The sequence below is a fragment of the Mus musculus genome, chromosome 2, assembly GCF_000001635.26.
Source record: "Mus musculus strain C57BL/6J chromosome 2, GRCm38.p6 C57BL/6J".
In the NCBI taxonomy this organism is placed as follows: Eukaryota; Metazoa; Chordata; class Mammalia; order Rodentia; family Muridae; genus Mus; species Mus musculus.
The window spans coordinates 129,266,704-129,337,503 of NC_000068.7; the positions used below are offsets into that span (position 1 = coordinate 129,266,704).

The 70,800-nt window shown below is 42.7% G+C and overlaps 2 protein-coding genes, 1 long non-coding RNA gene and 1 other non-coding gene across 8 annotated transcripts; 1 reads left to right on the forward strand and 3 right to left on the reverse strand.

Moving 5' to 3' along the window:
* Positions 1-1,506: 1,506 nt before the first annotated feature.
* On the reverse strand, positions 1,507-30,525 carry Ckap2l (cytoskeleton associated protein 2-like). 3 transcript variants are annotated; one of them, XM_030252067.1, is made up of 10 exons: positions 30,402-30,525; positions 29,611-29,677; positions 24,255-24,306; positions 23,500-23,620; positions 18,154-19,397; positions 15,189-15,396; positions 8,787-8,942; positions 5,794-5,854; positions 3,872-4,058; positions 2,211-2,560 (listed from the first exon to the last, which is right to left on the reverse strand). In XM_030252067.1, exons 4-10 carry the CDS (start codon positions 23,506-23,508, stop codon positions 2,335-2,337), a joined length of 2,091 nt encoding a protein of 696 aa, XP_030107927.1. In that variant the 5' UTR covers positions 23,509-23,620; positions 24,255-24,306; positions 29,611-29,677; positions 30,402-30,525; the 3' UTR covers positions 2,211-2,334. The 3 variants fall into 3 exon arrangements, with proteins under 3 accessions (NP_853620.1, XP_030107927.1, XP_006500221.1); NM_181589.3 differs by lacking the exon at positions 23,500-23,620 and having other exon boundaries at positions 1,507-2,560; positions 30,402-30,509; XM_006500158.4 differs by lacking the exon at positions 23,500-23,620 and having other exon boundaries at positions 3,872-4,055.
* A 141-nt stretch (positions 30,526-30,666) lies between these two features.
* Gm14023 (predicted gene 14023) lies at positions 30,667-41,123 on the forward strand. Its single transcript, NR_040371.1, has 5 exons — positions 30,667-30,699; positions 32,061-32,134; positions 38,451-38,618; positions 39,457-39,606; positions 39,768-41,123. It is a non-coding gene; the product is annotated as a predicted gene 14023 (long non-coding RNA).
* Il1a (interleukin 1 alpha) lies at positions 32,906-43,483 on the reverse strand. 3 transcript variants are annotated; one of them, XM_006498793.4, is made up of 7 exons: positions 42,706-42,861; positions 42,352-42,406; positions 41,180-41,228; positions 39,761-39,989; positions 37,970-38,143; positions 36,170-36,294; positions 32,906-34,196 (listed from the first exon to the last, which is right to left on the reverse strand). In XM_006498793.4, exons 2-7 carry the CDS (start codon positions 42,396-42,398, stop codon positions 34,008-34,010), a joined length of 813 nt encoding a protein of 270 aa, XP_006498856.1. In that variant the 5' UTR covers positions 42,399-42,406; positions 42,706-42,861; the 3' UTR covers positions 32,906-34,007. The 3 variants fall into 3 exon arrangements, with proteins under 3 accessions (XP_006498856.1, NP_034684.2, XP_006498857.1); NM_010554.4 differs by lacking the exon at positions 42,706-42,861 and adding an exon at positions 43,218-43,269 and having other exon boundaries at positions 32,907-34,196; XM_006498794.4 differs by lacking the exons at positions 32,906-34,196; positions 42,706-42,861 and adding an exon at positions 43,218-43,483 and having other exon boundaries at positions 34,992-36,294.
* A 5,142-nt stretch (positions 43,484-48,625) lies between these two features.
* Gm25703 lies at positions 48,626-48,776 on the reverse strand. The gene has a single exon (XR_003954252.1). It is a non-coding gene; the product is annotated as a U12 minor spliceosomal RNA (small nuclear RNA).
* Between the last annotated feature and the right edge of the window lie 22,024 nt (positions 48,777-70,800).

Below are 70,800 nucleotides of genomic sequence, written 5' to 3' on the forward strand. Positions count from 1 at the left end.
TGTGTGTGTGTGTGTGTGTGTGTGTGTGTGCGTGGTCTGTCTGTGTGTGTCAGACCAGCTCCATGCACAGCATTAGCCGTATTCATGCTACTGATATAATGTGATCTCATTTAAATTGTGCCAGAACCGTTTTCCAGAGGTTTTGCTTACACAGTAAATATGATGCCTAAGCTTAGACTTTGGATTTGCAGCTTACAGTTTCAGCAACTCCATCAGGATGTCTCTTTCCAAATGGGTGTGGGAAGGTATTCCATGGTTCTGACTGAGGCCTGACTCCCTCCTCCAGTCCATGTCCCTCGCCATGGTGATGCTAGGCTCTCGTTGTTCAGGTGTGGGTCACATAGACACTGACAGAAGAGTCCATTCCTCTTAAACCATTTAGATTGGGGGTGTGAAAGGCGACTGAGACAATGGAGCTCTTCTTGGAAGTAGCATGTTCTGAGTCTTTTCTAGTATGTGGACAACTGGGCAGCTTTCCTTGGCAGCAAGGACTTGGTAAGTGCATCTCCTCCTTGTCTTCTGGCTCAGTTGTTCTCTACAGCGATAGAGCAGTGGCATATACAATCTTAGCTTCCAAGAGTCACTCTAATAATTCCCTAAGAAGCCATTTATTAATCCCACGAGCTGCACAAGCCCACATTTCTGCCACAGTTGCCTGTAGACTCCCAGGTCTTTAAGGCTTGCCTCCTTTCTTCCTGCTCTCTCCCTGCCCTGCTATCAGGAAACATCCATTCAGTAATGAGAACTTTAATATCTAGCAAGTAGTTTGCTGCAGGCGTAGCATCATAACCGGAAGGCTCTATTCAGTTTGACCAGGCTTTGGAAACACTTCAATTAGTCCTCTGGAAATTAAACATTTTCAGATATTAACAGTTCAACCCATACTGAATTGTCAGTGTCGGGAAGGAATGGCCAGACATCTTACAAGGAACTGGTGATAAAGAGGGAAACTGCTTCGGCAGCAAATGATGGTTTTGAGAAGTAAAGCCAGTGCTAAATCAAGCGAAGTCCCAGGCCTGGGAAGGAGAGGGCCCAGACAAGTGTGCCATTCTAGCTGAGTCTGGCACTGTAGGCTCCACCTAAGGCCTGTGAGGACTGAAGCTGGAGCCTGAGGTCTGAGGCAAGTTCCTTCCTCGCTGGAGGGCCTGCCTTCAGACTCTAGCTTGCTGATTTTGATGCTTCTGCAAGCCTTGTGGTCACTAAGTAACTGTCTGAGCTGGCTGCCCGCATTCCTGTGTGCTGCTGGGGATGGATAGCTGTTCTCAGAGGCTTCTTCTCTGGCAGGAAGACTTTCTGGGTGAGGTTGGTGAATCTTGGTGGTATAGCCTGATCTTGAGAGGTGGACAGACAAATGCTGTTTCCCTTAGCAGAAAGTCCACCTCCTCGTGAGATCACGCCCGATCCTTTATCCAGGGTAATAATGCACCTCTTGGGGTTTCCCAGAGAAACCCCTATATGTCTTACTAAAGCCATCACCATGATAATAAAGAGAACAACAGGCAGAGATGAAGAGAATTCAGTGGTTTTTATTTTAGATATTACTTAGTACTTAGTAATCATAGGAACAAAGCTAAGGTTTAAAAATTGCCAACCAGGCTTTCCTATGTTACATTTACAAAACAACGCTGCTTTTCCTTTCCAGGAGCAGTTGTCCAAGGTGCAGAAAAGATCCCCTGCCATAGTCTCTGCGGTGCTCGTGGCCTCCTCAGGCTACCAGTCCTCTGGTAGGGAGAGGAATGGACGCAGCAGGCTCTGTCCCCATATTTGTCTTTACTCGAAGCATTTCTCAATAACAAGTGCAAAAGGAGGACTGTAAATAAAACCTGGGCTGCCACCTCAATTCTGGACTGTGCTTCACTAGAGGAAAGCCACCCAGAGAGGACAAGCGTCCCCCTCATCTTTAGGGTCACTGTGGTAGAAGCTGAAGGTCTCCACAAATACCTTCTGGGATCTGAGTGAAGATGTGGCTAGCCCAAACGTCTCTGTAATCTGTGGAGTTTGACTTTCCGCCTGGTGAGCTGGTGTCAAAAGTCAACCCTTTGTACTCTAGAAGCCTGCCCTCCAGGTAGTGTGGATGCTGAAAAACTATGCTATAAAACTTTTATAAAGTATATAACAAATACATGAACCAAAAGCCTTCTCATGGGGATATACAATCTGAGAGTAAACTCAATGCATTCCTTCTGAGACCAAAGAGTCTACCACCTGCATGGTGAGGTCTCAGCAAACATTTATTTCATGTCATCTTGACAAGGGCATTTATGTCTTGCAAGCTCTGAAAAAAACCTCACTTAAAGTTAAAAAAACAAAACAAAACCCACAAATATCAAAAGATCATGATTCAAGGACTTCAAAGCCCAGTGTCACAGGCAAAGCCTCATTTTCACGGAAGATGAAACACTCTGTTTTGTCCACTTCCAGTAGCTCATTAAGAGAAGCCACCACCACATCATGCTCCTGCAGCATTTCTGGGTAGCGAGCCACCGTGCGCTCGATCCTGGCTGAGCGCCTCACGGGAGTGATAAGCTTCATGTCTTGCACTTCTGGCATCCCGCATATTCTGAAAGAGACCGAAGGAGGAGGTGTTCAAAACCTTCTCGGCTCCAGGAACATCCTGCTCTTGTACTTTGTTTCTTATGCATAGCTGGTACTTCAGTGTGAGCCTACGCTGGCTTTCCCCTGGTGCTCAGGAAGCCCAGGATGGTGGTGTTAACATTACAAAGCTATGAATGAAGGTGAAGATGGTTTTGATGTGAAGTCAACTGCTTTACAGTTGCCATTTGTTTATCTTATAAATATTTACAGGCTGTGAGGAAACCGGGCCTAACACAGAGCTTGACTGCACTAATGACTTCTAAGATTCCTTCTTGTGTTGACTGTCAATTACTCAAAACCTATTAAGATGCCGCTCCAAACATGTATTGAAACAGGAACATCTGGACATCTATCTTCTTTGTAAAGTTGCCAATGCAACTAGGAACCTTTCCACAACTGACCTAAAATTCACAAAACCACTGGCCGCATGAGCTTATGGGAAACTAGCAGGCAGGTCAGCTGAAAAGCTTATAGGCCTGCACTTGGAGCCCGTGGAGGTGAGCTTGGGGCTGACTGACTGCTTTCATGTATCATGAGCTAACAACAGTAGGCAAATGAAGGCTAAGGGGTCAGGCTAGCTGTGCTTCCAGGTAGAGGAAGGCACAGAACTGCTGCCCTGGCTCTCCTGTGTATAGTCCTTCCAGAAGCATGAACAGGGGACAGAGATATTAAACTCACTTTTTGGAAACAATGCTGATCCACTGTCATACAGCCTTAAAATGACTGTAGTTCTGCTGAGAACAGAAGGCTCTGACTGTAACAGACTGTTGCCTCCTCCATGTTCTCCCAGGGCTGGTCACTGCCCTTTCCTTCTCTCCCACACTAATTTGGGAGATAGTACTACTCGGCTCCCCTCGGTGTCAGGCTGGTAGGACAAATGAGTGGAGAGGAGGTACTGCATGAAGGAGGGGTGTGGATCTGTGCCAACACAGCCTGACTGCAGCACTCCTTCACAGCAGTCTTAGGGCGGCAGGAAAGGGCAGTATACACACAGAAAAAGAAAGACCCTGCTCCGCTTTCCAGTTCTAACCTCTACTTACCCTCAGCCCCTTCCTGAGAGCCAGAGACCGTGATCTGGGCATTTCTGCCAATGGAGGCTGGATCCCAGATCTCCTCTCAGCACAGACCTTTTGCAGTCTGGAGAGCTCTGACACTAATCACTGACCTACCCTTTTCACCACACCTGAAGCAGAGGTCTCTAAACTGCTTCTCGGGATGTGTGGAAGAAACAGAACTCGACCAGAAACAGGTCAGAAGTCTGCTGGACTCTGCTTACCTAGGGATCGGAGCAACCTGTAATTTGATACCATGGTTATCCCACTCTGAAACAGGTATCCGCGGTGCTGCTGCTGCAATAGGCTCCATTTCTGTTAGAGATGGGCAAGGCTGCTCAGATTCCTCCTTGGCCAGCTCCTCTGCAGATGTGGTATTAGTTCCAGCAGCTGAGGTGTCAGAGGTTACTGCTGTGCACACAAGGCCAGGAAGGGAAGTAAGGGAAGCAATTTAACAGTTAAACTAAAAATCAATAAAGCAAGGCAATGTGGCCAGCGATTCCCAGTAACCCTCATGGACTCCACAGAGCAAAGAAAGAGGTGTGACTCCAGCCGGGGGTGGTGGCGCGCACCTTTAATCCTAGCACTCGGGAGGCAGAGGCAGGCGGATTTCTGAGTTCGAGGCCAGCCTGGTCTACAGAGTGAGTTCCAGGACAGCCAGGGCTACACAGAGAAACCCTGTCTCGAAAAAACAAAAAAAAAACAAAAAAAACAAAAACAAAAAAAAAAACCAAAAAAAAAAAGGTGTGACTCCAACTGCCATTTATATGGTTTTCTTCCTTGCTATAGTTTACAAAATAGCATTTTTTTTTATTCTTTGAAATTTCAAATATTGATAAAACACATATGATCATATCCATCCACCAATACTGCCCTCCAATTCCTCATCCCCCCACCCTCCTTCTTGCCAAGCCCTACTGCAATGGCCTATGACATCAGGTGCCCCACCAGGCAGCCTTCCTGACATCCTTCTGGGCATATTTGCCAATTGAAGATGGATCCTCAACCCCCTTACAGCACTGACCACATTCTCATCTCCTACTCTCAGGAGAGCGCTGAGAGACTAATCACTCTCCTTCTCCATGCCCTGGATCAATTTTCTTGTCATTATTAGAATTAATTTATTCAATCTCTCTCTCTCTCTCTCTCTCTCTCTCTCTCTCTCTCTCTCTCTCTTTCTCTCTCTCCCTCCCTCTCTCTCTCTCTCTCTTTTTGGAGACAGGGTTTCTCTGTGTAGTCCTAGTTGCCCTGGAACTCACTCTGTAGACCAGGCTGGCCTCAAACTCAGAAATCTGCCTGCCTCTGCCTCTGCCTCTCAAGTACTGGGATTAAAGTCGTGCGCCACCACTGCCCAGCTAGACAGATTCTTTAAAGGTTCCAAATAGTGACTGTCAATTAAGTAAGGAGAGAGACTCTTGAAAGAACATGAACTTAGATGAGTGATAGCAACTTACTGTGGTAATTTGAGTAGGTATGGCCCCCATAATTTCATGTGCTTGAATGCTATGAATGCCATTGTGAGTGGCACTATTAGGAGGAGTGGCCTTGTTGGAGGAAGTGTGTCATTGGGGAGGTGGGCTTTGAGGTCAAATATGTTCAAGTCATGCCCAGTGAGACAATCTCCTGCTGCCTATGGATTAAGATGCAGAACTCTCAGCTCCCTCTCTAGCACCACTTCTGGCTGCACACTGCCATGTTTCCTGCTATGACAATAATGGACCAGACTTCTGACACTAAGTCAGATCCAGTGAAGTGTTTTCCTCTTTATAACTGAGGTGGTCATGGTGTCTCTTCACAGTAATAAAACCCTAACTAACACACTTATGATGATTAAACATATTAACATGTCAGGGCATCTCTTCCTTTTGTCTTTGTCTCTTTTGATAAACTGTTATTTTGTTTTCCTGAAGGTTCCAAGAAAGCAGGTCACACTAGTCCAGGCTGCTGTGGGGAAAATAACCTTTGCTCAGAATTGAGCACATATTTACTGTAATTATAGGAGTCAATCAGTGGATGATTACAGCTCAAAAGGCCAGGCCATAGAGAGCAAGAGGCGGGAGTGTTTCATCCCTCTGATCTACGTGCTCCACAGGAATTTTACTTGCATGTCTCAAGGCGGTGAATTGGAACGCGGAAGTAACCATACCTTCTGTGCTCCTGCATGGGTCTTGTAGAACGTTCAGAACTTCCTGCAGCTCCTGTACTGGCTGGAGGCAACAAAATAAACAAACGGCATTAAAAGCATTCATGGAAAGACTGAGCTAAGGACTTCTGCTTAGTATCAAATAAACTTTCTGCAATAAAAATGTTTTCTTTTTCAATCCCATATTCAGTGATAAACACTTAAAATGATTCAGTTTTAAAGATTCATAAGGAAAAAAATGAAGAAACTGAACATGTCAATTTAACACTGGCATATCTAATTTCAGTGAAAAGATGTGTTCAAAGTTTCTTTAAACCAAATTCTTTTTTCCTAATAATTTATATCATATCATTAAATCATATCATACCTGCCTCTAAGATATAAAGCTAGACAGACAGAAAACACACCATGCACCCTGCTGTCTGTTTAGTCCTTGCTTTCATGATAAAATTTGGGCACTGTAGTTCACAAAGATTGAGCCACAGGTTCAACTCCAGGGAGACCCCCACAGTCCCATCATGCAGGCGTTTTTAAAGCTTTTTCTGTATCTTTCCTGGCCTCTTCTTTCTCACTTTTATTTAGTTACTGTATGTAAAGAGCAGGAAAAAAAAATAACCAAGGAAAGGAAGACAAAAAGCTCCATTGCCCAGAAGAAGATGCAAACTCCATCACAGCACACCACAAGGTCAGCTGCTATTTTATTGTAGGGATGTTAGATTTAGAATTTTTTTCCTGACTTGGTACTCTGTATCAAATTAATAAAGCACACACATGTACACACACAAACACACACACACACACACACACCTGGCCAACAACGGTAATTCACACCTTTAATCCTAGCATTTTGGAGGTAAAGTCAGGTAGATCTATGAATTCCAGGCTAGCCTGGTCTATATAATGACACCATACATTTGTCTCAACAAAAACAAAACAAAACAAAACAAAATAAAACAAAACAAAAACTCCACTCCAACCAAAACAACAAACAAACAAAACCCAAACCAAAGAACCAAGCCAACCAAACAACAAGTTAAGTTGTAAGCGTCTGAAGTTGGAAATATACACACATACTGTAATGAATGTGAATTATAAAATATTTGCATCAAGCATATTTTGTTATTAAAATTTTTAAAGACATGGTATTACTATGTACTCTAGGCTAAGCTAAGTCAGGCTATGTAGACAAAGCTAGTCTCAAACTCATGGCAACTCTCCTGCCTCAGCCTCCCAAGTGTTGGGATTACTGGAGTAATAATCCCAGCTTGATGAAGCATGTTTTGCATTTGTACAGCTTTCCGTTAAAAATGGAGACTGCATCTCATTCAGTTCTGACCTCTACTGAAAGTCTACTGAAATGAGAGTCAAGGATTAAGAAGTGCACAGGAGAGAATGAGAAGCCTTTGGGAGTGGACTGCTGGAGAGGACTGCCAACCGGCCCCTCAGAAAGCTGGGTCTCAGGCTGGGAGTGTGGCTGAGGAAATTATATGTACCACAGAGCTTCCAAACTCAACAACAGGAGATGAGGCCCCTGGAGCACCTACCGAGGAGTCAGATCTGCAGCCAGACCCGATACCTCCGGCCCCATGCAGCCTGGTGACTGTGCCCTGCCCCTCTGTACCCTAACAGAAAACTGGGGCATATTTCTGACGAAGACTTGGATGGGTGCCTACTAGAAAACAGGATAAATCAGAATCTGCAGGCTAAGGAGATTGCCAGGTCTCTTCTCCTCAATGTCTATCCACTCCAGAACAGTTTCTAGCTCACAGGAAGGAGTCTGGCGCACCTCCCCACCCCAAATACTCTGACCAGCTATAGAGGAGAGACCTGGAGATTTTACTGGTTCTAGTAGAGGGCTTTCTACCAACCACTGCAGCTAGATCACCCTACTGAGTACCCCACAACATGTGGCCAGAGCCTTTGCTTGTTTTTGGTGTGTGTACAAACATGTTAAGTGTGTACATATCTGTGTGTACACAAGTGTGCATAAATATATATGGAGGAGCCAGGGGTCAACCTTTGCTGTTTCTCAGGAACCATCCATCTACCTCATTTTCTGGGACCATCAATCAGGCTCGGCTGGCTGGCCAGAAAGCTCCAGGGACCCACCTGTCTGCCTCCTGAGTGCTGGGGTGTGTTTCACCACTACTGGCTGCTTTATATGGGTGCCAGGGATCAAATGTGAGGAAAAGTCGTTACTGAGTGAAACTGACCAAACTGCGCATAAGTACAACACTGTGAGCAATCCTGGAAGTGAGCACCACGGGACGCGAGGAAGGGAGAGAAACGACATTTAAGTGAAAAGGGTTATGAAGTCATTGTGAAGTCATATCTCTTTGTTAAATAAATCTGCAGAAGGTGCTTTCTCTTTGGTTTTAGAATTAGGGAGGTGCTTGATGTAATGACTCTGCATTAATGATGTTCTGAATTTAATGCCTTAAGTTCTTTTTAACTATTGAATCTTGATTCTTTATTATAACTTTCTACATTTATTTCCCAAACTACTTATTTCTGTAATTAGTGTTAAGTGAGACCAGGGTACTTGACAAACAAACAAACACCACCCAAATTCTACTGGTATAAATGTAATCTCTAAGACGTAATTGATGCATTAGTAAAGAATACATTCTATGGCTAACTGATGGTGGTGCAGCTTTTATTCCCAGTATTTGGAATGAAAAGCAGGCAGACCCTGTCTTGAAAAAACAAAACAAAACAAAACAAATCAAGATACAAAGCCAATACCTTCTACCTGAGATTCTGTGACTGCTTTTTGAGGTGAAGTAAGTTTCTGCTAGTGTGTTAACTGTACAAAACCCTGGCTTCACTGTGCTATCACCAGGGGTGTGTCTAATGCACTCTGATCACACTCACCCTGTTGCGGTACCCTACCTATGAATGGAAGCTTAACAGTGCAGTGTAGAACCATAACTGTAAGCAACAAAGGAAGCCCACAGAGGAGAATTTGACATCAGCCATCTAAGACAGATACTCACTGTTGCCCCGTTCTGAATGGCCTCTTCGTATAGTCCAATAGCATCAAAGGTGCCTTTGCTTGCCAGTAACTTTGCTTTGCACACCCAGAACTTGGCAAATTTTTCAGCCTCAGGAATACTGGATACTATGGTGAATATTTCATTAGGAAGTACACCCTGGAAAAAGAAATGCCAGATATAATTTTTACCACGTCACTGTTAATGCCTATATCTCTGAAGGTATAGTCACTCATTGAAGTTAAAATTTCAATTTTGCTGAGGTATAGTAAATACATAATAAATATAAAAACATCCCCATCTTAATTATACAGTTCAATAATTTTTAACATGAACCTTTAAGTCTTAAAGAACTTTAAAAAAAAGATTTATTTATTTATTTCATGTATGTGGGTACACTGTCACTGTCCTCAGACACACCAGAAGAGGGCATCGGATCCCCATTGCAGATGGTTGTGAGCCACCATGTGGTTGCTGGGAAATTGAACTCAGGACATCTGAAAGAACAGTTAGTGCTCTTAACCACCATCTCTCCAGTCCCCCACAATTTAAATTTTAAGACAAAAATGTACCACAACAAAAGGTAAAGAATATGTTCTCTATCTTTATGGGATGAACGACACAAACAGGATCAAGATCTAATATAGTAAATACTTCTAACATATTAAAAATATTCAGAGTACCACATATTAATAGAATTATGAACTGTGACTCAAGGCTACTTTCCACATGATTAACCACAGCATGCATGAAGAGCCGCAGAAGTATGCAAAGTGAGTGTAGATGTACTGGAGATTCATGCAGGCAGATATAAAAGAGGGTCAATTCCATGCAAAGGAACTTAGAAATGGCTTCTGGCTTGGGCCCATGGCAGGGCAGTGACAAGGACTAGGAGAAAAGGAGACCCAACAAACTAAGAAGTCCAGGCTCGGCTATGCTCAGAAGCTCCTCTGGTGATGGAAAGACACAACTGTACCCTCCCAATCAAGAATCACCACTGGCCCAGGAAAGCTACACGATAATAAAGGTACAATCAACTCAACAAAGAATGAACGCGGCACAGAGAGTGAGGGCGGAGGAGACAGTATCAGCCAAGTGGCAAACTCCCTACCATAGAACGAGCATAGGTGGTTACGAGGGAGGGACTCTCCCAGAACCCAGTGAGACACAACAAAGAAACAAGCGGTGCAAAGTGCAAATTCAGAGTTCCTACGGTCTTACCTACTACTCACCAATTTCAATATCTATAGAAAAGAGTTTCTTGAGCATTGAGAGCAAAGTTAGACACACTCAAAAAATTCTTTATACAAGAATAAAGTTCAGGTGAATTTCTGAGTTTGAGGTCAGCCTGGTCTACAAAAGTGAGTTCCAGGATAGCCAGGGCTACACAGAGAAACCCTGTCTCGAAAAACCAAAAACCAAACCAAACCAAAACAAAACAAAAGAATAAAGTTTAAGACTAGACAGATAAACAATTGTTTGCACTGAAGGTTTTCAGAGAATTAACTAGTGTATATGTATATATGTATCTATGTGTATATATTTAGAGTATATATGTATGTATAGTTGGAGTTAACTAGTATATACATATATATGTATAAATATATGGATATTTGGAAAACCAAGATAAAAATATAACGTAAAAATATAACTTAAGACCAGGCAGAGGCAGTGGTGGCGCACACCTTTAGTCCCAGCACCAGGAGGCAGAGGCAGGTGAATCTTTGTGAATTCAAGGCCAGCCTGCTCTACAGAGTGAGTTCTAGGACAGCTAAGGCTACACAGAAAAACCCTGTTTTGAAAAACACTAACTAACTAACTAACTAACTAACTAACTAACAAGCATCTAGAGAAGCAGAAGAGATAAGGGATTACTTATAAAGAATGAGACTCAGATAGATGTGACTCAATAAGTCAGTAATTCCAGACACAAGAAAAAAAGGTAAAGCAGGAGCTTCTAAATTTTTAGAGACAATAACTTGTAGTTAGAAATTCTTCCCAAACTATGAATACAGCACAAGGGTGAAATAATGGTGCTTTACAAGCATAAGTTTGCATGCATCATTAGTAAACATGTTTGAATTTACATCTATCATGTTATTTTGTTTCACCAATTTATAATTTTCTTTTCCTTTCCTTTCCTTTCCTTTCCCCTTCCTTCCTTCCTTCCCTTTTTTCTCTCTCTCTTTCTTCCTTTCTTTCCTTTCTTTCTTTCTCTCTTTCTAAATTTGCTTATTTTATTTATGAGTACACTGTAGCTGTTTTCAGACACACCAGTAGAGGACATCTGATCGTATTACAGATGGTTGTGAGCCACCATGTGGTTGCTGGGATTTGAACTCAGGACCTCTGAAAGAGCAGTCAGTGCTCTTAACCACTGAGCCATCTCTCCAGCCCTATAATTTTCTTTATGAAACATGAAAACAATAGTAAATATAGAAATAAAAGAATGTGAACACAGGAGAACCCTCTAAGTGGAATTACAAAGTCAAGTGTCAGGAGTGAGTTTATATATATGGGCAATTGCTAACTGTGGAGGGCAAGGCCTGCTGTCTAAAGCAGAGTGTCTCAGTCTGTACACACCTGGGATACACCCTAATATAAACCAGCCCAGGGGTTTAAAACCAAAGGGATGAGGAAACTCACAAAGGAAAAAAAAAAAAAAAAGAAGGAAGGAAGGAAAGAAAGAACAAAAGAACAAAAGGAAGAAAGGAAGGAAGAAAGAGGTTTAGCAATATTAATATCAGAGAAATCAAAGCAAGTCGTGAATCTGTGTAACACTTAGAAAACTAGAGAGCAAACATTGACAAATATAAGGAGGAACTATCATTAACTTATCCTCCTGGAACACTGTGGCATAATTCCTTCAGAAAGGAAGCCATTGAGTAACAAACAGAAAACATTGTTTTAAACACTTTTTCAATGGTTACTAAAAAGGATCAGTCATTAAGACAACAAAGAAAAGCTCAACCAACAAATTCTACTAAGCGGAATCCAGAGAAGTACCAGCTGGAACTCTGTAAAGTTTCTGCCTGGCGGTGGCTCTGGCTGGGCCCTGCCCACACAGGAGAACAGAGGAAGGCTGCCTAGGTGAAGGACAGAATTCTTTCATCCGCTTTCATCACCCTAGCAACAGTCTCTCACCAGGGACAGCAGCTGGCTCTAGCCCCAGAAGAGGTAGGGGACCACAGGGTAGTGGACTTTTCTCAAAGTCTCAACTCCAGGCCCACAGGGTCCCTCCGCTCGACCTTAAAACACTAGCATTTGTTGGGTAGTACACCCTCCTGGAAGTTGGAGTCCTAGTTTCTCCCAAGTTCACCTTTTCTAATGAGATACTGTGAATTACATATGGAGTCTTCCTCCACTTCCTGGCATATAATTCCTAAAATCCTTGTACTCTCCAAAGTCTTTGGCATGATAACAAATCGATGACTGGCAGTTCCTGGTAGCCTCAGGATGGTGGCTGCTCACAGGACAAGAGACAAGCAGACAAGTAGGGGGCTCCAGTCCTACCCACAACCTCTGGGGAGGGACTGAAGAATAACCTAATGGTCTAATGTAGATCAAAGTTATCAATTATGCCTATGTAATGAGGTCTCCATAAAATCCCAAACCAGACACGGTTCAGAGAATTTCTTGATAGAACACAGGAGGGTTTCTGCAGGGCCGAGCTGGACAAAGCTATTCTTTTCTTTGTGACTTAACCTGGCTGAGGAGTATTTGTTAAACATGGCAGGTATCAGACAGTAAAACCACGAGGCAAGTTTACAGCATTCACCATATTCATGAGAAATTAAGACTGATGAAACCGGCCAAACTTTTAACTGAAAGCTAAGAAAATATCAATGGACAGAACAGACATAAATACTACAAATGAGGGAAGTTACTGGACTTGAAAAGGTTTTATAACCTTTAAAAAGATCCTAGAGAAACTGTGAGACCCTGACTTAAAGCGTTTCTCCCTAAAAGGTAAAGCCCCTAAACGTTCCCCCAAGCTTGTTTTCCCTGATCTCTAAAAATACAGCCAGAAAGAAGCTCTATGTTCTCTATAGCCAGCAAAAAGCCTTTTTGTTTCTATACCTTACAAACAGAGATGCGATAATTGTAAAAGGACCTAGTCAGGCGCTTGCCTGGCTCCCTGTGCCAAGGACACGGAGATAAACTCCACAAAGAAGAGCTACAACCCACTCCCTACTCCTCATGCCTTGTCATTTTACCAAAGACACCGCCAGAGAAGAGCTGTAGCCAAACTCCTCCCAACTCCTTACTTTTCCTTTAAAAGCCCCCTACTGTTACCACTCAGGGTCGAACTCCCCTGCTCTGCAGCGAAAGGAGTTTGTTCTCAGCTAGCTGACAATAAAGCCTCTTGCAGTTTGCATCAGGTGTGGTTTTCTCTCGAGTTATTGGGGTGCCGGCCAGCTCATCCCGGGACTTGAGCGGAGGTCTCCCCAGTTTCAGGGGTCTTACAAAATCTTCAATAAATCTGATAGCCCTGCCTTGCCCCCCTTTATTTTTTGAGACAGGGCTCACTATGTATTTGAGGCTGGCTATGAACTTTCTATGTCCCCCTGGCTGGCCTTGAGTCTGTGATCTACTCACCTTAGCCTACATTCTATCCATTCAGCCCAAGAAACAAAAAACACTTATCGACTACAGGAGAATGTGAAAAGATGTCCAGGCCATTGTCTGGGTGTAGACAGAAAGGGAAACAGCCAAGTCATTTGATTGAAACTAGGAAAACATATAAAAATGTCAAGTCCTGCAACCTGCGAAACAAACCAGTCTGCCGCACTTCTATCTACACTGTGTGCACACATATAAAGACGGGAGGGATAGCCAACAATGGGTGATCACCACCCTTCAGGGAGCAGAATGGGATGGAGGTCTGGTCACTAATCTGTATTATTATTTAAAATTATTTTAATATTAAAGGTACTGATTGGGGGAGGGGTACGTGCAGAAAGAGTTTAGTCGGTAAGTGCTGTTCTGCAAATAAAAGGACATTGTGTAATAGCCAGAAACCTACCAACAGCTGGGACTGGTAGTACATGCTTACAATTTTAGCACCAGGGAGGTGAGATCCTTGGGGCTTACTAGCCAGTCAGCCTTTAGCCTAGCCTACTAGGGAGTTCTAGGCCTATGAGACCCTGCCTCAAAACAAACCAAATAACGGACGACGATGACAGAAGTCAATCCAACCCGTCTCCCCTTCCCCCAACAAGGAAGCCAGTTGAGGCTGCCCTCTGGTCTTCACATAAATGCGCACATAAGTCTAAGTGTACCCACCCCTTCCCCCCACCCCCCGCAAAATAATGTATTCCTGTATTTGTTTTTTAATGAAAACAAAATAAAATCAAAGAAATAAACAAAACTCTGAAGTTTAATTGCACAAAGGAGAACTGTTAAAATAATGTTCCCCTGCGTCCCCCAGGTCCAGCACCAGCAGACAAGCTTACTTCCACTGTAGGTGCAGTCTTCCTGCCTAGAGGTTAAGCACGGGATAGTTTAGTACTGCACTGTTTAGTATGGCAGTCACTAGTCACATACCCATTGTCTACTACCTACTTTATCCTGGTGTAGACTCCAAGACACAATTAGGATGCCATTTCTGGCTACCAAAATTACTCAGAGGAGCCTAGAGATGGTTCACTGATTAAAAGCACTGAGTGCTCTGCCAGAGGACCAGGGTCATTTCCCAGCACCCACATGGTGGCTGGCAACCATTTGTAATTCCCCAGTTCTGGGGGATTTAATGCCTTTTTCTGGCCTCCATTGGTACTGAACACACATGGTGAAGCTATATATCTATATCTATCTATCTCTATCTCTCTATATATATATCACCCAAAGCATTCACATGCAAAAACTAAAAATAAATAAATCTTAAAGCACCCCTCAAACAAAGGTTAGCATCTAGGAAATGCTTCCAGTGCAAATGTCACTCATCTTTTGGATCCTTATGGCAGAAGAAAGACCCTGCTGTCTCTTTCTGGAGCCAAATGGTCTGGGTTAGTTTCCTAAGATCTGAGCAGCCACCTGAGTGCATGGCATCATGTAGCTGTTGCTATCACTGTGGTTCTGTGTTTAAGAGTGGCTGGGGGCTGGTGAGATGGCTCAGTGGGTAAGAGCACTGACTGCTCTTCTGAAGGTCATGAGTTCAAATCCCAGCAACCACATGGTGGCTCACAACCACCCATAATGAGATCTGATGCCCTCTTCTGGTGTGTTTGAAGACAGCTACAGTGTACTTATGTATAATAATAAATAAATCTTTAAAAAAATATATCTTAAAAAAAAAAAAAAAAGAGTGGCTGGGTTTCTGCAGAGGTGGAGGCTCCCGAGGAACCTGTCTTAAGCGCCAGGACTGAGTGCGGCCGAGCTCCGCACCCTCTCCCTCTCACTCACCTCTTCAATGAGCCTCAGACACTCTGTCAGAGTGCTGTCGATTTTCTTGGACAGCTCCAGCTGAGCTTTCTTTTCTTCTTCTTCTCTTTCAATGCTCTTCCAGAAGGAAGTGTTCATTTCCTCTATGACTTTTCTTTTTGTTTTAAATTTCATGGGAGGTCGTTTATAGGTTTTCCCTTTGGATTTCTGCCATTCTTCCAGCTGTTTTCTGAAATGTGATGGGGGAGGGGCGGAGGTTAGTTCTTTCTTTCCTTCTTAACATGTCTGCTTCTAAAACACATGCCTGGCAGTGACTGCATAACTAAACCTTCTACTACACACAAGGTCAGGGGACAGAATGAAGAACGGTGTATAGAGGGGCAGTGTCCACGCTGGGTTTACTGCACCACTTATGATTGCTAGGATTACCGAGGGCTGACTGGTGCTTCAGGCTTTTTAAAAAGGATTTATTTATTTATAATGTATACAGAGTTCAGTGTGCATGTACACTTGCACACCAGAAGAGGGCATCAGATCCCATTATAGATGTTTATGAGCCACCATGTGGTTACTGGGAATTGAACTCAGGACCTCCGGAAGAACAGTCAGTGTGCTTAACCACTCCATCTCTCTAGCCCCAAGGGTCAAGGAATTTAAAAACTGCAGCTGGAGAGAGAGTTCAGTGGTTAGGAACACTGACTGCTCTTCCAGAGGTTCTGAGTTCAATTCCCAGCAACCACATGGTGGCTCACAACCACCTGTAATGGGAACCAATGCCCTCTTCTGGTGTGGTGTATCTGAAAACAGCAACAGTGTATTCACATATATAAAATAAGTAAATCTTTAAAAAAAAAATCCCTTGGCCCTTGTTTGCTTTGCATTGTTTTTCTCTAAGTCTTCATTTCCTCACCTGCTGCCCTGGGCAAAGTGCCACCTGCCCTTAAGACACCTCAGTACTCCATTTCTGTCCCCAGAAACTTCTCACCACTCAGACCCAAGCTTGCACTCTGTCTTCAACAGGGTCTCAGTGCTCAAAGCAACCCACTCTCCTACAGTTCCTCATCGATCTCCTGACCACACGAGCCCCGGCCTGCCTCTGCCTCCCGAGTGCTGGGATTAAAGGCGTGCGCCACCATGCCCGGCTCCCTTTTATCATTAATTGATAATCTTAGGGTTCTCTTCTCCATAAGCAACCAGTCTCTGACAATGCCAAGTCCCAAGGCTGGCTTTTTGCCACCGCTTACATTTTCCACTCCTACAAATAAACCATTAAACACAGTCAGGGGGTGGATGTAGACACAAGTGCTCAGGAGGAGGATGTCTAGCTTTCTTACATCACAACCATACTAATGATCAGAAAATGCTCATTTCAGCATTTCAGATCACTCCCTGGAGCCCCAAACCACACTAAACCCATGGCCTATTTGTACCTTGCATTGGTTGTCTAGCAGGTATTTTATATCAATACCACACCAAACAAAGCTCTTATATTTACCTCCAAATCCCTTCTATATTTCCCTCATTTGATAAACATAGTCCCTAAACTCAGGAGCTGTCTTTGAGTAGTTGCTTTTCCTTGTGTCTGACATATCACTGTATTGATTGGTTCTGTCCACATGATCACGATGCTGAGCCACACGTTACCTTCTGTCTGAAATATGAAGCATCTACTCTAACTCTTGTCACCCTCTGTCCTTAGAGTCTGTCAGTAACATATAGAGTAGACTGTGTTGAAATAAAATTAACACGGTTCTCTGTGGCTGTCCTGCCATCCTTTCCGACCTTCATCACAGTCCTCTCCCTCGCCCTTTCCCTCATGGCAGCCTTTCAGTATCCTGATCCAGGTTCAGTCCTGATTCAGGCTCAATCCTGCCTCAGGCTCTTCATCTTTGGTCCTCTGTTCAAACAATCCTTACCTGAAGAATAATGATCTGCAATTATTCTGTCTCATTAATCAGTGTGTTTGTATTCTGCCTCCTCCAACAGGGCCCAAGCTCTATGAAGGCAGAGCTGGATGTTCAGTGCCTAGCACAGTGCCTGATACACGCAGGATTTCAATGACAAGACAGTAAAACCCACCTTTTAGAAGTGCGTAATTCTGTGGGTGTAAATTCACAAGACCATTTGACTGTACCTACAATCAAGATATAATACAGGCCCCCCAAACCCCTCAGAGAGCAAAGCTTACCTTTAACCTCTAGTTCCTGACTGCTCTGCCTTTCCCAAATGTCAATGATTATACACACATGAAAGTTCTTAACTGTCATTTTCCTCTGACTCTATCTAGAAGACAGGCAATCTTACAATCTATGCAGTGCTTACAATAGTCATGATTCTTCCACAATAACAAAGCTGAGACACATGATCTTTGTTTCCTCCAATCCAGTGGTTCTCAACCTTCTTAATGCTGTGACCCTTTAATACAGGTCCTCATGCTGTGGTGACCCCCAACCACAAAATTACTTTCATTGCTATATCATAACTATAATTTTGCTACTGTTATGAATTACAATGTAAGTATCTGATATGCAGAATGTCTGATATGTGGCCCCCAAAGGGGTTGCGACTCCCAGGTTGAGAACCACTGCTCCAGTCCCTAGCATTCTTATCTTCCTACTCTCCTTCTAATCATAATGAAGAAAAACGTTCTTTTCTAAAATCAGTGTAGTTCTAGAACTTCAATGCCACAACTAATTTCTCTAAACTGTCCATGTATACTCTAAGCCTTCCTTGCTCACTTGAACCTGGCATGATGCGAGCAATGACGGAGCACTCATCAGGAATGGGTGGATGTAAGTCTTTCCACAGACTTTCTTCTCTTTGCAACCACATGCCACTGTCATAAGCCCATCTGTGACCCAGGTTGAGAGTTCTAGAGCCGACACTCTCACCTACCCTCAGCTGTTGCTAGGTAAGTGCTCTATCACTGAACTATAGCCCCAACCCCAATCACTATCAGTAAGATCTTGGAATTAAGGCAAAGTACCTCCGATCCTCTCCTTCTGGTTTTTTACCATGTGGGTGAGTCTGGGTCGCACTTGGGGCTCCCTTCCTACTTGCGGCTGCTGTACTGGCTTGAGTCCTGGGAGCAGTCTTGTTCAAAAAATGGCTCTGGGGAGGAAACTTTCTGAACTTGGAGTCCAATGTCTGTGCCTTTTGTTGAAAGATGTTATTGTACTTATTGTTAAGTGTTTTATTTGCTCTCATGTTAGGCGTGCTTGGGATGACTGAATTAAAGTTTCTAGCTGTCAAATTAGGCCTCTGGCTTATGGCTCTTGATTTTTGCAGAACGCATGACGTCTGGGGTCCAAGATGAGGCTGTACAGGCTTCTGATCCTGTCTCATGTTGGGATGTCTACTGTTATGTCCTCCCTGAAGCACATTGAGTTGGGAACTAGGTTTAGTGTGTTTTACTTTCTGTTCAGTAGCAGGGCATGACTCTATCTTAGTTTCATTTGGTTTTCCGTATCTAACCCTGTTAACCGTTATGTCCTGTGTGTTCTTGGTCATTGGTTTCTTTGATGTCTGAGTCTTATTATGGGCTGGAACGGAATGAGAGGGAGCTGTTTGTGGGGGTTTTTCTCTTGGTCGTGTAGAATCTGCAACTGTAGGGCGTGGCCGAGACTTCACTGCTTGAGTTCTGATTTGTGTGTTTCGAATGAACTGTTTGTTAGCTCTGTCTTTCAGAGCAGTCTGAGTAACTGAACTTTTGCTCAAGATCTGTTTAGGAGCCAGACCTTTCTGAGTTTGATTAGAAGAGCCAGTATTTGGCTTTCTTATAGAATGTAACTCAGGATCTGGCTTCTCAGGTTTTGGCAGGGCCTGGGGCAAGTTTTCTTTGTTTGTTTCATCTGGAAAGCCATCCACAGGTTGCTTTGCAGCGTGGGTGTTAGTCTCGGGATGTGTACATTTAGCATTTCCTCCATGTGCTTGCTGTTGCTGTTTGGTTTTTAGTTCCTGTATATCAGGGCACTGCCTGGGGTTTCTTGACAGTCCTGCAGTGAATGACACTGCTCTAGGTTGCTGCTGAGGCTTGCTGGACTGTTTACAGTCTGTGTTAGAAGAAAAACATCTTGACGTGAGTCCTCTGCTTGGAAGTTTTGGTGGCTTCGACTCTGGCTTCTGGGATGCTGTGATACTGGCTGGTTTAGTCTGGAATTTAATGTTGATGGGTCTTGTAGTTTTGCTAGGCAAAACATGATTGGAAACATCTTTTTTAGGTCCAGGAGTCTGAAAACATAAAGAGAAAAATATATTTAAAAATTCATAGCAATGGCTCACTTTTAAAAATGATGAAAACTGAAACACATGCTAGAAACCATCTTAGGATGTCATTTAAGAAAGATAAATGTGGGACACAAAGGCTCACCTTTTGTAATTTGACTTTGTAAATTGTAAAGGTGGCTTTTGTAATCTGAGTTTCTATTAGAAGTATGCCAGTCTTTTTAACTTATCAGTCAATTAAAAAAAAAGTTGTTTCAAAAAAGAATTTCGTATTTTTAATGCTACTCATGTTCCAACGAAGAATACTTCTAAGCAGCCTGGAGAGATATACCACAGTATGACAACATAATAACTTATAGTAGGTATCTCAGCAAGTCCTCCCTTGTGCTTCCAGCCACACTAAACATTGTTTTCCTTTTTGATACTTACCTGGGGAACTTGTTAACCCTGGAAGTCAGTGCTGTCTAGTTATCAGTGGTTAAACACAGGGGGAGAGAACATTGCAACATGGGGAGTCTTCTCCTAACTTCAACAATTGCCAAAGTCCAGAAAAACAAAATAAAACAAAAAAATATCTGAGGTCACAGTTCTAAAGTCAAGATAGAATGTTTTCTTCTATAGAAAATAGAGTTTTTTTCATATAATAAATTCTAATTGGGCTGGTGAGATGGCTCAGTGGGTAAGAGCACCTGACTGCTCTTCCGAAGGTCCAGAGTTCAAATCCCAGCAACCACATGGTGGCTCACAACCATCCGTAACGAGATCTGACTCCCTCTTCTGGAGTGTCTGAGGACAGCTACAGTGTACTTACATATAATCAATAAATAAATCTAAAAAAAAAAAAAAAAATTCTAATCACAGTTTCCCTATCCCAACTCCTCCCAGGTTCTCCCACCTTTCTTCCCATCCAAATCTTTACCCTTTCTCTCGAGTTAGAAAACAAACAGGCATCCGAAAATATTAATAAAATAAAATAAAAAGGAATGAACTAGTATAAGGCAAATAGATGAACAATAGCCAAAGAAAATACTCAAGAAAAGCTCTAGGTGCAGAGACACACACAAGACAGCTTTTTAAGGTTAGATTGTTTTTAAGGTTAGTAAGTACTTTAGTTTTTATTGTTAACTTGAACTTGAAAAGAGGAAACATCAGTTGAAAAATTGCCCCGGTCAGATTGACCAGTGGCCATGTCTGTGAGAGACTGTCTTGACTGATATGGGGTGGACTAGCCCTCTGTGGGTGGTACTATCCCTATGCAGATAGCCATGAGTGGTCTAAGAAAGCTAGCTCATAGCTGGGTGGAGTGGCACATGCCTTTAATTCCAGTACTCTGAAGGTAGAAGCAGGTGATCTCTGAGTTCAAGGTTGGCCTGTTCAATGAAAGAAAGTTAGAGAGAAAGAGAGAAATAAATAAATAAGGAAAGAAAGAAAGAAAGAGAGAGAGAAAGAAAGAGAGAGAGAGATAAAGGAAAGGAAAAGAAAAGAAGACAGAAGTGAACTAAGCGTGATTCCCAGAGCAAACCAGAGAAGCGAGCTGGAAAGCAGCATCTTCATGGTTTCTGCCTCAGGCCTGGCTTGACTTCACTTAGTGATGAACCTGGAGATATAAGCCAATTCAACTTCAAGCTGCTTTTGGGAAAAATGTTTATCACAGCAACAGAAAAGAAACTAGAACAATAGGCAGATGTTTTAGTCAAGTGACTTAGTTTTGGATAAAAAGAGAATTGGTTACAGGAAATTAAAAACTAGGGAGGGGAGAACTTCCTGGTAAGTAATGGGAGGAGGGCACTAGAGGATCCATAGTGTGAGCAATTCCTCAGGAAGGAGAATTTGACAAATTAAAGAACATGTATCTCTCTGAGAAGATACAGAAAGGTTCAAACTACCACTCTCTTGCTCATGTCATGAAGAATCACTAGATAAATACACAAAGGAAGTCTCAAACAAGAACCATATGGCCCCCAGTGTGTGGTGTTGACGGTGAGATAGAGGCAGAGTGAGATGGTGACCCACACGGCTGTATTTACATTTGGGTTACCACTTGGACTGAACATTCAGAGCTCCCCAGCATCCTTTACAGGGGAAGTGGGGATGCTGGTATGAAAATGTCTACATGTATTTTTATGGCTTACATTTCTTATATATTTAATAACTTTGCAATTTCATTAACATGCCATTTAATTTAGTATTTTAAAGCCTTCAATTGAATGGGTTTTAGAATGTTTACAGGGTTGTATAACCATCCCCACAGCCTGCCAGGCATTTGTATCACCACTGGAAGAGATTTGTCAGTAGTCATTCCCTAGCTCCTATTCTCCACAGGTTTTAGCAACCACTGAGCTATGAGGATACACAGGTATACTTTACCTATGTAGCTGGAACTACTAACTAGGTGAATTCACTGTGTGTAAGTGTGTGTGTGTGTGTGTATGTGTGTGTTGTGTGGCTCTATCTGGCCTTTTCATTTCCTTCCTAGCATAACATTCTCAAGACTCACTCATGTTGTACCAGGAACCAGTACTTTATTACTTTTGTTCTGAAAGAGTCTCATGTGGCCTAGGCTACACTTGAACTTGATACACAGTCAAGGATACACTATTACTCCTCCCACCTCCTTCTCCAGAGTGCTAGGATTACAGGCATGTGCTGTCACACATAGTTTATGTGATGCTGGAGTTAAACTCAGAGCTTTGTGTGTTCTGAGCTGGCAACTGAGCTAGCTATACCTCCAGCTCAGAACTTGTTATTTAAATATAATATGTAGGCTTCTTATGTAGGCTTCTTTTTAGAAAAGTTTTATGTTCTTAGGCAAAAAAAAAAAAAAAAAAAAAGGCATGAAGTACAGATGTTTGCACCAAACCTTATTTAAAAATATGCCCTCCATTACTTGCTTTGGTTTGAATAATATTAAATTGTATAGCTATACATATTCATCCACTAGTTAATGAACATTTGGGTTGCTTCCCCATTTGGGGTTTTTAAATACTGTCACTATGAATATTCATACACAATTTTCATGTGAGCATATATTTTCAGTTTTAGGGGTATATACCTTTCAGAATCATTTGGCAACTCTATGCTTACCTTGTTTTCTCCAAAGTAGCTATATCAGGTTATGTTCTTATCTACCATGTATGAGGTTTCAGTTTTTCCACATTCTCCTAAAACTGTCTGTCTTTTTGAACGTAGTTATTTTAGTAAGTATAATGGAGTTTCTCAGTTTTTGTTTGTCTGCTTGCTTTGCTGTTGCTTTTAGTTTATGTGTGTGTGTGTGTGTGTGTGTGTGTGTGAGGAGAGAGAGAGAGAGAGAGAGAGAGAGAGAGAGAGAGAGAGAGAGAATGAGAATGAGAATGTGTATGTGTGTGTTTTACTGGGGATTGAACCTAGAGTCTGGTGCATGTAACATTTTTCTACTGACCTATATTCCTCAGACTTATTTTTGCCTTTTATTTTAGGTTGCCCAGCCTGGCCTTGAACCTTCAGCTGTCCTGCTTTTAGCAGGGATTATCAGCCTGGTCCACCAGCCCCACCTCTCACTGTTAGTTTGATTTACATTTTCCTAATGGTTACCAGTATTGACCATTTCTTCTTGTCTTCAACATCTTTTGAGAAATGTCTACTCAGACTCTGCCCATTTCAAAACTAAGTCCTTTGTCTTTAATTGTTTGAACTGTAAGAGTCAGGCACACATCCTGGGCACTAGATCCTCAGAGGATATGTGACTTGCAAATGTTCTCTTGACATTTTCTATATTTTGATTTTGCATCAGCCTGACCTGACTAAAATATTACAAGTGGTAGAACTGGCCATTCAGTTTAAAGCCCTCCAGTGAGAGAGAAAAGCTATACTATACTGAGACTAGGACAGTAGAACTGAGGGCAGGGGTGGGGAGGAAGGAGACTTTAGAGATAAACTCAACTCCTTCACCTAGTAGACAAAGTGAGCTAGCCAAGCAAGGCAGGGAGGGAGTTAGACTCTGTGTTAAGGTTAGAACTTCAGTTTCTGACTCTTAATTCTTTTTAAGCCACCTCAGAACTGTCAGATCATGTTAAAAAGAAAATAAAGCAAGCAGGAATAATTGCTTTAAGGTAAATTTACTTTCACTCACTCTGGGCATCTGCAGGAAGAGAATTCACAAAGAATATAAGGAGGGCTTGGCTCAAGAGAGATTTATTCAAGGTTGACTGGAGAGGCTCGGTGCTAGACTCTAGGAGATGATTCTGAGGACTCTTAGTAGAAAAGATGTAAGCAAAAAAAAAAGTAATGATACAATGAAACAGGGGCCATCATAGGAAAAAATATTAATGACTATTTCTTTGATGGTTTAAAACTCCAGATTAATTTCTCAAAAGCCAGTATATTCTTGCTTTTGTTTTTGTTTTGTTTGTTTTGTTTTTTTTGAGACAGGGTTTCTCTGTGTAGTCCTGGCTGTCCTGGAACTCACTCTGTAGATCAGGCTGACCTCAAACTCAGATACCCTCCTGCCTCTGCCTCCCAAGTGCTAGGATTAAAGGCGTGTGCCACCACGCCCGGCTTGTTTTTGTTTTTTGTTTTTTTCAGTATATTCTTTAAGTGGCCCATGTACTCAACATAATTTACTACTAGAATGAGACAGGACCTGACTCTTACTGGTTGTATAATTAGGCCAAGGACTTAATCTCTTTGAATCCCACTTCTCATATATAAATAGGCACAACAGTAATAATAACAGTAATGCTTATTTGTTTTTTTAGGAGGGGTATCTTAGGTATTTGGGTCTCACCAGATAGTTTTGATTTAGGCTTCTTGGTCCAGCATTTTATTTTATTCTTAAAGCATTCTGGTTTGAATGTTAAATCATAAAATACAGGGCTGTTTACTTACATATTTAGATGGTGGTGGTTTGGGGCAGATATTCTTGGCTTTTAGATAAGGCCTATGAAAGATAAAAATAAAATCAATCCTTGGTACAGAAGAATCAGGAAAGCCTGGAAAGAATAGTGTTAAAACATTAGGGTTAGGATTTTAAACCAACAGACTTTCTATATAGGGAAAACAACAACAAAACAAAACAAAACAACTTACTTAATAAGAAACATCCTCACTGTTCCTCCCTTTGCCCTGTGGTCCCCTCCCCATGAGCACAGCCGCTCTTACCAATTCCTTTTGTGACTTTTTTGGGGGCTATCCTAGGGACAAGTGTAGCATTCTAATACTGGTGAAATGTATATGGCCTCTTCATAGCTACAGCCTTATGTAAGTGTCAGCTCTAGAATACTGAGGGCCAGACGTGAGAGGAGACAGCTGACTGCCTTGTAAAGAAGCTTCCTTCTCTGCTGTGTGGACCTTCAGTGTTTTTCAGACGTGGAGGGGGGGTTGCACAGAAACAACTCTCTAGAGCCAGGCAGTGGTGGCGTATGCCTTTAATCCCAGCACTAGGGAGGCAGAGGCAGGTGGATTTCTGAGTTCGAGGCCAGCCTGGTCTACAGAGTGAGTTCCAGGGCTATACAGAGAAACTCTGTCTTGAAAGACCAAAAACCAAAACAAATCAAACCAAACCAAACCAACTCTCTAGATCACACCTAGGATTTTTAAAAAACATTTGATAAAGAAATAGAAATAAAATATAAATATTTAATTTAAATATTTATATAACAATATAAATATTTTAAATATTAAAAATTAAATATAGATATAAATGAAAAATAAAACGATAAAATAATAGTATCTATAAGTGACCCTAAAAATTCCACCAGAGAACTCCTAAACCTGATAAACAGCTTTGATAAAGTAGCTGGATATAAAATTAACTCAAACAAGTCAATGGCCTTTCTCTACACAAAGGATAAACAGGCTGAGAAAGAAATTAGGGAGACAACACCTTTCTCAATAGTCACAAATAATATAAAATACCTTGGCGTGACTCTAACTAAGGAAGTGAAAGATCTGTATGATAAGAATTTCAAGTCTCTGAAGAAAGAAATTAAAGAAGATCTCAGAAGATGGAAAGATCTCCCATGCTCATGGATTGGCAGGATCAATATAGTAAAAATGGCTATCTTGCCAAAAGCAATCTACAGATTCAGTGCAATTCTCCATCAACATTCCAACTCAATTCTTCAACAAATTAGATAACACAATCTGCAAATTCATCTGGAATAACAAAAAACCTAGGATAGCAAAAACTCTTCTCAATCCTTCTCAAGGATAAAAGAACCTCTGGTGGAATCACCATGCCTGACCTAAAGCTGTACTACAGAGCAACTGTGATAAAAACTGCGTGGTACTGGTATAGCGACAGACAAGTAAACCAATGGAATAGAATTGAAGACCCAGAAATGAACCCACACACCTATGGTCACTTGATCTTTGACAAGGGAGCTAAAACCATCCAGGGGAAAAAAAGACAGCATTTTCAACAAATGGTGCTGGCACAACTGGTGGTTATCATGTAGAAGAATGCGAATTGATCCATTCCTATCTCCTTGTATAAAGGTCAAATCTAAGTGAATCAAGGAACTCCACATAAAACCAGAGACAGTGAAACTTATAGAGGAGAAAGTGGGGAAAAGCCTCGAAGATATGGGCACAGGGGAAAAATTCCTGAATAGAACAGCAATGACTTGTGCTGTAAGATCGAGAATTGACAAATGGGACCTCATAAAATTGCAAAGCTTTTGTAAGGCAAAAGACACCGTCAATAAGACAAAAAGGCCACCAACAGATTGGGAAAGGATCTTTTCCTATCCTAAATCAGATAGGGGACTAATATCCAATATATATAAAGAACTCAAGAAGGTGGACTCCAGAAAATCAAATAACCCCATTCAAAAATGGGGCTCAGAGCTAAACAAAGAATTCTCACCTGAGGAATACCGAATGGCTGAGAAGCACCTGAAAAAATGTTCAGCATCCTTAATCATCAGGGAAATGCAAATCAAAACAACCCTGAGATTCCATCTCACACCAGTCAGAATGGCTAAGATAAAAAATTCAGGTGACAGCAGATGCTGGCGAGGATGTGGAGAAAGAGGAACACTCCTCCATTGTTGGTGGGATTGCAAGCTTGTACAACTACTCTGGAAATCAGTCTGGCGTCTCCTCAGAAAATTGGACATAGTATTACCGGAGGATCCCGCAATACCTCTCCTGGGCATATATCCAGAAGATGTTCCAACTGGTAAGAAAGACACATGCTCCACTATGTTCATAGCAGCCTTATTTATAATAGCCAGAAGCTGGAAAGAACCCAGATGCCCCTCAACAGAGGAATGGATACAGAAAATGTGGTACATTTACACAATGGAGTAGTACTCAGCTATTAAAAAGAATGAATTTATGATATTCCTAGGCAAATGGATGGACCTGGAGGGCATCATCCTGAGTGAGGTAACCCAATCACAAAAGAATTCACATGATATGTACTCACTGATAAGTGGATATTAGCCCAGATACTTAGAATACCCAAGATATAAGATACAATTTGTGAAACTCATGAAACTCAAGAAGAATGATGACCAAAGTGTGGACACTTTGCCCCTTCTAAGAATTGGGAACAAAACACCCATGGAAGTAATTACAGAGACAAATTTTGGAGCTGAGACGAAAGGAGGGACCATCTAGAGACTGCCATACCTGGGGATCCATCCCATAATCAGCTTCCAAACGCTGACACCATTGTACACACTAGCAAGATTTTGCTGAAAGAACCCTGATATAGCTGTCTCTTGTGAGACTATGCAGGGACCTAGCAAACACAGAAGTGGATGCTCACAGTCAGCTATTGGATGGATCACAGGGCTCCCAATGGAGGAGCTAGAGAAAGTACCCAAGGAGCTAAAGGGATCTGCAACCCTATAGGTGGAACAACAATATGAACTAACCAGTACCCCTCGGAGCTCGTGTCTCTAGCTGCATATGTATCAGAAGATGGCCTAGTCGGCCATCAGTGGAAAGAGAGGCCCATTGGTTGTGCAAACTTTATATGCCCCAGTACAGGGGAACGCCAGGGTCAAGAAGTGGGAGTGGGTGGGTAGGGGAGTTGGGGGGGAGGGTATGGGGGACTTTTGGGATAGCATTGGAAATGTAAATGAGGAAAATACCTAATTAATACAAAACAAAACAAAAACAAACAAACAAACAACCCAAAAACCAAACCTAACCAAACCAACTCTCTAGATCATGGGTATTACACTTAGGATTTTTAACCAACATTTGATAAAGACATAGAAATAAAATATAAATATTTAATTTAAATATTTATATAATAACAGTATAAATACTTTAAATATTAAAAATTAAATATAGATATAAATGAAAAATAAAACTGCATTCATACTGAATATGTAGATTTTCTTCCTTATTCTCTAAGCCAGACTACTTCCATGGCATTTACATTGTAGTGGGAACCATAAGTAGCTTAGAGATGATTTCAAGTTTATAAAAGGATATGCATATGCTGACAGGAGCCTGATGTAGCTGCCAGAGCCTGACATATACAGAGGTGGATGCTCACAGCCAACCACTGAACTGATCATGGGGTCCTCAATGGAGGAGTTAGAGAAAGGATTGAAGGAGTTGAGGGGGTTTACAACTCCATAGGAAGAACAATAATATCAACCAACCAGAGCTCCCAGGGTCTAAACCACCAACCAGGGAGTCCACATGGAGGGTCCCATGGCTCCAGCCGTATATGTGGCATCAACGGGAGGAGAGGACCTTGGTCCCGTAAAGGCTTGATGTCCCAGTGTAGGGGAATGAGAAGGTGGGGAGCTAGGAGTGGGTGGGTGAGTGGGGGGCACACCCTCATAGAAGCAGGAGAAGGAGAGATGGGATAGGGCATTTCTGGAGGGGGGGGTGAAGAAAGGGGATAACATTTGAAATGTAAATAAATAAAATATCCAATAATAATAATAATAATAAGGATATGTATGCATAGGTTACACGTAAACACTATTGTATTTCATGGAACATCTGGGGATTCTGATACCTACGAGGACGTAATCTGAAGTTGAAGTCTAGCTAGTGAAACAAAAGGAGAGATAGAACAGAGCTCAGTTTAGAAGGATTCCATCTCCATGGACCAGATCCCAAGTCTAACAGAGACTTGGACGAGAGAAGGCGTGAGGGGGCAGGCACGTCTCTAGCTTAGTAAGTCCTGTATCTTTACGCATTAGGAGTGACGGACAGGCCTGGGGAATGTAGGTCAGTGGCAGAGTGCTTGTTGTCTAGCATGTGACAGGCCCTGAGTTCCACTCACAGGACAGGGGAGGGTAGGAAGAGGGGAAGGAAGAAGAGGAGTGAGAAGAAAAGGAGACACAGAGAGGGAGGGAGGAGAGAGACATTATGGGTATGTTGAGAAAACAATTTTGGTTCATTTAATCCAGGAAGTAGAGGTGAGAAAAACCCAAGGTAAAATGACCTGGGCTAGGAAGATCTCCGGCATCCACATTAAATCAGGCACGGTGAGTATCCCTCTAACCCTAGGCACTAGGGGACAGGGATGAGTGGATCATGGGAGAGAGAGTGCTGGCCAGCCTGCTTAACCTAAGCAGTGAGCTTCGGGTTCAGTGAGCAATCCGGTCTTATGGGAATAAGGTGGACAGCGTTAGAGCAAGACACCCAAAATCCCCCTCTGGCATACACACACCAACCGAGCTACTCAAGTGGGAGGCAAATACACCCTGCTAAGCAAGAGAGAGAAATAACAGGGCAAAGATGGTACAGTGCTGAGAAAAGCAAAGGATGTTCTGTCCACCTCAAATACATGCCCAGGGAACACCAAAGGACAAGTTGGGAGGACGCTGGCATGCCACTGTTGTGGACTGACCATAACCAACTCTCCTGTCTTCGTAAGCACACACCATAGAAATGCCCTCCAGTTTCTTGATCAAAATCTGCGCTGCTGGGAACCAACTTTCCCAGGAGAAAGAAGGAACCAGAAGAGCTTCCAGAGATGTGGGTAACAGTGTAGTGTAGAGCCTTCCTTCCTTTGGAGACTGTTAGGAAAAAAAATGCTTAAATTTCTGCCAATAGACAGCACTGCCTAGGGGTTGCTGGTTTTTTGTTTTGTTTTGTTTTTTAAGTCATGCCTGAAATCAAGGACTGAAATGCTCCTTTTGTTATTACAGGATTCACCATGATGCAAGTCAAACAGACTGGAAACAGAAGGGCTGGTCCGTTCATTGCTGTTAGCAACCGGGGCAACAAAGCCAGTGTAACTATGGGAAGGTAAACTCACTTGGCGTTGGGGTCCTTTAGCTTTCCCTTGGCTGCCAGGTACTCCTGGAGCTTCTGCCACCGTTCTTCTGTAAAACATGGACACGAGCAAACACCAAAAACATTACAGAAAACCCTTTATATCTTTAAATATGATACTTCCCTGTAGCTATTTTGGCTTTGATAAAGTCACCAGTCCTGTTATGCTTGCTTTCAATACCAACGGTATCAGCCTGGTGCCAAGCTCTTTACTAAGCTGTTTACACTAACCATCAATCCTATGAGGTATTTGGCTGTTTGAAACTCAGATGAAGTGACAGGCTTAAATTTACCCACTAATGTGCAGCAAAGCCAGGATTTGGAATCAAGACTTTTTTTTTTAACCCTTGAGTTACAAATTGTGTGCCTAGGACGGTGCGCAGAACCGCAGGCCCATAAGTGAGGACAGAGTGTGCATCTCAAAGGTGACACGGGGGAGGGGCATACTGGAGAGGTAGAAAGGGCTCCAGGTCCCTCGGAGGCCAGGGTTCACAGCATCCTTAAGCCTCAGCCCACAGTTTATCAATCAACCTCCAGACAGCGCACATTTTATCAGTGAACCTGCAGAGACTCGGACTGGGGCCGAACCTGCCACCTGACTGCTGTCAAAGTTCTGGCCATAACTAGCAATGCAGGGGTGTCCCCCTGCGGCAACGGAGCGCGCCGCTCCTCGCCGTGGCCCGGGTCCAGCGTCCTTAACCTAACTGAGCTCGGGGGAGACTGAAGCAGGCGGGGGAGGCCTGGCAGCTTCTGGAGGCTGCCGACCACACTTACCCGCGGCTGCGCTGGCAGTGGGGCCGGGCCCCACCATGGCTCTACGGCGACAGTTTCTTCCTTCAAAGGGCGCGCCTTGTTCTAGTACGAGAACCGGGCGCCCGTCTGGACGCTCCTATTGGCTTCCGCGACTTTGAAATTCGCCAATAAAAAGACGGAGAGGGCGGGATAACAGGAAATGGACATTCGGCGATTCCCACTGGGGACCTCCCCTGAGGCTCTGCGATTGGAGAGTTTCTGAGAAGGCCCGCCCTATGGCTAGGTCACTTCCGCAGCGGTGCCTCTGAGGTGGGAGCTGGTGGGTGATGCTGGCTGGCGGAGGAGTGGCTCTAATTGTAGCCAAATTTGGGTTAAGGACGGTTGTGACAGTTGAAGAAACGGGGAGAAACAAGCCGGAGCCTAAGTCTCTGTGCTATCAGTTAGGCTGGCTTTGGCTGCAAATAATAGCATGCCAAACGAAAATGGTCCGTATCAGTTATTGTTCTCATTCTTGTAGCCGAATACCGGACAGAAACAACATAACTCCGTGTAGTCCCTGAGCAGCTCGCGGGAGCTGTCAAAATGGCGCAATCTGTCAAAAGTGTCTCAAGGGAAGGGCATCCTAAGACACAGGAGCTCAGGAGCCACACAGCTCTGAGGTGGGACAGTGTCCCCTTGGAAAGGCACCCTGAGACTCGGAAACCCAGAAACCACAGAGCTCTGAGGGTCAGAAGGTATTCCTGTGGAAGGACACCCTGAGACATCAGAGCCGGGGAACCACACAGCTTTGAGAGGAAGCCTCGTCAGCTGAGGCAGTGCAGTTCCCAGGGGAGGGTATCTCCAGCTCAGCCCAGGAGCTCAGGAGCCTCTGCCCCGCTCCACTTCTTTGTTTCTTCCCTTCCTCTGTCAATTGCTTCTTGGCTTCTTCCAACGCGAAAGTCATATGAGGCAGCAAATCTCGTAAAAGATATTTATTGGAGAAGGATGTTATGGTGGGAAGAGAAAAGGGCAAGGGGTTAGAAGAGTTTTTAAAAGAATAACAAAGATTTCCTAATAGAAAATGTAAAGAACAGAATTATATAAATTTAAGAATGGAAATAAAACATGGAAACATAATAGTTTATTTAAACAGAAAAACATCTACAAGGTAAAGTTAAAATGCTAACAAAGGCCTGCTAGAAAGAAAAAAAAAATCATGAAGGAAAGAGAAGGAAAAGGTTATCACTGGCATACCTAAACATTATCAGGTGAGTGAAGGAGAATAAAAAAAAAATCACAAAAGTTTTTGCTTTTGTTTTTGTTTTTTAATATGATAAAAAGCGCTGAGATGGCTGGGGTAAGGAGCATGCAGTGCTCTGGCAGGCCACCAGAGTTGGTTCCCAGCACCCATATTACATAACACATCTGCCTGTAACTCTAGCTCCATAGGGTCTGACATCCCGACATCCACTTGTGTGACAAGACTTTCCCTGAGGAGATGTAACACATGGCTACTTACTGCAGACAGACAAAAGCTTGGATACCACCAAAGCTCAACACGTCTTATCGGGGCTATGTACAAGAATTTGGGTGAAGGGTTACTGCACATTTCAGGTGTTCAATTATTGTTTCTGTGAATTTCCAACCCCACTTTCTAAAATAGAGTCTATTACTCCTGATTCTGACTTTCTTTTTCATTAGGTCACAGGAAAGCAGCTTCTAACCTGCTGTATTGTCTCTAAAACCACTACTTGGTTTTGGTGGTACATTATATGGTGAGTTTGTATGGACATCTACATCGGCATACACATGTACTGAATATGGATTGTATCCTTTAACTGAGCCTGGAAATATTATAATTTTCAGTGCTATCTATCTGTGAATACTGGCAGCTAGCAAAAAAAAAAAAAAAGAAAGAAAAGCTATGGAACCTGAATTTTTTTTAAATGCATTTTTTGGGGAAAACAACAAAATGTAGCAAAATATAGTAAGATAAAACAGAAATCATCATATATAAGTTGGACAAGCTATGCCAACAGAAAAATGAAAGAGCTCCAAGAGTAGGCAGAAGAATCAGAGACTTACTCATTTCCATTCAGGAGTCCCATCAGAGCATAAACTGAAAGCTAGAGTGTGTGTACAGAAACCTGGGCAGACCTGTGTAGGCCCTGCGGCTGCTGCTTCAGGCTTCAGGCTCTGTGAACGCATATGGGTTTTGCTCAGTTATTTTAGAAGGCCTTGTTCTCACATCCCTTCTGTCTCCCCGACTCCTGTCTCCATTTCCACAGGGTTCCCTGACCTCTGAGGGGAGGGATTTGATGGTGACATCTCCTTTAGAGCTGTGTGGAATCCTGGTTTTGTAAGGTGATGCTAACTTTAGTGAATTACGTGAGTGCTGACCAGTTGTCCCTAACTTTTAGGCAGTGAAGTAATAAAGACAACAAATAACAAAAACCCCTTCACTGCATCACAACAAAACATAACAACAACAAAACCCAAACCATCCCATTGCAAAACCCAAACAGAAAAGATAACAAATAAATACATCAGCTCAAACCTGTTTTATTTAATTATGATTAATAATAATGAGTTGATTGTTATTGTTGATAGTTACATGACACTGTGGTTTGAAAAAAAAATTGGAATCCAGGGGAAACACTGATTACATTCTAGAAAAGAAACTTCAGGTATCAGTGATGTGGTTGTCACAGTTAAGCTCTTTCCATCTTTAGATGGTTGGTGTTAGTTACAGGTGAGACTGAATGATGTAAGAATACCCAGACAGCTTTAAGGACGGGAGGGAGAAAGACTGACTCAATTATCATTTTAGATGCACAAAGTAAACAGCACAGATTAAGATCATGATGAAAGGGCTCCCAAGTGCAGGAATGTACGGAGAGCTTCGTGGCTGTGGAAAAAGTGTAAAAGTCTGTAGCATGGAGCTCTAGAGGAGACTACATCTAACTGACCACCTAGAAAACCCTGCTGCGAGGGTGCCGTCAAGCTCAGAGGATTTAAGGATGTTCCATAAATAATATAATTATCATAAATATATTTATAAATACATAGATAAAATAACTTAAAAATAACATTCAACAGTCTGTCTCCTTCTTGAGGTCTGTTACAGGAGGATTTCATCCAAATGATCTCACTGGAGTAAAACCCACTGAGGTAGGAAAGATGTAGCTATTGTCCCCTTCCTTTTGAAAATGACAGCATTAAGTTCTTATACCTTTATCCTACTCAACTGGCATTTTGAAGCCGAAGGTGCACAGTGAGATTGGTCTGTGAATTTATATTCCAAATGCATTGAGTGTGCTTTTCAGTTGTTTTATCCCTTTGTTAACCCATCTGTAATATGTGTAGAGTCTTTTTGATCCTCCTAAGAATGCCATGCAGAATAGTAATTAAAATGATTAGTACTGAGCAAACTATAGGGTACTCTTTAAAATAACAGATAGTATCATATGTCGGGGTGGCTCCACTAGGGTTTGCTCTTCTCTTACAAAGAGGGTAAACATTCATTTAGAATTACAGAGACTCAGCACATGCTGTGCAAGTGACTCAGGGTGAGGAAGGTTCCTGTACATGGTACATACAGACTGTCAGCACTTCCCAAGTGAATAGACTCCCGAAATAAGGCTGCTTTTATGATATCTGGAAGTCTGTCATAGAGGGCAGTCCCCGTGCCAGGTGCACCCGACTTTGTTCTTTGGTGGCAATAAACAGCTCTGGATAAGCAGCTGATGTGAAGTAGTTCTTAGAGTTGATACTTTTCCAGAAGAAAATGAGGTCGGTCTCACTACCTGTGATGAGTTTTGGTGTTTCTGGCAACTCCTGTGATAGCAGAATAGAATTCTGTTAGTGCATAAGAAGGCATTGGGAAAAAAAAAACCCTGAAGGGCAACCCTCCAGTATCTGGACTTCATGAGAAACAGCGCTCTCGAGCCTGCCTCTGCGATCTGGGTTCTTTCATTTGGTCACTCATCAAGCATTTACTGCATGCCTATTTGATGTATGGTCCAGATGATCCATAAGAGTTGATTACCTTAGTTAATTGGAGAGAAATCTCAGTGAGTCATGAAGACTGTCAATGATACCTGAATGTCCTAAATCCAGACAAGTGGGGGTGAAACGCTGCCTGTGTACATCCTGTCTTTAATGCTGGCACAGGGAACTCTCATCAAGTCTGAACACTGAAGATTGTAAGACTTCTAAACATTCTGACCCCTGAGTATTCAAATTAAACCTTTACAAAAACAGTGGAGCGTGGGATGACGTCTACCTCTGCATTTCGGTTGCAATCTGAAAGTAAACCATGTACATACACACAACAGCAAGTACCAGGAACTCCACACGGCTTCCCTGATCTGAGCAGCTGACTGCTCTGGGGATAACCCTTTTAGACTGTGTTCTTCCTCTGAGTATGAATACAACCCGATAATAACCTTCATGGCAAAATATATTGCGGATTCCATGTTGTTGAGACCCTCCCCCTTTTGTATTCTTTTAAATCTAAGAAAGCAACCTGATTAGCTTCCTTTGGGCTTTGAACTTTCATTAAGACCTGTACTATCCAAACCTCTTCATCTCCCCCTTTTACCCCCTTCCTTTGGTTATTCTACCTCCAAATGACTACACAGTCCTCTTCCTGTCTACATGGTCACCGTATTCTTCTACTGTGCTTCTTCTCTAACTTCCCAGCTGAGCTCTCTGCTCTCTCTAGTGCTTTTGTTCTGGACTATTGTCTATTTAAGAAATATAAATGGCACCAGCACCCTGCACCCTCTGAAAGCCTTTGGTGGCTTTCAACTGTATACCAAATGACCAGGACCAAAAGCGCTCCGCTGTTACTTGCAGCTGGCCTGTGGGCTCATGAAGCTCTAGGGAACTCAGGTCTTTATAGTGAACTGAGATCCTTCTGTTGGGATGTCCCATCCCTACCTTGTATTAGCTGGTCTGTCTCTCAGAGGGTCTGCTCTTGTCCCTCCCTCTAAATAACACTCCTCCATTTTTCTGTCTTAGTGTCTTGGGCATTTTCTGTCCAACATCTTACTTTGTTGTTGTCTATTTGACTTATCTACTGTACTAGAGGACTGTGTTCCATAAGGTTAGGAATTTTGGCTCACCACTCTAGATAGCTTTTAATGCTGTGCTTGAAAAATAGAAGACTTTCAGTAATTAATAGCTTGTTGAAGGGATTCATGAATGAAGCTACTGCCCTACTCAGTAGATAATACTTTCATTTGATTCTCACAGAGAAATACAGACACCCACATATACTTTAGGACAGGAGGCATTGGATTATACATTTACTGGACGAGAGTTATATGCTTCTCTATGGTAAAAATGTCTAATGCTAAAATGTGGATGTGTACGTGTGTGTTTGAGGGAGATGGTCACAGAGAATATGGGCATGGGACGAGAGACAATAGCATTATCAATGGACCACTGGAGTGGGAAGGCTAAGGCTTGAGTATTGTGGCTCCTAGTTTTTGGCTTCGTGTGAACCAGTGAGCTGTTAACTCCTCTGTGATCTCAGTGGGCTTGTTTGAGATTTTCAGAGGCTGGCTCCATTGTCACAGTGCTCTGTACTGTGTAAATCAGATGGTGGATGTCATCTTAAAGATCAACAGAACAAATGGATGCTCTGGGATGGGAGGCAAATAGGGTCAAGGAGGAAAGGTGAGCAGGTGGTGGCTGTGGCTGCAAGGAGACTGTGTCATCCTAGGAGGGACATCTGCTTACTGTGATTGGTCACAAACAGTGGGAGGTGAATGAGGACAAGTTTGAGATGGAAGCCAACTGACCTTCAGCAACACGGGCTGGTCTTCTCCTTGAGCGCTCACGAACAGTTGTGAATCTGAGATTTTTAGAGTAACAGGATATTTAGAGTCGTCTCCTCCCGACGAGTAGGCATACATGTCAAATTTTACTGTCAAAGAAAGAGCCAGAAAGGAAGTAAATACACTATTATTTATTTATATAAGAAGAGGGGTTTAGATAGTGGCAGATGTGTGTGTGTGTGTGTGTGTGTGTGTGTGTGTGTGTGTGTGTGTGTGTGTGCTCCCAACTATGGTGTAAATGGTGTAAATGAATACATCATATTTATTTGTGGAGCTCAGGAGTGGGACTTTACACATTATTATTTTCATTTACAATGCCTGCTGCACTTACTAGGTGGGAAAATAAAAGTTTTCTATGTGAGTAGAATGCTTAAGGACCGAATTATTGCTGAATTTCTTCTCGTTAAAATAGTGGAATAAGACTTTGACATTTTTTGGTTTATGAGTTCCTAGTTGCTTAAAATGGAGTGATCTCTCTCTCTCTCTCTCTCTCTCTCTCTCTCTCTCTCTCTCTCTCTCTAACACACACACACACACACACACACACACACACACACACACACACACACACACACACACATCCAGCATAGTAAAATGACTGGTACCACCAGAAATGTAATGTAAATAAACAATAGGAGCAATAGTGGCAGGGGTTATAGTCAGTGACTGAGCATGCTTTGTGTGTGTGGCTTGGTTTTGATATCTAGCACCAAAAAGAAAGAGTTTGGGGGCCTAGTAGAAATATGATTACTAAGTCAGTATGTGGAGGAAATCATGTGAGATAAGTAGGGAATAGAGTACACAATAATTTACAAAAGTCATAAAGAGCCTGTTAACTGAAGTGTGCACAGTGTCTCTATTCAGAAAGAACCCTGCCTACTTATAAGGAGTTCCTTCTGTGGGTCTTTAAAAACAAGTTCGTATATTGATGATGCATTCTGCATCTAAAACAGGTTCATTATGGAAACTGGGTCTGTGTAACAAGAAATATTGAGCACGGAATTCCATCCTTCAGATCCCATGGCAGTTAAGGATTTTTGGTTTTCTTGTTACTTTATCAAAGTTAAAAAAAGCTCTTCCTAGATGAACGCTAGCTGTAATTCTGATCATCAGGTTCTCTTAACAGATAGGGACTGACTGCTCCCTGCTCTATCCGTTAAATATCTGTGATGCTCAGTTTTCTCTTCTTTAAAATTAGGATAGGGGGCCTGGAGAGATGGCTCAGCGGGTAAGAGCACTGACTACTCTTCTGAAGGTCCTGAGTTCAAATCCTAGCAACCACATAGTGGCTTACAACCATCTGTAATGAGATCTGATGCCCTCTTCTGGTGCTTCTGAAGGCAGCTACAGTGTACTTACATATAATAAATAAATCTTTGGGGCCAAGTGGCCCGGAGCGAGAAGAAAAAGTGTCCGAAGACAGCTACAGTGTATTTATATATAATAAATAAATAAATAAATAAATAAATAAATAAATAAATCTTTTTAAAAAATAAAAACAATTAGGATAGGGAATGTCTGTAAGCAGCAAGGAAAAGGCACATCAGGAAGCTCTCTGCTCTGGAGTAGTGAGCTGTCTTTTGGAACACATATTCTGTCCTTTGCAGGGATCCACTGTGGGAGTGGAGTGCTTCGTTCTGTTCTAGAAGAATTGTGAAAAGCCAGGGATGTAGATAACTCTGTGCTTTGAAAACAGAAAGTTTGAAAGAGGCAATGAAACTCGGGGGTGGGGCGAGGGGGGGGGAGTGACCGACTGATCATTACCTTCCTGTTGCAGGTCATTTAACCAAGTGGTGCTGAGATAGTGTTTGTCCACATCCTGATATATAGTTTGGTTGAGGGAATCATTCATGACAAACTTCTGCCTGACGAGCTTCATCAGTTTGTATCTCAAATCACTCTGGTAGGTGTAAGGTGCTGATCTGGGTTGGATGGTCTCTAAAATCATTACCAGAAGTTCAGGTTACCGCCTAGTTACAAACCTAGATGACATACACATGCCAGTACAAGCATAAGACATGCTCTGAGAAGGACTGGAGGGTAGCTAATCCAAGTGGAACACCAGAGTTGAAACTAGACACCAGAAGGCTTGATCCTACCTGGGGTTGTACTATTGGTTTTTCTTTTGTAAATCAATTCATCATGTAGTATTTTTATTTTACTTTTTAAAAGAAAGTTTTTGAGAAATGTTAACATTTTTGTTAGCCATTTTTGTTTCTTTCTTCCTTTTTATTTTTTCCTACAGGGTCTCATGATGGAGCCCTGGCAGGCTTGGGATTCACTTGACCGACAAGAATAGACTTGGAATCACAAAGATTCTCCTGCATCTACTTCCCACCGGGAAGCAAGTTCCCAAGTGACAAGGAAGACTACCAGTATTCCCAGTCTCTAATTCAGATGAGTATATGCTAAGGTAAAAGTAAATATGCTAAAAACGACACATCACAGTATGTCACCATTCTCTAGAAATAATACATATGTCACACACATATACATATAGATATTGGAAAGTAGATATATAAGTAGCCTCAATAGTTTCTAGGTTCTGACTAGTTTCACCTCTAGCATGTCGTTCTAAGGAAGTGGATGGTGAGAGAAATTGAAATCTATAGTCAGTGTTAGTCCAGTGCTGAAAAGTGTGCTCTGAAAAATGTCTGTAATATATTAAATGAAAAAATCTGGCTATGGGGTTGTGTGTAGTGTACCATAACAGCATGGGCTGTGTTTGCTCCCCTGGGTACCTGTATGCAGAAAAGACTAAGGAAACATTCTGTGCTGTTGGTAGGGTTAAAATCTGGGTGACAAAGTGGACATAATATTTTCTCTTACACTTTATTTTAAAATATTCTAGGCAGAGAGGTAGAGTTGTCTAGGTTTTATATTAACTTGAGTACTTGGTCTGTGTTTCCTGTGGAGGAATGTCTAGCAAAGATATGAAAGAAAAATTTAGGGTTCTCATAGTCAGAGTGGGTTGAAATAACTGAGGGCTCTCCACTTAGAGACTGAGTCTTCCCCTCGTATGTAAAAGGAGAGTGGAAGTTTGTTTTGGAGCTTAGAGAGAGTGAAGCCATTAATAAATTAGTAGTGTTGCAGCATTTACAAAGACAATGGGAGTAGTAACAATGGTTGATGGTTCTTGGGTGGTGACGTTACACTAGGCATACTTGTAGTCTGAATGTTTTGAAGTATAGGCTTATTTAATCTTTACAGGAACCCAGTGAGGTGTAAGACTTGGTCATCTCTACTTACAGTATGGGGAACTGAAGCCCAGAGAGATTAAGGAACATGACTAAGGCGGTGGCAGCTAGCAGAGGTCATGAGCCAATGAACCACGGCTGCTTTCTCTCCAACAGAAGACCTTTACATGACCTTTGCAGTATGGCCAAGAAAGGAGTCCTTGAGTAAGTGTTTAGAAACAGGCTCCTACTGACCTTTCCCTTATAGTTATTGAGCTAACATTCGGTTGTTAATTTAGTCCCAGGCTTTATTTTCTTTCCACTCCATTCTACCACTTACTTAAAACTGAAAAATTTGATCTCATGTTTTACTCCTTACCTTCCAGATCATGGGTTATGGACTGCAGGTCATCTTCAGTGAAGGTCTCACTGAAACTCAGCCGTCTCTTCTTCAGAATCTTCCCGTTGCTTGACGTTGCTGATACTGTCACCCGGCTCTCCTTGAAGGTGAAGTTGGACATCTTTGACGTTTCAGAGGTTCTCAGAGATACAAACTGATCTGTGCAAGTCTCATGAAGTGAGCCATAGCTTGCATCATAGAAGGATTTCTGTAAGGAGGAAAAGTGGAACCTGAGAAGTTATCTATGCCCTTGAGATGAGATTCTTCAGTAGGATCTGTATCCTGCAGGCTTAGTGAGAGTGGTCCCCATTGTGCTTCCTCCCTCCCTCCCTCCCTTCCTCCTAAGCATCCTCCCAATGTCCTTCCTTCCTTCCTTCCTTCCTTCCTTCCTTCCTTCCTTCCTTCCTTCCTTCCTTCCTTCCTTCCCCACTGCATTCCTTCCTTTTCCTTGCTTGGGTTTTCCTGAAACCATGTGATTTTTTTTTTTTTTGAGAAGAAGGTATTTTTACCCATCTTTAGGCTCAAAAATAAAGCATTTTAATGAAATAGATTAATAAGCAATCTTGGTAAGTTAGATCCTTCTATTAAGAGGACTAACATCTACTTGAGAGTGCTCAAAATATTTTAGAAAATACATTTGGCCCTCTGTTTTGCCTGCCTGCATCCTCAGATTCAACCAATATTAAGATTCAAAATATTTTCTAGAAATAAATGACATCTATACTGAACATGTGCATTTTTATTTTCTAAATAATCTAATCATTACTTCATATGCATAAGAATTATTTCCATAGCATCTGTGTTGTGGCAGGTATTGTTAGGTCACCTAGATATGATTTAAAGTCATTTGAGAATGCATATATGCTTGGGACTTAAACATCTGATTCTAAGCTCCCATGGATGCCTTTAGTATGGCTGTTCTTCTGGAAGTAGCTTTTAAAGCTAGTATTGCAGATACACAAAATGACATAACTTGGTGAGTGTGTGCAACATATTTACTTTCTCTTGGCTAGGCTCCTCAACCTCAGTTCTGTGGGCTATCTGGTTATCTCTAGCCTCTAGTCTCTTAGGAGACAGACCCCAGGTGAGGTGGGCTGAAGCAACTGGCTAGGGAGGACAAAATTAACATTTTGAAGAAACCTAGCCCTGTTCTTAGGGCTTCAGATAGTTCTCTGTTATGAAAGAGCCAATGAACATGAAGAATGCCATTTAACTACTAGTATGAAGAACCAAGTGATCTCATTTATAAAGAGTAAATGTATTTATATCTCTAGTGAGGGTGAGACATAAGTATGTACTACTCAGTTCTCATTGTGCTTTTCTGGTAGGTGAACTAGTGTGGAAAAAAAGGAAGAAAAAGAGAACCCAGATGAATAAGAATGCTAATCATGTACTTACCTGATTCAGAGAGAGATGGTCAATGGCAGAACTGTAGTCTTCGTTTTCACTGCCAAAAAACATATAATGAGACTGTATTTTTGTCCATTCCTTTACTGTGGTCAGTGGGTGTCATATCTTAACAGCCACATTAACTTTGGGTAACTCAGACAGTATTCCTAAAAACTGATTTAGGCATAGGCACCACTGAGTTCAAACGGTCAAACACAGTAATGACTTTTAGTGGATCTCTAAGAGCTAATCCATCATCCTTAGGAGAACTTGGTTCCTGTTAGGGTGAGAATAAGCTCTATAGTAACTGAGTACATGAACATACACACACATGAACACACACACACATGAACACACACACACACACACACACACACACATGATCATTACTCTTTGAAAAGTTAAAGACTTCTGTACATTCATGTCTACTACACACATAGTAATTCATTTGTCACTAACTTGAAATTAGTAATTATTAGAACAGCTTTGTGCTCTATAAAAATCATGCATGACTAAGAAATCAGAGCCTAAACTGAGCTCCAGGGAAGACTTCATTAAGCTCTTTAACAGAGGAGAAAAGCTTCTGACGTACCACAGGCGTGCTCGGTCGCACGCTGCTCCCATGTACTCACTACAGCAGACTCAACATTTCACAGTTTGTAGCCTTGTTAGCATTAGCATTAATTGTAAACAACAAGAACATCATAGTAGTTAAAAATGTTCTAGAGTTCCAGCTCTCTGCTCTCTTGTCGTTTGTCTCAGGGTAAAGTGACTGTGAGTGTGAATTCGTGTGCCCAAGGGCTGTTTCCTCCTGGTGACTGGGAACAGGCTCTACTGAGAACAGATTCTCTCTCAAACAGCTCATTAAAACCCACTGCTGATTCAGAACACACAAACTCTTTGGAGTGCCTAAGTTGATGTTAATATAAAATTATGTAGGATTCAGTATACCTCAAAAATATTTTCTACAATTTCCATGTTTTCCTGCCAATGCAATACTCTTTTAGCACAATGGATGACTGGTGTTCCTAGGTCTTCTCTGTCTTCTAGGACTTCAGGATCAATGGATAGCACCATAGTCTCTGCTTGCCTACCCCCTGGCTTGTCACATTATTTCTTAGTTGGAGTCAAAGGAACCTTGAGCCCCTTATCGAATCAAAAAAGAAGACTGTATTTCTTACCTGTAACAGTTCTTTAGGTCTTCAAACAAGTCAGGAACTTTGGCCATCTTGATTTCTGTAAGAGAACACCAGTGGCTGTCAGCTCAGTCCACTTCTAAACCCCGTGCTTGCAAGGGCAATGACCCTACTTTGCTCTTGAGAAATTACAATGAGTGACTTATCACATGCCCAGAATTTCCTCTATTCTTCTCTGTACTCCCTTACATTATTTCTGTATGCTTCTATCTCCTCCACTAACTTGTACTTTTGTTTTAGAATGTTTTCTCTACCCTGGTATTCTTTGTGTTCAGTCTATTGCATCACACATAGTAGGCATTTAATAGGTGAATATATTAAGGACAAAATTAAAATCACCAGAGTGGGGTGTCTGCCTTATATATAGGCAAGGGAGAATGGGAACCTGATGGCCTCTCTCATTTTTGCCAGTAGAGACGTCCAATCTCCAGAAAAAGATTCGACTTTGCTGGTAGACTCCCTCCCATGAATCTTGTTCAGCTGCTCCCTAAGTTCCCTGTCACTAGAAAGAGAATTCTTTTCTTAAATCTCTCATCCCAGCCCCTGTACTAAATTAGAAGAAGGAGAAGGAGGAGGAGGAGGAGGAGGAGGAGGAGGAGGAGGAGGAGGAGGAGGAGGAGGAGGAGGAGGAGGAGGAGGAGAAGAGAAGGAGGAGGAGAAGGAGAAGGAGAAGGAGGAGAAGGAGAAGGAGAAAGAAGAAGAAGAAGAAGAAGAAGAAGAAGAAGAAGAAGAAGAAGAAGAAGAAGAAGAAGAGAAAAAACCATAGCCTTACACAAGGTGCCTTGAGAGAGGACAGTCAAGGAGCAAACAAAAGACAATTTTCATAGCCTTAGACGTGATAAGGACAATACCTTTGCCGACTCAAGCGCCAATGAGTTGACTCCCTCTCTGCCCTGGAGACTTAAGTCTGAGTCAGGCTTCTCTGCCTTTTTATAGTCTTCCTCAAGCAGGTAGGAGTGGCCATGTGTGTGTCACTGGGAATTTACAGGAAACAATTCTGCTTAGTATCTTTCTATGTTCATTCTGCCTGATACCGGCCAGAAGGACAGATTATACACTTGGTAATAATGTTGCTTGCAAAGATTCCACGGGCCGTTGACTTGATCAGCCTATTTCTTGCTAATCCATGTGATTAGAGACATGTAGTCTTACAAAACGGGAAGAGCGGCAGGAAGCCCACCAGTGGAAGAGGAAGGAAGAAATCCTCAAATCAGAGTGAAAGCCAAACAAGGACTGGAGCTCCATAGCTGTACTTTGTGTTTTGGGCTAACTTGTTTATTGTGCCCCAGGACTGAATATGGATGGGCAGGATACTTGGCAGCTAAGGCATTTGAGGGAAAATGAGCTTCTTCCCTCCTCTTTGTAGGGGAAAATCTGCTTGAATAAATTATCAGTCTGAGTATGAAACAATAACCTTATGGTTAAAGGTGGAGGAGGTAAAAGTGACACTTGCCCTAAAGATCTGGGTCCTCTTACTCCTTTGGATAACATAAACACACTTCCTACAGAGATGACAGCTTCAGGAGAGAGTTCCCTGCCTCAGCCACATTATGGCAAAGTAACCTTGCCCTACCACCTAAACACAAAGTCTAGTGTACCTCTGGGTAGATCAGAGCTGAGTGAGAACAGCTGCTCACTTTTGGAGGCAGGGACAAAGGCCCAGCCATGATAGTGCCTCAGCTCCAGAGTGGAGGCTATGGGAGAGGAAGGTATGGATTCTTACATGGAGCAACACTGCCCGGTCAGTTTTATTAGAGATAGTTTCAGTTCCCAGACGCCAGGCCAGTCTTAAGAGGTAGGGCACCAGACTCTCAGCAAATCAGTGTTTCAGCTTTTCTAGTTGGCATTTAAGCCATGTAACTTTTAAATAAAGGAAGTGGGTGGTAGACAAGGAAAGAAAAATAATGGCAAAGAGAGAAAAGCAAACCACTGAAACACGGGATAAAACCCAAACCAAACCAGAAGCGGTGGGGCGAGAGGGGTAAAGCAGCTTATGTGTGTTGGTTGACCCAGTCCCTCTAGCCCTTTTAAAGCATGGAGTGGAGCTCTTTAGATGTTCATTGCTTCTACTGCAAGTGTAAACGCTCCAATTCCAATGTGGCTGCCCAGTCTGTCCCTCCTCATGCTGTATTTACAAACAAAACTCAAAGATGAGTGATCCTACGTAAAGGTAGTCCAAGCACAGAAGCAGACTGGAGCCAAAGCTCGGGTGGGTGTCTCTAAACATCTATGAGCAGTGACAGCAGCTAGCTAGCTCCACATCCCTCCTTAACCTGCCTTCTGCTCTAGGCAACACAGAAATGCTAATCTTGTCATCTTCTGCCTGTCGGACACCTTGTGAGGATAATCACTAAGAAACAATTGCAAGGTGCATTGTGAATGTGGGCTGCTATGGAGATGCAGCTAAACAAAAATAATGACACTAATGATGGCCTCAGTCACTGGAGAGTCTGTGGAGTCATCACCATGATGCCTTAGTTCACAGCAGAAAATAGGAATCTTAGGAAAACAGGGCTTTGAAACCTTCACTAGGGAAGACATTTTTGAGTGAAGGTCACTACCGAGGCACCAAAGCCATTTGGTTTCTGAGAACAGTGCACAGCACCTCTTTGGCAATTTGGGAAAACACCCTTGGTTCTACTGTCTTTAGCAACAGCCAGTCCAGCTCCATCTTCATTCCTGTGCTGTAGAGAATTCCCCAAATGAGAGTTTGGTTGAGAAACAGCCAATTTGGGTCTGTGTATCTCTCAACCTACTCTTTCATATGGCCTTCTTGGAAAGTGGTTTCGAGGGGAAAAGATGATGCAGGAGGTTCAGAGAGGGAGAGCTGTAGCATCTAAACCAATCCTTTTAGGGAAGGGAGAGAGGACAGCACTGGGCAGGGCTTTACTGGGCCTGATGTGTTTGGCTCAGTGCTTCCTAAATAATTCAGAAATAAATATTGTATTCTGTACCATAGGCTTTGCCAAACATTAATAATTTTCCTTTCAGAAGCCACAAAATTAAGCATTTTGCAAGACAAAATGACATGTGTTGGTAGGTGAGTGGATTTGCTTTGTAAGCCCTGATGTTATGGCTCCAAAAGATCTGTCTGTCTGCCTTGTTCTTTCTCTCTCTACTTCCCTTCATTCCCTCCATCTCATCCTTCTCTCTTCTCTTTGTCTTTTGTTCTCTTTCTTTTTTTCTTTCTTTCTTTCTTTCTTTCTTTCTTTCTTTCTTTCTTTCTTTCTTTCTTTCTTTCTTTCTTTCTTTCTTTCTTTCTTTCTTTCTTTCTTTCTTTTTTCTTTTTTTCGGTTTTCGAGACAGGGTTTCTCTGTGTAGCCCTGGCTGTCCTGGAACTCACTCTGTAGACCAGGCTGGCTTCGAACTCAGAAATTCGACTGCCTCTGCCTCCCAAGTGCTGGGATTAAAGGCGTGCGCCACCACTGCCCAGCATCTGTCTTTTGTTCTTGACAGGGTCTCATTGTGCGTCTGAATCTGCTCTCAAAGACTCCTCCTGCTTCAGCCTCCTGGGGGCTGGGTTATAGACCCAGCCATGCACGGTCACACTTGCCCTAAGAATCTCAGTGATGCTTTCCATGTGACAATGCCTTAAGGTTAACAGTGTGCTCTCAGTTCAGCCTCCAGCTGCACATACTCATGTGCCATTCCTGTGTCCTTATGCAGCTGAAGACCTTGGAAGAAAGAAATGACCAAGTGAAGGTCACAGAAACCAAGACTCAGACACAGCCTGAACTTGAAACTCAGATTCTGATGAAATTAGATCTCATTTATAGTCTGAATCCTAGAATACTTTCTCACTGTCACTGGCAAGTCTTTGCTGAAATGCATCGACTTTAAGGTACTCTGAGTAATTCTACGATTTTATAAAAAACAAAAGATGGCTAGGGGAGTTGGCTCAGAAGTTAAAGGGACTTCCAGAGGAGCAAGAGGACTGGAGTTCAGATACCTATAACCCACATAAATTCTGGGTGGCCGTGGCAGTATCAGAAAATAGACCCAGGGAATCTGGAGCAACTGGGATAGCTACACTAACTAAACTGCAAGCTCTTGGTTACATTAAAAGACGCTGCCTCAGACAATAAGAGGAGTGACTGAGGACAGTCTCTGATAGCAACCTCGGGCCTCGGTACTCACAGGTACACAAATTGTATGCACATGTGCTCAAACAATGCACTTACCACAACAAACAAACAAACAAACAACAACCGCCCCAAAGATGAGAAAGGTTTTTCCTTTCCTTTGTCTAGTGAAATCTTTTTTATTCTGTGATACCCTGAAAACAGAAGGCAGGCCACCATTGTGATGAATGATGTTTGGAAGTGGAGTATGGCTGTGGACTCTGGCACAGCTTGTCACTGTACCATGAAGGTGAGAAACATTTGTAAATGCCTTCAGAATCAACCTTAAAATCAGCACATGATACCCGGATCTGAAAGGAATCACTTGAACGCCGAGAGAAGCACAACTCTGAATTTTCTGGGGGAAAGTTTGGCTCTTTGTGTCTCTGGGTTCTGCATTTGCAGACTGAACCAAGTGAGGGCAGAAGTACTTGGGGATGGGGAGGAGAAGCATCTGTGTTGAATTCAGGAGACAATACAGTATAATGGCTACTTACAGGGCATTTATACTCTGTTAGGTGTCAGCAGGGGTGTAGAAATGAGTTCAAGGCATACAGGGGCTATGCATTTATGTGAATTCAAGACTATGTTCTTTCTGGCTGTGAGCGTTTACAGAGTTTGACATTCATGAGGACGTAGGGATCCTGAAATTAACTATTCACTTGTCTACCTCAAGGGAGAGGTGTTCAGAGGCACAAACATGAAGAGACAAGTGAGCTATCTGTGTCCATTCATGCCCTACTTAGTTTTAATTCCATGACAGTTAGGCAGGAGGAAAGGATGTCCATAACACCTTATTGGCTTCCAGGTTTTACAATGTTACCTCAACTTAATCCTCTCATCAGACCAGAGAGGTAGGTCATCCCATCACACATTGCAGAAGAGGAAGTAGAGTTCTAGCAAAATTAAGTAACCAGCCTGAGGTTGCAAGGTTAGCAGGTTGCGGAAATGGGGTTCAGACTTCAGACTATACTCAACCACAAAGCTGTCTCTGTGTCTTAATGTAGCCTGCCTCTCTCTCTCTCTCTCTCTCTCTCTCTCTCTCTCTCTCTCACACACACACACACACACACACAGATTTTACAAAGAATGAAGGCAATCTATGATGCTTCTGAACTTTTTTTTTTCTTTCTGTCATTTACATCAAGTGAGCAACACCAGCTGTGGTCTCTGATCTCCTGAAAGCTGACAATGAAGCCAGTGCTGACCCCTGACCCCAGGCAGATAATTACACTTTGAATTATCTACATAATAAAGGTATGAAACAGAGGCACTTGTTGATCTTGGACTGGGAGACAAGTGTGGAGAGAAAAGGGAACATTCAGGACCAAGCAGATGTTATGAGGGTCAAGTATATCAAAGCCTGAAGGCTAAGAGCTCAGAGCCACTGGTGGAGGGAGATGGGCTGGTAAGCTGAGAATGGAGGACTGGAAGGAGTGCAGGAGCCAGACCAACAGGGCCTCTTATAGCCCCCGGGAAGTCTTTTCTGGAGGGTTACTTCGAAGATATTCAAGCTCTGCCTATTCATAACTTAATCAGTTTTACACTTTTGTTTTCGTGCTGCTAGAGATGGAACCAGGAGGTCCTAATTAAGCCTCTACCACTGAGCTGTATCCCCAACTAGCTTTGTCTCTTTGATGGTGACAGCTTTGAGTCTGAGAACTATTCTAGGTTGCAAACCAGCACACAGAGAGATGACAACGTAGCTCTAACTGTATCAAAAGCAGTCTTTCTACCTAAACTCAAGTGTGTTTGACTAAGATGTTCCAGGAGCCCAGGAGCAGAGACGACAGGAGATTCAAACGTGAGCATCAGGAGGAACACACACAGATGGAGTTCAGTCATTGCATCACTGCGGGGCTGGCTAGCTGTGACGTCTTCTCTCTGCTTTAGCTCACTCCTTCCCTTATGGATGCTTTCTGTTTCTGAATTCCCTTTCTCTCACCTCTTGAGATGCTGAGTAATGGAGTCTTTGCCTCTTCCTTGCCTTCTTTTCTGAATGCCCTTCCAAAGTCATCAGCGGGCTTCCTGTGTGGCAACCCTGGTGTCTGGACCTGTCTCTTACTTACTTTTCTTCTTCTGGGGTAATTGTGATCTTCTGGTCAAAAGTGCATTTCTTTTTTTGGGGGGGGGGGTGTCGGGCAGATCGAGTTACCCAGGCATCCCACAAAGTAGGCGGGTCGCCTCAGACTGCAACCTATACCTGCTCAAAAATTCGTCTCACATAAGCAGTGAGGACTCGGGTGTCACCCCGAATCGTTATTTTCCTTACTCATAAGTTTAAGGCATCAAAAATGCATTTCTTAAAAGAGAATTTCTTTCTTTTTGAGTCTTTTTCTCATTGGAGTCATGGTTACCTCTTGTTTGAACTTGTTTCTCAGTTAAAGAAATTAGTATGCTTAAAATGTTTATTATTAAATATGGCTGTATTGGAGAAATACATAAAAAACTAAAATAAAGCCCATGAGAAATTTAATAACTAGAGCTAATTACTGCAACTATTTATTTTTAAAGTAATTTCTATTAGCTTTTCTGTCCTTAAGACCTATGCAAATTCTTGTTGAGATAATTGGAATACTCTGAAATCTTTTGATGTCTGCATTCCTGGAATCATTGTGTGGTAGGTAGCTAGCTGCGTACTATCATCCATCTGCTCATGTGTGGGATTTCCTGATGGATGTCTGTCTTCCTGGCCTCCTTCGCAGTTAAACTGAGGACACATGGCGTGCTCTGGCCAACAGCCTGTGAACAGGAAGTTGATTGAGTTCTGTTGATGCAACCAGGGCCAACTAGTTCATCACACTCAACTTCCCTTGATGCAGTAACCTCAGAGGTCATGTGACCAAGATGCTGCCGTGGTAAAGGCCTGAGGCTAGAGTACCTGCCTTAGACTTGGTGGCCATGGGAAATGCATCTTAAGTTTTGGCAAATCACCGAGATTTCAGTTCATTTCTGTGGTAAAACCAGACCTGTTCTGACTAAGGCTATGTGTGAGTCTCCTTCCCTTCTTTACCACAGACCAGGATGACATACATTCTCTCAAAATTCCTCTCTAACACAATCAATTCTGTCTGTGTCTTCATCAGCATTCTACTCATAATGCTCTCTGCCCTCTGGGAGAAGAAATTTCCAGTAAAACAAGCTAACACCCTAATTAGATGCTCATGGTGGTGGGGGGCAGATTTGGATTTCAGATAAAGATAAGTTGGCTGTGAGAGCAAAATGGATGATAGTAAAGTTAGTAACATTGAGTTAATATGTCATAATACCTAACATGTATGTAGTACTTTATAGTTTTTCAAAGTATTTAAACGTTTTTATGTGTGTATAGTGTATTCCTGTGTGTGTGTGTGTGTTTGTGTTCACGTGCACATGTGCATATGTATGCATATATGTGTGAATGCTGCAGAACTGTAAAAGACCAAAGGGCAACAGCAGGTGTCAGTCCTCTCCTCTCACCCAGCTTGAGATAGGGTCTCTTTTCTTGTTCTGTCACCGTGTTCTTCAGGCTGACTGGCCCGTGAGCTTCCAGTGGTTCCTCTCATCTTGCAGTCGGAAGCAGAGATTAAGGCTATGCGCTACCGTATTCTGGGGGATCAAACTCTCATTTTTATGCTTGAGTGACAAGTACTTTAACCATAGAACCATTTCTCCAAACCTCAAGGTATTTTAAATAAAAAGATATACAAGAATCTAACACGATGGGAGGCTGAATTTTAATGCAGACCAGCAGTCCTATGTCCATTGTGTGGTTCTCCTTCAGTTCTTCATCGTCGTCGTTTTCTTCTTCCTCCTCTTCCTCCTCCTCTTCCTCCTCCGCTTCTTTCTTCTTCTTTGGTTTGTTTGCTCAAGGCAGTTCCTCTCTGTGTAGCCTTGACTGTCAAGGCTTGTTTTGTAGACCAGGCTGGCCTCAAACTGAGAGATTTGACTGCTTTTGCCTCTCTAGTGCTGGGATTAAAGGGGTGTGCCATCACTGCCCTGTAAGATGTGTAGCTAGGCTGGCCTCGAACTTGTGATCTTCCTGGCTCTACCTCCCTCAGCAAATCCTACCAGTGTGCACCAACACAATCAGCTCCTTCCTGCTTTTTAATGTGAACGATTGGTTGAAGATGATGGGTTTCCAACTGAAGCAGCTACTATGCAGGTTAGGATCAACAGGTGTGGCATACAGTGTGGCCAGACAGGCAGATCTTCATCTGACTTTGATCTTGGCCACTGTCCAGTCTTAAACGATCCTCACACTTCTCAGAGCTCCTCTTATTTATGAGGTGGGCGATTAGACTGGATAGCTACCTGGAATAGTCCAGCTCTGGCTGCTCATCACAGTCTGCATGAGGATCCTGAACACCATCCTGTTTTGCTACGGCTCCCTGTGCTCCAGAACCATGTGTCTGGTCACATGGTATCCTTTCTAGACCCACTCCTTACCGTTCTCTTGTAAATCATTTGTTGTGTCACGTATGATGAGTCACAGATGAGTGCCACGTCCTCCCTGTTTTTTTCCTTCATGATTTCAATGGCAAACTTGATATTTTGGCTCCTAAACTAAACAGAGATAAATCCTTTCCTAGCATATGCCTGTTTACTGACACATTAGAAGGAGTTGACTTTTATACCATGACTGTGAAAGGATGATTGATTCCTTAGTCTTGCTTTCAAGAAAGTCTGGTGTAGATGAAAGACCTTCAGGGCCCCTTTATAACCCCTAAGAGGAAAAGAAATGTATGTTTCTGAGACTGAGAATCTGGGCAAGTTTTGAAGTGTTTTAATAAGAAAACAAATATCCAAGGGAAGAAGAATATCTAACTTTCTTCTTTTTGCTTTCTTTCCTAGGGTATATTTCATCCTACACAGAGTTGCTCAAAAGTACTGTGGCTCTTTTAAAAGGGGAGCCACAGAGCTTGGACTCCCGTGTGGAGCAGTGTGAGCCCAGGGCAGGTGTTTCTCAGGAGCGCCGTGCAAAGCTGCATGAGTCAGCTTGGTAGCTGGCTTGCTTCATGGCTCAGAAAACAATGAAGTACTGGAGGGAGGCTGTGGGGAGAGCATCAGCAAAGAACCCCACTGTTTTTAAGTTTTTTTAAGACCTAGGAACAATGGAAGATGAACGAATGTAAGGATAGGTGGACTGGAACAAAGACAGAAGTTAGGTATGGGAGGGTGGGGAGTACAGGAAATAGGAGGGAGCTCAGGGAAGCCTACAGGGAGGCTACCTTAAGCTGCCATTAGCTTGGGAACTTAGATTTGCATAGCGGAGAATGGCTATTCCAGGCTGAGGAAACAGGATGAGCAAAGGCATAATGCATGCATTTGTGTCTTCTACTGTGAGGTAATGGGTAAGTAGCTCATTCTTCAGAGCTTGGGTTGCTTCACTTGCAAAACTGCTCTAGTAATTCCTCCTGGGGTTCTGGAAGCATCACACTAGACAGTGTTTGTAAATGTTCAAGTTAGCGTTGGTCGCTTTCCTTCCATGATAGATGTCACATTTTGCCAGCCTTATTCCCTGGTTCAGTTTATTCTTTCCTTGGAATCTATTTTTCTTCTACCCATGGAACTCAGACTTCTTTACTCATTGTCCAGGTCCCTCCCTGAAACAGGATGGAAAGCATGGTGTTCTGAAAGTAAGGAATGTCAAATGTGGCTAGACAAAAACCCATCACAATCAATATCATCGGGCTACAAAAGGAGTCTACTTGTCTACAGTGTACAGAACAGGCTGAGGTAATTACTAACAGTTATCTCTGCATCCATTCATGGATGTACACACTCATTCATAGAAGATAGGGTCTTTGACTTGGGAACATAGTGAGAGCCAAGGGCTAAGTGTAGGACAGACAAGGTTTTTAACCTCATGAGTGTCTCTGTCAGCAGAGAAGTCACACCTTCTCGCCATAAATATGGTGTTGTCCTAGTCTGTTAGCACGCTATAGCAAAGCACCATGAACTTGATGACTTATAAACCACGGAAATTCTATTTTCTCAGAGAAAGGTGCTGCTGGATAGTTCTGGTGAGAATCCATTTTCTGGTTCATAGATCACACTTTTCTTGAAGCCTCATGTGATGGAAGGGGCAAAGGAACTCTCTAGGAGATTTTCTTTGTAAGGTTACCAGGTAGTGCCCTCAACAGAGATCATTTCTACCCAGTGCCTCATCTCCCAACATCAGTACATTTGGAATTTGGACCCAACACGTGAATTTTGGGTGAGTTGGCAAAACCCCTTTTTTAGTCTATAGCAGGTGATCATTAAGGATGGGAAAGCCTAGGGTGCTATGAAGATATGTGTGGGGAGACCTTGATCCTCTGAACTCCCACCCTAAATAATCAGCATAATGTCTAGGTAGGGAAGGAAGAGATATAGGGAAAGTTACATCCCAGCTAACATGAACAGCCCATGCAGCACCCTGAAGCTGGAAGATCATGTGTGTTAGAAAAACTCAGAGCTAGCCAGAGAAGAAGTGGTGGGAGTAAGAAGCAATGTGGTATAAGGACAGAGCTGGAGGGAGGCACAGGGGGCAGGCAGCTTGCCATAGGGTACCAAAATCCTTGGTGGAAAGACCTCTCAACTCTGGATTCTACTTTTAGAAATTGATCAGAAAGAATTCATCCCCAGAATTACATAAAAATTGGCCTTTCATAGCTCTTGATGGTTTATAATTGAGTGTTTTATGTTTAAGTCTTTCATTTATTTGGGATTTAGGCATGACTTGAAATTCTATAAGTTTGGCATTGAAACGTAGCCTGCTGTCTCTTAGACAGCCTTTGAGGAAATCAGGGACCAGGGAGTCAGAAGTTTCTATTTCCCTCCTTAGAGGGATGTGAATGTCACTTCCCCTCTTTCTATTTTGTTTCTTCGAATTCTTTCTTTCCATACTGCAAGACCCGCTAGTTCAGTTCTCTAGAAATTCCCACGGGCTGAAGGCAAAGCAGAACTAGATGGTGGGGAAATCTGGGTAATGCTTCTGTATTCATGAAGCTTACCCTACACAGTGACTCAAATTGCCCAGAGAGATCATCCGTTTCTTCTAGACTTCTCCATTTTTCTAGTCCAGACTCCAGTCATCACAGAATCCCCTTCTACTCTCCTGCACCCCCAGGCGACCTCGAGTCAGTCCTCACTTCCTTCTGCCTGTCCATTCCTTCCATCCCCTGGCCGCCACCATCAGACTGATCACCGATTTCCTTCACCCACTCTTTCCTCACCATACTCCTGGAGGATGAGTCACTTCTGGTGCTCATCTGTCATGTTTGTCACTCTCAGAATCTCTCATGTTACATTTATATCTTTGCTTAATTCCTAGAATTCCTCATTGTTCACAATTGAAAGTTCAAATGCTAAAAACCCTACAGACACAGGAACCATAGAGCCTCACATAGGAGTTCATCACCAAAACTAAAAAAGATTGTTATTGTCCTTGATTAGCTGACTGGCTGGCTGGTGTTTTGAGAAAAGATCTTGCTCCTATAATTCGCCTATAAAATTTGGTACTACTCAATCTACATTCAATTTTTTTTTAAATAAAGATTTAAGAAAATTGCTAGTATGTACATTTGGTAGTTAGTATTAGTTGTCAACCAGACACATCTAGGATCACCTGGGAAGAGAGGTGAGAGACTGTCTCCATCAGGCTGGCCTGGGGGTGACTGTCTTAATTAAGTTAATTGATGTGGGAAGACCCATCCCACTGGGGGTGGCACCATTCCCTAGCCAGGGGATTCTGAATCTTGTAAGAGTGGAAAGATGGAACTGGGCACAAGCAAGCAAGTAAGTGAACATGTGTGCATTGATTTCTCTATGTTCTTAACTGTGGGCAATGTGACCAGTGGGTTGAAGTCCCTAACTTTACTTATCTGCAATGAGGGACTGTAAACCTGAATTTTGTTAAGCCAAATATACCCTTTCTTCCAAGGTGCCTCTTGTCAGGTTATTTTATCACACCAATAGAAATTAAACTAGGGAAGCTCCTATGGTTGGTTCTTTTTGGAAATTTGGAGTGGTTTCTCTAATCCAACCTCCTCTGAAGAGTAAGTCATCTTTATTCTATTCCTGTGAACATGGGGTTGCCTAAAAGGCCGGGAAACACCTTACAGCCCATTGAGAAACTGTACAGCTCTGACACAAGAATGCTCTTCCTTCTGGTACAATCAATATCTGTGGGTCCTTAACTCCCATCTATTTATCTTAGGTGTTTCCTTACAGATGGACAGAAGGCTTGGTACCTCTAGGGAGCCCTTAGAATCCTATGGTGTTTCTTTATACCTCCCAGAGTCTCTTCTAACTGGCCCTCCCAGAACCTTTCTGCTTGATCCTCATGGAAGTGATGCTTTCCTTAGGGCAGGTTCAGTTTGCTAAGGCCCTTATGAAATGGGATGGGGTGGGGGTGGTCTCTCCTCTTGTCAAGTATTGGGTTTCAGTCACACTTTCATGGAACAGAGTTGACTTTCACATTGTGCTATACTGTTCTTTCTTGATATTCTTAACCAAGTTATCTCTTGAAGCAAGACCTGGATGTATAATTATTGTTATTCATTGATTCAAGGATAAGTGAGATTATTGCAAAACTATAATGCATATTGGGTATTGTGGTATGTGCCTGAAATTACAGCACCTGAAAGGCTGAGGCAGGAGAGTGTCTAGCTTTGAGGCTAGCCTGTGTTCTGTAGCAAGACCCTGCTCCTGTGTCCAAAAAAAAAAAAATCCAGCTATTTAACCACCCCTTCCCAAAGAAGTTTTGGTTGGGGCAGAACTCACATGTGTGGCCCTAATGGAAACTAGTTGTCTCATTTCTCATTCTAGAAAGAAGAACTTTTGGAAGAGGACAGAAGAGAGTTTCTGTCATCTGGAATAGGGTTAGCTTCATCTTCTTTGTAAGATAGTTGTAAACAATAATACAAAGTGTGCATTTCTTGGTGAAAATAAAAAAAGATTTGATAATATTTAAGTTTTCTATCTCATGTAACCTTAAAGTACTTTGAAACTTGCTGTTCTTGTAGAAATATCTCTAATCTACATACCTGGCCAATTAACAGTCCCACAGTTTCCATTATCTGGACAGGAAACCGAGCCCCTGGGAAGATAAGTGAGTTGGCTATGGGCAGTTAGGTAATATTTTACAAGGTGAGAGCTAAAACTGGAGGTGCACTCCACCTGAATCAATCTTTTGCTCTGTCTCTGAATCACACCTTGCTCTGTGTTGGCTGTGCACAAGTTAGCCTGGTGGAACTGTGACAAGTTCCACTTGCTGGGACAGAGCCCAGTCCTCTGAGTGTTTCCTCTAAGCTTGACAGAGTTTTGAATGCTAAAGAGGATATAAATGTAATTCAAGGCTCTAGGAATCTAGAATCACACAGTTTTCAGTGGACTAAAAATTACAAAGACTGAGATTTTATATGCCTTTGGTTGGGAAGCAAGTCATAGGTTTTTAAAAAGCTAACATATATCTAACATGAAGCTCCTTCACCCTTCCATCCCTAGGTCTTTATTTACCTGAGAGAAAGGGAAGTATATCTTTATGCAAACATTTTAAAAGGGATGTTCATAGCAATATGTTTCATCATTGCTAAAAATGGAAATAACTCAAAGTCTTTAACAAATGCCTGGATAACAATGGCTAAGCCATATAATGTAGCACTACTATTCAACAACAAAAAGGAATGAATTATGGGACATGCCTTTAATCCCAGCACTCAAGAGGCAGAGGTTGGCCAATATCTGTGAGTTCAAGACCAGCCTGGTCTACAGAGCTATTTCTGGACAGCCAAGGCTACACACAAAAAAACCCCCTTGAAAACCAAAATAAAAATCAAACCAAAACCAAAACCAAACCAAAACATAAGGAATGAACACGTGGGACAGTATGTGCCTCAGATTGATGGTGCAAGATGGCAGGCAGGAAGAGAGTGCATACTATGTGCTCCACTTATATCAAACTCTAGAAAGTATGAACAAGTCCATGGGGATAGCAGGCTCCGATACTTAGTAAAGGGAGTGAGGATAGAGCAGAGATGGGGGTCCACCATGGGGCAGGAGGATAAGGGATGTGCTCAGCATCTTGGTCCTGTTACTTAGTTTCACTGTATGTCCGTCTGTCAATTTAGTGAACTGTGCATTTTAAATTTGTAGGTTTTTAAAAAGACTTGATATATTTAATGCTATTTTTTTGTTTTTTGTCTTTGTTTTTTGTTTTGTTTGTTTGTTTTTGTTTTTTCAAGACAGGGTTTCTCTGTGTAGCCCTGGCTGTCCTGGAACTCACTCTGTAGACCAGGCTGGCTTCAAACTCAGAAATCTGCCTGCCTCTGCCTCCTGAGTGCTGGGATTAAAGGTGTGTGCCACCACTGCATGGCAACGCTGTTTTTTTTATGATCAAGGACTTAAAAAAAAGTTGTGTGTGTGTGTGTGTGTGTGTGAGAGAGAGAGAGAAAGAGAGAGAGAGAGAGAGAGCATGTGCATGAGTGTGTGTGCATGCGCGTAGCTGTGCGCTTGCACTCATGCATGCCTTCTATCACATGAGGTCAGGGGGTCAAACTCAGGCCTTCAGACTTGTCAATAGGTGCTTTTTACACAATTGAGCCAACTCTGTGGTCTCTAAATTTGCATGTTTTATATTAATTATTGTAAATAAAGCTGCTAAGAGAATATATCTAAGGATAAACAAACAAGTGCTTACTCCTGGGTCGCCTGTGTTTGTGGTAATCAAGGATACTCATTGATAACAATGACTCCAGTCTTCCTGACTGCCCTCATCCACACACCATGACTGTCTTATAAACCTGAGGACCTGTGGTGGTCCCTCAGTGTCCTCTGTATCATTCGGGAGGGAGAGCTAGGCCTTTGCAGCCTTGTATTCCCAGAACTCACGCACATGTTCGCCTCATAGTCTTTGGTCAAATCCCTTCTTTACACACCTTTCTCTGTGATTTCCTATGGTTTAGGAAGCTTAAGTTTTATTCCCATGTATTTGGTTAGAAGATCCTTTATAATTACATCTCTCTCCTCTCTGACTCCCTCTGTGTTTTTCTCTGTTTCTCTCTGTTTCTGTCTCTTTGTCTCTGTTTCTGTCTCTCTGTCTCTCTATCTGTCTCTGTGTTTCTTTTTCTCTTTGTGTATGTCTGCAGCAGAGCAGAGATGACTACTCAATAAAGCTGTTTGTTTAGGGGCCCCTCCTTCACCAGCTGTGCACACCCAGCATGCAAGTCAGCTCACGCCAGGGCAGGTTTCCCAGATGCCTGTCTGTGCCATAGTACCCCTTCAGGTCACAGGATGTGCCTGGGCGTATTGGATCTTTGGTCAGTGACAGGCTTCAGTGGGAATTCCTACCTCTTATGCAGAAGGAAGTCGGGTGGATCAGTTGGTCACCTGCACATGTAAACCTCACAATCTGAAGACTTTCCATTTCTAAGGTTGGAGAAGGGAAGAGCCAGAGGAGGGAGGGGAAGGAAATAAGGCAAGAGCGTGTCTCTGCCCAGAGAAACTTAAGTTGTTTGTTCTGCTCCAGTCTCCAACTGGTGTATACACGCACCTTTCTCATCTGCTAATCTTCATAATGTGGTTACACTTTAAATTTTCTAGATCAAGAATTGGTGCTGTTATTACGATACACAAATATACTCAGACCAGATATACTTAGTCTATTAAGCACTCTTGCTGGCCACTTACGCATTCTGTCTTTCCTTAGAAACTGTCTTCTCTTTCTCATTTTCTTAGTTTCCTATATATCAGTAGGGTGGTGTATAATTTCTGTTGGCAAGGCCTGGTTAAGAGAAGAAATACATGCTGGGCCTGTTGTAAGCCTGTAATCCAGCTACTCTGGAGGCTGAGGCAGTAGGTTTGCTTATTCAAGGGCTGCCTGGCCAGCCTAGTGACATCCTGTTTCAGCAAATGAACGAACAAGCTGAGGCTGTAGCTCCTTGGCAGCATGCTTGTCTAACATAAGTAGGGCTCTAGTTCAATTTCCAGTAACACACACACACACACACACACACACACACACACACACACACACACGCGCGCGCGCGCGCACACGCACACGCACAGACGTGCACACAGACATATACAAAGGGAGAGAAAGACAGAGACAGAGAGAGTTAGATAGACAAAGAGGCAGAGAGGAAGAGAGACACACAGAGAGAGAAACAGAGAGAGATAGATAGATAGAGACAGAGACAGAGACAGAGGAGAGGAGAGATATATAATTATAAAGGATCTTCTAACCAAATACATGGAAATAAAAGATCCTAAAATTTAAACTTGATTATCTTCACAGAGGATTCCTCCAGGGGCACCATTAATTGTATTGCAAACTTGCCAGTAGGTATTTAAATCTGCCTGTAGATTCAGATATGTTAGGCAGCTTGTTTCTACCTCACAGGGGCATCCCTAGAGCTCTGCAGTCTGCATCAATTTGGACTGTGGTCATTTGGTGCTGTTCCCAGCTTTTTCTTTTCGTCGCTATAGCATCAATTCCCCTCACTTCTCTCCTGTCTTGGATTTTGTTTCCCACTTGGGAGAAGGTGTGTGAGTAGTAGAAATATCTTTAGGAATTTTCCGGGGTGGCAATATCTTCATTCTGACATTTGCTTGATAGTACATCTGGGTATAGAATTCTAGGTTAAAGTTGGTTCTGCTTCCAAACTTGGCAAGCATTGCTCCATTTTGTTCTAGCTTCCAATACCATTATGAGGAAGTTGGACTCCATTCAAATGTCTAGGTTTTTTTATCTGACTATTCTTTCTGTCTGCAATGTCATGTGACTATTGTCTTCTTATTCTCACTATTCTGAAATTTTATGATGTAGGTACATTTTCATTCATTCTGTGAGGTATTTAATAGGCTATTGAATTTGAAAACCTGTGTTCTTTAAGTTTTAAAAACTATTGATTATTTCTTATTGTTTTTTTCTTACCTTAAAAATTATGCATGCATTGTGAGTATGCATGCTCATATGTGTGTGTGTGTGCGTGCATGTGTGTGAGTGTATGCATGTGTGTGAGTGTGTGCATGTGTGTGTGAGTGTGTGCATGTGTGTGTGAGTGTGTACATGTATAGTGCAGAGAACAACTTTGGGTGTTATCCTCAGGAACGCTCTCCACCTCCTTTGAGACAAGGTTTATTATTTATTAGCTTTGTTATTATATTTATTTATTAGCTTTGTTATTATCAATTAGTCTAGCTGACTAGTGAGTCCCAGGAATCCTCTCTCCTCTTCCGTGCTGGGATCACAAACATGGGCCAACTTGCCTGGCATTTTTATGTGAACTCTGGGGATTGAACCCAGGTCCTTGTGCTTGCAAGGCAAATACTTTACCGACTGAGCCATACACTACAGTCCTATCTCTAATCCTCTTATCTAGTCTAGTTTTCAAGTCTTTACCTTTTTCTTTACTTTCTAGGTGGTTAACCACCATCTCTCAGCTCTTCTATTGCTCTCATTTCTCTGACATTTTAATATATTTTATTGCTTGACTATCCCACCTGCTGGACATCATAGTATTTTATTACTGTTCCACAGTTTCACTGTCTTTTTAGCACAATGTATTGCATTACATACGGAGATACTTACCTACTTAGTATATATTCATAATATTTTTAAACTTAAAAGATGGAGATAGGGTCTTTCTGTGGTTGCTAAGGCTTAGTCTTCATCTCCCGAAACTCAAATGCCCTTCCTGTCTCAGCCCTCTGATCGTCGAGAACTACAAAAGTGTGATACCTCGGTTGTATCTGATGCACATCAGCTTTTGTTTGTTTTTCATCTTTTCTCTTCCAATGATCTTTTGTTCCTCTCTCTGCTGTTATGAGCTGGTTTATTTGTTGTCCTTCTCGTGAGAAATCTGCAGGTTTTTAAATAATCTTACGTTTTTAGAATGGGTGTTTCTTGTGTGGATTGGAACATCTGAGTAAATGGTGAGGCTTTTGGGCTGCGGAGATCACTGGTTTGTATCTCATCAGGGTGATTGGGTGAAGGGGCCTTAATAATAGTTTTGGCTTGATTCCGAGCATAGCCTCTTTTGCTTTCCTGCATAGAGGAGAAAGGCCTTCTGTCTTAGTTACTTTTCTATTTCTGTGATAAGACACTATGACCAGGAAAACTCATAGAGGCAAGAGTTTATTCAGGGCTTACAGTTTCAGAGAGTGAGTTTCTGACCATCATGCAGGGAGCATGGCAGCAGGCAGGCATGGAGCTGGAGCAGTCACTGAGAGCTCATATCAATCCATAAGCGCAAGGCAGAGAGAAGGAGACACTGGAAATGATGCGAGTCTTTCAGAACCTCAAAGCCTGACACTAGGGACACGCCTACTCAACTACTGCCACATCTCTTAATCCTTTCAAACAGTTCCACTACCTGGGAATCACAAATCAAATATATGGTCTTATGGGGACAGAGACTAGCCTGCATTAGGTGTGGGGGAAGCTGGGATTCTTCACAGAAGACTTTCTGCCTTCAGGAACTGTCTTGTTTACAAGACTCTCTTTTTATCTTACCTGGCATCCTCCAGTACAAAGCCACTTCATTTTCCAGTTTTTACAGAATCCGATTCCTGGTAGTTTGCTAAGAGCTATTCTGGGAACCTAATCATTCACCTTTTCCTGATTATTTCATTTTTATTTTTCTACTATATGTAAAATTATTATTATTGTTTTCTAAAATCACAGAACCAACTAGCAGCCTGCATTTTATGTGTATATGTATGTGTGCACGTATGTGTGCACGTGTGTGTATCCCCACACATATGCTTATGAAGTCCAGGGAAGGCATCAGGTACCTTCCTCCATTATTTTTTTTAGGTCACAGAACCTAAAGCTTTCTGTTTCAACTAGGCTGGTTGACCAGAGAGTTCCTAGGACCTACTTGTTTCTGACTCCCAGTTGTGGGCCATATTTTCCCATGCCTAGCTTTTTATATGGCTACTGGGGATTTGAACTCAGGTCCAGTTACCTTCACAGCAATCATTCTTACCTACTCAAGCTATTTCTGCAGCCCTTAGTTCCACACCATGTCAGCATTTTAAACTATAGCTTTCTTGTATTAACTTATTCTTTGGCATTTTCATATCCATGTCTAATAGGTTCTGATCATACACATCCCCCCCCATCGTCTCTTATGCTCCCCCAATCTCACAAGCCCCTCCTCCCCCCACTCCCACCACACTTTCATGTCTTACATGGTTTTGGTTTGTGATCCACTGGAGTTAACCAGGGCTGCCTGTGTGGGCATGGGTGTGGAACTATGGCAGGAGGCATGAGTTACTCAACAGTGGCCACATCATTGAAGACAATGACTTCCTCTTCCTCACAGTTCTGGATAGTCAATAGCTCTCCTGCGAAGGGCTGGGCCTCATGAGCCCCTGCCATATCTGTGGCTGAATGCTTATAGACTCAGTCTACATACAGATCATATGCAAGAAATCACAGCTGCTATGGGATCACGAGAACGGCACCTTGTCCTGTCCAAAGACAGCATTTCAGGGTTCTTATTCCCAGCCTCTGCCTCTTATGTTCCTTCTGTCCTCTTCTCTAATGTTTTGTGGGACATGGAGTGATTGACAAGACTGACCCATTTAAGGCTATGTGCTCAATGGTCATTTGTTCTTAGCACCTTGACTAGCCCCGCGTCTCTGCTTTAACAGCTCTTCAATGACAGCTTTGTCAAGTAAAAGTGACAGCTGACAAACTGCTCCTAGCTAAATTATTCTGTTTGTGTGTCTTGATATATGCCTATCAAATTGTCTCCACGGCTGAGGACATACCAGTTCCTCTTAAGCCTCTCTGTAGTCTGTCCCCCTTTCCCCTTCATTCCAAACAAACCCAGATCTGTTTTTGTCCCCATAGATTACTTCATGTTTTCTATAGTTTATATGAATGGAATCCTACATGAATCACTGTTTTGTGTGTGTGTAAGACTCTATTGTTCTTAATCATCTTACAAACAGTCTTACTTATTGACCAACTCATTCCCAAAGGTGCAGGGTTCTGACTGGCTCTTTTCCTTTCTCCTGCCCACGTAGGTCCAGCCTCCACGTGTCCAGCTGCTTTCCATTGTCCAAACCAGTTCATGTATATTTGTTGTTCATTTTTTTACTACTTTATTTCTTTATTGTGTGTCAGTTATACATGTGGAAGTTAGAAGAAGACAATTTACAGAGCTGATTTCTTTTCCTTCTACCAGTTGGGTCCTGGGACTCAAACACTTGTGCTTGGCAACCTCACTGGCCCCCACATTAAATAGGTTTGAGTTTAAAAATCGTCATTTCTATCTTTCCATCATGTGGGTAATGGAGAATCAAGCTCAGGACATAATCCTTGACAGCAAACACATCTTACTGCCCCTCAAAAACAACTTCTATTTATTTGTTTGTTTGCTTGCTTGCAGAACTCCTGTGTGAAGCTGGGAACTCCTGGGTTGCTGTTGTTAGTGTGAAGTCGGTGAACTGAAGAACTGCCTGGTGGACCTAAAGAATTCAGGTTCCCACTCCCTGCTCCCTGTTCTCGCAGTTTTCTCCTCTGTTCTCAGCATCCTTGTGGGTTAATGTTTTAAGAAGAAAGCAGTGTGAAGCACAACAGAACCCGTTAATGTTCTTCTAATGGGGTTTAGGAAAAGGAGCAGCATTAGCTGTAAGAAGGCGTATTCACACCATCATTCTGAAACTTGCAATAAGTGTTCAACAGAAGGTTCTGGAAAAGATTAAGGTTCCCTTAGGTCTGAAAGTACAATTATGGGAGAAAAAAAGAACAGGTGATGTTTTATCCTTCACCTGGTTATGATTAACAAGTAGCACCCAGCCCATTCCCCACTTCCTTCCTCCCTTCTCCTTCCCTCCCTCTCTGTTCTCACACTCCCCCCCTCCTGCTCCCCAACTGTCGCAGCCGCCATGGAAATGTCTTAAGAAGGGACTGTGCCAGCTCAAGGACGAAGGCAATACTTTGTAAGGATAAAAGAAACTGGGCAACTCAATTAAGGATGCAGACCAGTGGTGATATCTCTTGTGCCAGTTGGACAAGCCTTCCTGGCCAGGGAGAGGCGGGAAGGGAGGCAGAGATAAACTGCTGAGCCTGAGTCTGGAGGGACTCGGCTACAGGGAAGTCTCAAGTCCAGAGAGAACGTTTTTATGGCTGGGCACAAAGTATTTTTTCCATCATGGAAAAAGGCACAGTAGAGGTTCAGTGGCCAATGAGCCAGGCTGTGGAGAGACTCGCCTGGGGTGTTTGGGAGCCAGGCTCAGGTAGAGAGTACCAACTTCTCCTTACTGAACCTTTTCATTCCTGATATTTGAAAATGAAGGACAAAGATCCCTGAAAATGTGGAGTAGGTAGAAGGACAAGCATGGATGATAGTGTTTTCCAGTGGGCCCCAGAGCCACTGCCTAGCTTTCTCTCGGAGCCTCTGCGGAGGTTACAGGAAAGGCAGGAGGCTCTTAGCTCTGCTGGATGGCATCGACGGAAGGAACCTTAAAACAGCGTCTGCTATCTCTTTCGATGAATGTTTAGAGGTTACTATTTCCTTTTGCAGAGGAAGTTCTACAAACATTCCACTTCCAGCCTTAAAAATAGCAAAGTGCCAAGGCGTTGAGAACTCTCTACGCCGGGGAATTCCCAAGGAAGTAGAGGCCGAGTTTTGTGGGCACCAAGTGAATCCAGAGCGATTACTCAGTAGCAGTTTGTAGTAATAGCAGAAACCAGAATTTCCATGCGCGTTTGCCAACTGAGTATCTAATGATTTCAATGGATAGGGGAAAAAATAGCTGTGGGTAAAAGAGTTCAGCCACAGGTCTCCACCTATCGTTGTTCACCCAGAAGCCTGTTTCTCTTAAGATGCCCTTGGAACTATCTGTGGGAAAAGGGAGTGAGTGGGTCTGCTTTGTACTATTGTCGCGACAAATAGAGATGACCGCCAAGTGTGCAGACATTCCACAGACGCATAGTCCCGTAATGCAGCTCCTAAGGAGTGGGTGAGGAATGTAAGCAGTGCAGGAAAGACCTACTGCTTGCTTTGTGGGGATGGTCAATCACTGGATAGAGGTCAGTTTGTGAATAAAGCATCAGTTCATGAGACCAGGGGAGCAGTACGTTCATTCCCGATGTTACTACTAATCTGTCCATATGAACAGTCCCGCTATGAGGGCCAAGGCAAGGACTCGCTGTTGGAATGAAAGCCCCTCAACCAGCCTGGACTTTTCCTGGTGTTTTGGGGGATGGGGTAACTAGTATATTATTTCCACACACTGTTTTAAAAGATAGTTATCTTACCCAAGAGATGTATGGGGGTGAGTCAGCTTGGGGCCAGAGGAATCAGTCTCCCAAGAAAAGGAGGGCAAAGTTCAGGGCGCAGAGGATGACCATATTCTTAAGGTAAAAGGAGATAGCTAGCCAGGAGGTAGAAGTTATCTTGTAAGTTCTTTCTGGGTTTCAATTTCCTCATCCAAAGGTGTCACCACATATTTATTATTATGTTCTTCTCCTAGGCACCAAGCCCAGATGCTGGGCTGAAAAATCAAACTCATTCCTATAAACTGTTCTGAGGGTAACACATGACTTAACGCAAAATGTACAGTATAGTACTTTTGTTGCTTCTAGGCCATGTTTGGTCTGTGATCTGGGACACTTCTTGCCACTTAAATAACCAAGGAGACAAAATCATGTTGTAAGGAGAGGAATGGAGGGGAGTACTGGCTTCCTCCAGGGAATGGCTGGAGGACCAGATAACAGGGACAGACAGAGGCAGAGTGGCCAGAGCCTCTGCCTTCACAAGTTGGATGCCAAACAGGGCAGCAGTGGATTGTTTTTTCTCTCTCTCCCCTCTCTCTCCCTAGCCCCTTTCCTCCTCCCCTCCCTTCTTTCTTTCTTTCTTTCTTTCTTTCTTTCTTTCTTTCTTTCTTTCTTTCTTTCTTTCTCTCTCTCTTTCTCTCTCTCTTTCTCTCTCTCTCTCTTTCTTTCTTTCTTTCTCTCTCTCTCTTTCTTTCTTTCTCTCTTTCTCTCTCCTTCTTTCTTTCTTTCTTTCTTTCTTTCTTTCTTTCTTTCTTTCTTTCTTCCTTCCTTCCTTCCTTCCTTCCTTCCTTCCTTCCTTCCTTTCTTTCTTTCTTTCTTTCTTTCTTTCTTTCTTTCTTTCTTTCTTTCTTTCTTCTTTTTAAATATACTTGGAAGTCTCCTTAAACATGTCAATTTTGCAGGTGAGAAAAGTAAAAAAAGTCAAGAGTAGCAATGAGTCAGTGGGAAAGTCTGCGTAAAGGCTGGGGTTCCCAGTGAAGTGGACCATTAGTGGACTTATCTTTGAACCTCATGACTAAGTTTAGATATTTTTTGGAGAGTAAAAATGGAAGCATTAACAGTGGTGGCTGTCACCTGTGAGCTAGTCTACAGTGGATAAAGCTGGTCATAGTAGTCCAGTAGTTAGGGACAGAGGCTAAGTCAGTGTGTGTGCGCGCACACGTGTGTGGTATATGCATGTATAATATGCTTGCACACACACACACACATCCAATGTGTATACATGCACACGTGTGTGCATGTGGAGGCTGGAGTTTGATGTTGGGTGTTTTCATTTTTACTTTCTACCTTATCTTTCAAGACCTAGTCTCTCCCTGAAGCCAGAATTTACTGTGTGAAGAGATCAGCTGATCAGTGAGCTCTGGGGATCTACTTTTCTGTCTCCCCAACTTTTGTTTCTTGCATGACAACACTGAGCTTTTATGCAGTTCCTGGGAATCTGAAATCAGGTCCTCACACTGGCACCGTAAGCCCTTAACTAACGAGCCATCCCCCCAGCCTTCGGGTGGGTGTTCTGAGGATTGAGTTCTGTTTTCTCAATCTTTGTTTTGACTATAACAAACCACTGGTCTTTTCTCTGCCTCTGTTTTTATTTTCTTCTCAAAAGGAAGGAAATGGCACATCTGTTGTTATGAAGTCATGTCACAGGAGGAGCAAGGTGACCCACAGCTTTGTCTCTGAACTGTGGCATTGTAGGTTTCCCAAACACCTGTCATATCTTTCCCACCCTGGCACAGCCGGCACTGCCTCTGTGCTAAACCCCCTCCCCTGGCATGTGCTGATCGATCTCCACATGTCTCATGGTAGAAACTCTTCTCTGATTGAGGTCCTAACTTAGGCCCTACCTTTTCTATGAAAACTCCTGAAACTTCCTCTTGCTCCCTCCTTTCCTTAAAGGAGAGCTTCTTTCTTTTTGTAGCCCAGGGGCTGTCTCTTCACACTTCTCAGGATGCTTACACGGGCCTCCCCAGTCTGAACAATGAGCACCCCTGGGATGTGGGTTCCTGCCCAGACTCGCTAGGGTCTCTCAGCCTTACTCCAGGGTCTCTGCCCTGACTCAGGAATTTCTTGAATCATGAACCCGGGGCAGAGATCACACATGTTTTCACCCCCTTTCTTCTGCACATGGCTTCCCTGGGCTTCTGGAGTCCATGGCAGCTCCTCATTGTGTGGCACAGAGCTGAGGAGCCCTCAGGGGCTGTGTTGTTGGAAACTCCCGGAGAGCTGCCTTATTTTCAGGTCTCAGCCCCTCCCCTCGATTTGTGTAATCTCTTTCTGCTCTCTAGAGATGAGGATGCTAAGTTCCCTATATGAAATGGCCCAGTGTTGGCCTGGAGCCCGGGACATCCTCCCACTGACTATAAGAGAATTATGGATGATGTAGGACCTACTACAGTGTAAATGCTATGCAAGGAGCTGTTAGGCTGGACCATTAGGCACTAATAACAAGAAAGAAAAGCCTGCATTTGTTCAACAGAGAGGCAATTTTTTTCCTTATGCAAATTTGATTCATATTGATTGAAAACATATAAGCAAGGCTAGCAGAATATACCTTGTATATGTACTTATACACATCATATATGCAGTTATTTACATCTATATGTAGTTTTACATATAGACACATGGATATTTCATATATAAAAATATAGAATTGCATATATGTATCACATATAGACAGTCACCAGTATTAGAATAAAATTATGTGTATAAACTGTGATTTTACTATTATTAAACATTCTAAAAAGAATAATTACTTATGACATAAGATATTCTCCTTCAAAGCATTTTTAACAGCTGCATATGAGATACTAAATATTAATTAATTGGTTCCTGTTTTGTTTCTTTTCTCATTAGTGCTTTGAATAACAATCCAATAAACACTGATAAAGTGCACAAAGGCCATTGCACAGCATTGATTGTTAGTTAACAGGATTGACAACTGTTTCCCACAAGTAGAATTAGGGTCAAAGCAGAAGCATTTTGAATATTTCAGTGTCTAGTGCTGTATTAAATCCTTCTGTTCAGGATTTACTGTGTTCAGCATGACTCAGTTTGCTGGAGGGGAGGGGTGGGGTTCTCTCCTTGCCTTTCCAGACCTCCTTGGGTGAGGTCAGAGTCAGGCCAGGTAAGATGGGGCACTGCCCCAGCAGGTCCTGCTTCCTGCACTTCCTTTTCTTCCCTTGAGCCTTGCTAACTCTGTCCAGTTTTAGGTCCAGCAACCCTGGCGTGTGGGAGGAGGTGGGGCTGGAAAAAGGGGTGCAGAGTCTCTGGGATCCGGGAACAAGTTGTATAATCTGGTCTAGGGTAAACCAAGTGATTTTAGTCTCGAAAGGCAAGAGGAAAAAATGTTACTGAAATTGTCAAAGTACAATATTTAATGCTTAAGAACTATAACTTTCTTACTAATATATAGGAGACTTGTGTCAAAGATGTATTCAACTCATTATTGGCAGAGCCAACATATGGCACAGTTGATTAAAGGAATTTATGCTTTCATAGAGATGTACTGACTCAGATATTTATGGTACCAGCAGAATAAAAAAAGGTTGGAAGAAAGTTGTAAGGTTAGATACAAAACAGGACAGCAGGGTGTCGGGGCACATGCCTGTAATCCTAGATCTTGGGAGCTAGAGACAGGAAGATTAGGAGCTCAAGGCCAGCCTGGGATACCTAAGACCCTGTCTCAAAAAACTAAAAGCCACAGCAAACAATCAACCAATCAGAGAATCGGGGCAACCACATGGCAGTCGGCGTTACTTTTTCACTGGGCTGGAATAATTGGTTACACTGGACGAAAGACCCCCACCACTCGTCAGTCTCTTTGCAAGGTGACATCACACTGTGCAGTCTGGATCTGAATCAGTAGCCAGGAATCACATAGCACTGTCATCTAGAGGTGTGAGCAAAAGATCATGGGTTCATCGGGACTCCTGTGAGCACACATATTTGTTGTGTTGTCTATAGCTGTCTTGGTGCTCCAAGGTACTGCCAAGAGACTGACAGAGAACTCGCAGGCTCCAGGCCTGAAGAGTTACTGTCTTATCTTTTATAGAAAAAGGAGATCTGTGGGTCTCAGACCCAGACCATTAGATGCTCTAGAAATAGGCTGCTTAGTTTCATTTACTCTTTTTCTAAATTCTGATCACATAATTTATGTAATGTGTGTGATGTGAATACATACTTTTTTCCTTTAAGATAGGGTGTCACTCCACAGCCTAAGCTGGCATAGATTTCACTAGACTGGCCTTGAATTTGAGGCAGTCCTCCTGCCTAAGCTTCCCATGTGTTGGTATTACAGTCATGTGCCATCATGCTTTTTCTTAACATAGTGCTTTAGTCTCTTTCCTTCTGTCCCTTCTGTCTCAAGTCTCCTTACTTTATTTTCTATGATGACAAGTTTCAGAAAAAGAGACAGGGGTCTAGAGAGTTGGTTATGGAAAAGAAAGGTTGGGGGTAGAGATGTGTGCACATGATAGTGTGATGCTTGGGATTGTGTACATAACCCATATGGTTCTTGGAAGCAAGAACATCTGAATTATTATTAAAATGACATTTTAAAATTGCTGGTGTGTGTATATGCACAAGCTTATAGCATTCTTGGGGGTATGTGCTATATCACCGATAAGTGGGTGGAGTTTTCTAGAGTGGGTCTCAGTTCTGGTGCTGAGCGGCACAGCAGGGATGATAAGGGACCAGGGGGACCAGGCAGCCTGTATGGTGCACAAAGAGGGATGGCAGAGCTTTGTAATGACACTGAATACATATCATCAAAATTATTGGAATTATAGATGGAAGCACCTACATTTTCTTACCATTTTAGATTTGACTAATAAAGCTTGTATTTATGAAGCCATTTTCTTTTGTACAGCAAAGAGGAAAAACCCTTTCTATTTAAAATCAACACTCAATTATGTCACTGCTTGCTGCCTTGACCCACCCCCTGAATATTTAATTGTATTTTCTAACATACTTGAGTGCACCCCATCTCTCTTCTGTCTCTTGAGGTCTCTCTATGTAGTTTAGGGTGGCCTTTACCTCACAGTAATCCTTCTGCCTGAGCTTCCTGAGCGCTAACTTGACAAGATCGTAGCACCACACCTGACTTGAAGTTGGGGTTCTTGACTCTCTTGCAAAGGACGTCAGGATGATGTCGGTGTGAAACAAGGCTGCAGTTCACTAAGAAAGGTTTCACCTTAGATTTCAGCATGGCTATTAAGGGGGAGAGGCACCTAAGAAAACAGCACAATGGTGGTGATACCCTTGCCATCAGCGTGCTGAGAGCAGTCTCATTCAGGACAGACAGGATGGAGCTGCCAGGCACCTCCTATTCTATTCTATTCTATTCTATTCTATTCTATTCTATTCTATTCTATTCTATTCTATTCTGTACCACCTCCCTTCATTGTGTCCCCTACAAGACTCTTCTGAAATTGGCTTTTTTCTCTCTCCCATATTCCTGACTTCCCCCTCCTAATTCCATGATTCATCTTCATTTACTAATGGGCCACAACAAATCCATTTTAAATATAAAAAACCCTGTCTGCACTTGCCTGACTTTCCATCCCTCTCTGAAAGCATTTTCATTTTACAAAAAATTACTCAAAGGCGTCTCTTTTGAAAGAGCATCTTGCTGTGTAGTTCAGGGTAGCCCTGAAGTTCCATTTTCCTGATTAAGCCTTGCCGCCATGCTCTGGTTCCAGAGGCTTCTTTCGCTGGCTCCGCCCGCAAGTGCCTTTCATTCCTTTCTTAGTTCATTCCAATTAGGTTGTTTTGTCCTCAGATTCTTCCTCGCTTTTGTTTTAGGGCTATCAGTGAATTAAAAAAAAAAAAAAAGGAAAAAAAAAAGAGGAATAAAAAGGAAAGGAACACAGTGGCTCCTAGGGTGAATCCTTTAGGAGGGAAGGAGAACACTAGATAGAAACAATACAAGTTTTGTAGATCTAAACATGATGGCCTAAAAGGGAAAGAAAGGCTTCTCCTTAAAGCCTGAAACAGGGAGGGAGGGAGGGAGGGAGGGAGGGAGAGAGAGAGAGAGAGAGAGAGAGAGAGAGAGAG

What these genes read in the sequence shown, in the direction of transcription:
- Ckap2l (NM_181589.3), bottom strand. Translation starts at nt 30,438, where the DNA reads ATGGTGGGGCCCGGCCCCACTGCCAGCGCAGCCGCGG. An exon ending in CCCATGCAGGAGCACAGAAG is followed by an intron (nt 4,059 to 5,793) that starts GTATGGTTACTT and finishes TTGTGTGCACAG; the next exon opens with CAGTAACCTCTGACACCTCA. An exon ending in CAGGTTGCTCCGATCCCTAG is followed by an intron (nt 2,561 to 3,871) that starts GTAAGCAGAGTC and finishes GGTCTCTTTCAG; the next exon opens with AATATGCGGGATGCCAGAAG.
- Il1a (XM_006498793.4), bottom strand. Translation starts at nt 42,398, where the DNA reads ATGGCCAAAGTTCCTGACTTGTTTGAAGACCTAAAGAACTGTTACAG. An exon ending in GACCTAAAGAACTGTTACAG is followed by an intron (nt 41,229 to 42,351) that starts GTAAGAAATACA and finishes GTTTTTTGGCAG; the next exon opens with TGAAAACGAAGACTACAGTT. An exon ending in CATAACCCATGATCTGGAAG is followed by an intron (nt 38,144 to 39,760) that starts GTAAGGAGTAAA and finishes TAATGATTTTAG; the next exon opens with AGACCATCCAACCCAGATCA.